The sequence below is a fragment of the Hibiscus syriacus genome, unplaced genomic scaffold (genome assembly GCF_006381635.1).
Source record: "Hibiscus syriacus cultivar Baekdansim isolate YM2019G1 unplaced genomic scaffold, ASM638163v2 tig00110540_pilon, whole genome shotgun sequence".
NCBI classification, from domain to species: Eukaryota; Viridiplantae; Streptophyta; class Magnoliopsida; order Malvales; family Malvaceae; genus Hibiscus; species Hibiscus syriacus.
The window spans coordinates 237,577-309,665 of record NW_024062772.1 but is presented as its reverse complement, the minus strand read 5'-3'; the positions used below and the strand labels follow the sequence as shown (position 1 = coordinate 309,665).

Here is a 72,089-nt window from a genome sequence, read left to right as displayed (position 1 = left end):
TTTAATTTTAAAAAATAGAAAATTATTGAAGAGGAAGATGAACGATGAATACGGAGTCGAAATCTTTTATTTCAATTTTATACGTGAGGGTATAAATGTCATTGACACAAGATAATAGGGTCATTAGTGTCTAGGGATGGCAAACATGTATAATTTCGTGGATTTCGCACCGTACCCGCTTCAATTGGGGCGGAGATAGGTATAACTTTAGTGGGTAGTGGACGGGTGTTGATTTAGAAAGTGGTACCTGTCGCGGGTAGTGGACGGGTGATCGATTTGAGACCTTACCCGCCCCACATCCGCCCACCCACTAAATACCCATTAAATTTTTTATCATTATGAATTTAGGTATAATTTTAGAGACTAATTTATAATCTTAATATTGTATAAGATATAACATATAATTTAACCAAATATTAGGTATAATTTTAGAGACTAATATTATGTTTCTTAATGGACGTGTTTGTTTTATGTTTGTTGCTTATGTATAACTTAAGTTTGTTGTCAGATGGGTCTAGCCAGATACGTCTCTAGTTGGGTAGTGAGTGTGGGGATGTATTTGAGAATATACCCGCATGGCGGGTATGGATTTGAAAATTTTTACCCATCATGGGTGGTGGGCGGGTAGTGTATTTGAAAATATTAGGTGGGTATGAGGATAGGGAAGGAGGTATCCGCACCCGACCCACCTGTTTCTCATCTCTATTAGTGTCGACCCTGAGATTTGATGACTATTAATAGGTAGATAAATATGATTGTTAGAGAGAGTAGGTTTAATTAATAATATGATTGACAACAATCATATCAAAGAATTGTAATCAAGCGAAAGAAAAATGAAATTATCTTTAAATAAATTCTAAAATATTTTAAAAGAACTTCGAATATATCGAGTTTTTTACATTAAAGATCAATAGCGGAAGAGACTCGAGATATTCGAAGTTCTTTTAAAATTTAACATAATTAGTTTTAAAACGTTTGATGTAAATTGCTAGGTTGCTTCACGTTGTTCTAGATTAGAGCCGTTCACATTGTAGGCCGTCTTATCTCTTTCATATGGAAGCACCATGACATTCTTATTATTCGTCATGTTGATGTAATTATGATCGATCTATTTCAGTTTTTTTCTCGAGAAACAAACACCGTCAAAGACCCAAGTCCACGAATTTGTCGACCTCCACTAACGCGTAGGGACGCCCCACAATAAACCAAGATCGTGACAGTACAAGGATGGTAAACCCTAAATTGATTACCGGATCTAAAAATATTTTCGAGAACGAATATATATATATTAATAATTTAAACTTTTTATACGTAGTTTAAATAAATAAAAATAAAAAAAATAATAAAATAAAAAAAAATTCAGATTTTAAAATGAACACGTATACACTTTGAACTATGGATGGATCAGCCGCTGCTTATGTCATCCGAACGAACTTCATGCAGATGACGATTCCCAATTCCCATTGTTCGTGAAAGTTGCTTCCTATGGAGAATCTATTAAATTCTCATGACCATGATTTCAACAATTTCCTGCCTACTTTCATGGATGCTCCGAACCCTAAACAAAAGGTGTCGTCATCATCTTCTTCTTCTTGTTCTTTTAGTTGTTCCACGAACAAGAAACTTGAGGCATTAAAAGATGAAAATTTTCAGGTGGAAACTCTTCGGGAAGGGTTGGAAAAGTTGCAGAAAGAGAACGAAGCTCTTAGATTAATGTTTGAAGTAATGAGCAGCAAGTCCAACATGCTTCATGAAGCCTATGTCCGGGAATCGAGCTCGCCATCTCCGGCGATCCGCCGAGGCTTCACGGGCCTAAGACCGGAGGTTCAGTTGCAGAAACTATGACTTAATTGTATTTCAAAAATATTAGTGACCTAAGATAAATTAAATCATCAAAGTTGGAGGACAATTACTCTCACCCCCAACGTATATTCGTCCCTGCATGTAATAATATTAAATATTTTGCTTATATCACAAACATATACCTAAGATATTATACTTTCTTTTTCATTTAAATACCTAAAATATTTTATGGTCAAAATAAATATCTAAAGTTATCATTTTAGTCAAATAGGTACCTAAACAATTTAAAATTTTCATCTAAATTCTAAAAAAGTTGACATGTGACATTAATTAAAGAATACTTTAGGTACTTAGATAGAGATCTATTTTGACCAAAATTATAATTTTAGGTGCTTATTTTGATCAAGATAAAAAAAATAATATACTTTAGGTACTTATTTGTACCTAAATTTTTTTGAAGCATTAACATTTTTTTGTTCTGAATGTGTTTTTAACATGAATACGAGTTCAATACGATAAAATGTCTTCGACAAGTGAATATTATATGTATAATTGTATATAGTGACTAAATTTAAATGTAATTATGATTTTAGGTAGTTAAAGATGGATATCAATGGAGGAAATATGGACAGAAAGATACCAAAAATAATCCATCCCCACGAGCTTATTTCAAGTGTTCGATGGCTCCTCGATGCCCTGTAAAAAAGAAGGTATTCTCACATGCACATGGCAGTAATATTTTATGCTCAAACTATAGCATTTGGTGACTAATTTGTAAGATTATTATAGTTGTGTGATTTAGATTTTTTTATTGGGTCCGAGATAGTTAGAAAGAAATTTACTTTTTTTTAATTAATCAATGGTATTCGATCTATTGACCGACTAATCCAGATCGGGTACTGCAGAGGCGAGGGCGACCCTCCCAACTCAGTTTCCTCCATTCGTAAACGCCAGGATTCGAAACCCTTACCTTGCTTAAGGGACCTAGTACCTCATCTTACTAGATCAACTGGAGAAGTTATATTCGTAAAAAAGTTACTTTATTCTTTGCACTTAGAAGTAGGGATGGGCACTCAACCCTAACCCGAGCAGAGCGGGTCTGATTTTTTTAAAAAAATTCGGGGTGGGGTCGGGTTTTTTTAAGTGTAATATTCGGGCCGGGTCGGGTTCGGGTTTAGGGTGAAAAATACCCGACCCGACCTAGAAAAATATATAATTTTACCTTATATATTTAGGAATAATTACAATAATACCCCTTTATATATTTTTTTCAATTAAGTCATTGTTTTTATTGAATAATTTTTTTTTATTTTCGGGTCGGTCGAGTTTCTAAGTCATATATTTGAGTCGGGTGAAACATTGTTTTGGTCGAATCGAATCTCAGGTGGAAGCTCCCTTGTTCTCGGGTCGAGTTGGGTCGGGTGGACCAAAAACCCGACCCATGCCCATCCGTACTTAGAAGAAGAGTAGGAAATTCAGTTTGAGTGAATCTATTTTGTAAACAAAAACTTATCCCGCGAACAGACACTAGATATTATAATTTAAAAGTAAGTTGATTAAATCCTATATTTTTTAACATAGTAAATTTTCTCTTCTCATGCTCGTAATTTTTTTTCAAAATAACTTTTTAACATTAAATTATGGGATTTCCAATTTTACAATTTTCTTACATTTATTATTAGGGTAAAGTATACAAATAGTCGCTTAACTATAGGGTGTTGCTTTGTTAAGTACCTGACTAGCAAAGATTACAAAATAGTCTCTCAACTATATGATGTTACTTTGTTGAGTCCTCCGAATATTAAAAGTTACAAAATAATCACCCGACTATTCATTATGTTCAATATTCGTCATTTCCTGTTAAAAAATTGACGACGGTCTGAGCTAGATGTTAATATGTTGTCTGAGATATGATAAATCCCAAAAATCTCAAACGACTATTATATTTCAAACAATAGACTAACATCCAGCTCAAACTACCGTTAATTTTGTAACGAAAAAGGACCAATTAGGAATATAATGAATAGTCGGGTGACCATTTTATAACTTTTAATAGTTGAGAGACTCAACAAATTAACGTTCTATAGTCGAGGGACCATTTTGTAACTTTTAATAGTTAAGAGACTCAAATAAAATAACGTCCTATAGTTGGAAGATCATTTGTGTACTTTACCTTTATTATTATCGTAGTTACATTATTATAAGGGTAAATTATGCATTTAGTACCTAAACTATCAGTTTTGATCCGTTTTAGTACCTAAACTTTCAATTGTTTTTGAAAATCATACCTAAACTTTAGTTTTTGTTTCATTTTAGTACACTGTTCTAAATTTAACGTTTAGTTTTTAAAACAATTGAAAGTTTATGTACTAAAACGGACCAAAACTGATAGTTTAGGTACTAAATGCGTTAAATTTTTCACGGTGAGGTACTAAAATGAAACAAAAATTAAACGTTAGGTATGATTTTGAAATAATTGAAAGTTTAAGTACTAAAATGAATCAAAACTTATAGTTTATGTACTAAATGCGTATTTTACCTTAATTATAAAGACATTAAAACCTCCTAATGTTTGTTTTATTTTGTCCAGGTTCAACGATGCTTGGAAGACAGAGCTTTTCTTATAGCAACATACGAAGGACAACACAACCATGATGTTGATCCCACAACGGGACAATCTTTGTCTTCTCCCGGCAGCTCCACAGTAATCTCCGGCACCACAATGGCACCGGAGTATCGTGTTCCGGTTCTCGATAACCCGTTTCGACCTTGCATCACTCCCGATCTCAATCTTTCGGGTTCTGACCATGGAAACAACAACAACGACGACAAGAGAATTGAAGACTATGTTGCATCCTTAACAAAAGATCCTAATTTCACCGTAGCTTTAGAGGCCGCCGTTGCTCGCTCCGTCGCCGAGCAGCTTAAACCATCGACTCCATAAACTCCGATAGAAGTTTAAGTTTCTTTAAATTATTAGGTTAAGGGTTTTTCTTGAATCTAAATTCAAATTTAAGTTTCTAAATGCTATCTATATTTTTGGGTAAACTATGCATTCCGTATCTAAACTATTAGTTTTGATTCTTTTTGTCACCTAAACTTTTAATTTTTTCAAAACTATACCTAACATTTAGTTTTCATTTCATTTTAATCTCTCGTCGTTAAAAACTTAACTTGTTTTGTACCTAAACTATCACTTTTGGTCCGTTTTAACACCTAAACTTAACTTTAAATTTTGAATGGAGGTACTAAAATGAAACAAAAAATAAATTTTAGCGGTGGTACTAAAATGAAACAAAAACTAAACTTTAGGTATGATTCTGAAAAAATTAAAAGTTTAGATACTAAAACGTAGGGAGTGTTCATTTTTCGATTTTAACCGAATTAATCGACCGAACTGAATTATTTCGACTAATTCAATCGGCTACCAAATTAGTTTGGTCAGAGAACAATTAATGTTTTTTCAATACTCGGTTAACGGTTAATTCGATACGAATTTAGTTAATTAACCAAAACTAATATATTATCTATATTAAATACATATTTTAAGCTCATATCCATTAAGAATTAAGACCCAATTATTTTTAACCACACTAGACTGATTAAATTATTAATACCTAATTAAATTTTAACCTAAATAAAAAATATTTCTATTATATTCAAATTAATCTAATTAAAAAATTATAAAAACAATTCTTAACCAAACCGAAATAACCGAACTTTATTCGTTTCGGTTAATATTTTCAAAAAAAAAGTTTGGTTCGATTAATGGAAATTCGGTTCGGTCGATGCCCCAATTAAACCCTACTAAAACGGGCTAAAACTGATAGTTTAGGTATTAAACACGTAGTTTACCCTATTTGTTTTTGTCGAAGATAATGGCAATCACTCGTCAAGTTCATTCTAAGATACGGTGGAAAACGCCACCCAACCTCCTCCGCCACCGGAGCCGCCTCTCGAAGCAGCAAAACACCTCACTGTACTCCCCACTCAAAACCCAAGGTGTTCAACTTGAACCCCAAGATTCATCGCCACATAAACCAAAACGATGAACAAAAGACACATAAATGTTGCTTCCTAAAGGCCGTATGAATGATCAGAAACGAAAGTGATCGTAAAGTGCATGCATGAAAGTGGCCGGAAGCTTCCTTGTACAAAATAATATGAAAAATGCAGCTATTAATAAGAGTTGGATATTAGTTTTCATGCAACCCCATTGTTCTATCTCTCTTCTTCTTCATTTCCCAGATCTCTGAAATTTTCATGGATAAGAAAATGGTTGAGGTTAGAGCGCCGGCAATGGAGTCGAAGAAGAAGAAGAAGAGAAGAGGAAGAATCAAGCGAAAGATTTTTGCTCTTCTGTATAAGAAACTGAAGCTGGCAACCCTTTTCTTCATTGATCATCATCTTTTTTATTAACACCACCGCCGCCGCCGCCACCAGCACCAACAACAACAACAACAACATGAGTTTATAGGCTCGCAAAGATAAACAAAGTTTATAGCAGAAATTAAAGGGGGAAAGATAAAAGAAAGAAATAAGATAATCAATGTGTAGACACCCGTTTTTGTCCGGGTTTTTTTATCGTTATTTTATTATTATTATTATTATTATTATCGTTATCTTATTATTGTATTATTATTTATTATTACATATTTTTTTGCAGGCCAAAGCCCAATACAACAAGGCCCAACCAAGGCCCAAACCCGAGCCCATCATATGATAACCCAACAAAATTAGGGTTTCAAAACCCTAAATCATCATCAGCCGCCGCCGCTCAAGCCAAGTGGCACTTCCCACCGCCGTCGTCACTGCTGCCGGTCCATCTCGTCGTCGCCGTCATCATTAACAGAGGCCGAACAGTGATAGAAACAGTAAAAAAAAACAATCAACAGAAACCAAATCAATATCAACTTATCATATACAGTAGCCTAGAATCAAAACCCTAAAAAAAATATACCTAAATCCCGATAAATCGGGAAATTTGTCCCTACCAAGATCAGAGACCCTTACCCCTACGCTAGCATCATCATCATCTCACCAAACGAAGCAAAATCATCCATAAATCAAGCAAAGATATCAGAGGAAAAGGGGGGGGTCATTCGGGTTGTAAAAAAAACGGAGAGAGGTGGGATTCGGTTTTTCAGAAAAAAATTCCATTCGATTTTAAAAAAAAAAAGAGAAAGAAAGAAAACTAAGAGAGAAAGAAAAGGGCGAAGCCCTTACCTCGGTTCAAGGTCATTCCAGTGGCTGCCGGAGTCGAAGAAACCGTAGGTTCCGTTGTAGATCTACGGAGTTTGAGCCGTTTTCAGGCCAAACGGATCTCCGATCCATGCTCAGGGCGAAAGGGTGCTTCGAATGATGCCTTCCTCTCTCCTCTCCGACGCCGGTGAACGGCGGTGGCCGCCGACGAGAGGCGGCCGGCACGGTGGAGACTCCACCGGTTTCTGGATCTCATCTCTCTCAGTCTCTCTCTTACTCTCTCTCTTCTCTAGGGGAAAATGAAACAGATGACCGGTTTTGGGAGTTATTTGGGCTATTTATAGCTTTTGCAAAACGGCGTCGTTTTGAGGGGACGAGTTCTGTAATTTCACGCATGGGGTAACTACACTTTAGGTCCCTTCTCCTTTGTAATGCTTTATTTAAGTCATTTAATGAAATTATTATTGTTTTATTTCGAGCCTTTTAGTTTTTAATGATTGCATTTCAGTCATTAATTTGTATATTATGTTTACTGATATTATAATTTGGTTGTAATATTTATATTTATTTCGTTTTAGTCACTGTTTCAGTTTATTGTGCATTTTCCTTTGATATTCGGATTTGGTCATGAAATTTGCAAATGTTTATATATTAGTCACTGTTCATATTTTATATCATATTTGTCTATATTTGATTCTGGATTTAATATTTTCAAATATTTCAATTTAATCACTGATCCCATGCATTTTATTATCTTTACTGTTATTTGAATTTGGTCACCATATTCGTATATATTCTATTTTAGTCATTTGTTTGATGTTTGGTTTAATTACTTTGTGATCTTTTATGTTTCTGTTTATTTCATTTTAGTCCTTACTCTTTTATATTACTACTTTCGTGAATGTTGGAATCTGATCTCGTATTGTGTAATTATTTTATTTTAATCACTGAATATAACTTTATTTTTTTTTTAATTTTTGGCTTCAAGTTCTAATTGCTTTTATTTTAGTCATTTTCTGTTTTTTAATATATTTGGTTTAATGTCTATTTTATTTTCTTTTGTTTTGGGCATCTATGTTTCCTTGTTTATATTTTAGTCCTACTAATGTATATTATGTCATTTTTGTGGATACTTGACTTTGGTCCCAATGTTTGTAATAGTTTCATTTTAGTCATTGATTTTATATGTTAGGTATTTTTGTTAATGTTCGAATTTATCCCTGACATTTGTGAATATTTTATTTTATTCATTTATGTATGATTTTATTGTACTTGTTATTCGATTATTTGTATTATGTAAATAATGTTTTTTAGTAATGTGAATATTTTATTTTTGTATTTCCAATTACATTTATTTTCATTATATTTTTATCTATGTATGAAATATTCGATTATATTTTCAAGAACACGTATGCGTAGAATGGGCGTGGAAAGTACCACTTGGTCGAAGTGGTACGATCCGATACGGCATTTTAACGACATAGGAACTTGCAACAAGTCGAGTATATTTTACAGATTAATTTATTTTAATAATGCAATGTGTGTTTTTTAATTCAGTATTTATTTCATTTTTATTTGGATGCAAACGTTAATTTCATTTATATTCGATTGGCATATTTATCAATGAGGGAATATTCTTTCATTAACTAGAAATAGTCGAGTTAGCTTTCCTGATGGAGGATTACTAATTTCGATATTTCTTTTCGAGTTAAAGAATTTTCTGTAATTAATTTATTCGAAGCAAATTGATTAAATTTCAATAAAAGGATCACATCTTAATTTTATATTCGATTTGTAATTTCCACCATTTTACGACAACATGTAAGCGACACAGTACCAGTTTTTTGGGCGTTGTGGGGTGCTAATCCTTCCCCACGCGTAACCGACTCCCGAACCCATCAAATCGAACATTTGGTAAACGCAGACCATTTTTGTCTTTAAAAATGATTTTTTTTAAATTGTTTTAAAAGACGTTTTTAGGTATTCGACCTACCTAACCTAAAGGTCGATGGCGACTCTATTCAATTTATTCCAAATTAATTCCAAATTCCCCAATTTTTCCAAATTAAAGTCATAATCGTTTTTTAAAATAATATTTAATTGTTCCACCTAAAAAATGGTTATGACAGCTTGGCGACTCCACTGGGAACTTTTTAGAGAGTCAGGCTGTATGTCGTTTACATATTGTCATCTTGGTGGAAATTATGATTTCTAGTTTTTAGTTAATTAGGATCCGTTTATTGAAATTTTTAATTGCTTCGTTTTTTTGTCGTACTAACATTTTATTTTTGGCTTTCAGCTTTGTCAGGATTCTATCATTTTTCTTTGTTTTGTTTTCCTTTTGGGTCGAAGGTAGGTATGTTCCTCCTCACACACATCACTCGCATTGGCATAACATAAGCTCTAGACACGAGCTTCGATCCAAATTAGTTGGGGTGAATGCTTTACTCTCGTAAGAATTTATTCTTCGTATGAGTTTTAGCAAATAACCCATGGGATACATACCTTATACTTTCGTAGGGATTTATTCCTCGTACGGGTATAAGACAGTGAATCCCCTCGAATTGAACTCGTTCCGTTTGAAACCTGTAATGGGTGAGGATCGAGGGTCTGGCAGCCCAAGGGGGCACCGACATCAAGGACAATTCGAGTCCCTTTTTTCCGTTAGAGCCGAAACCAAGCATATAGTGAACCGTCGAACGATCACACTAGGTATAGTCATACCGAACCTTTGACCGTCAGTAGGTACCCAAAATAGGTGTACACGAAGGAGGAACGATTCTAAACCTTAACCATTTAAATTTGTAGAATATATTTTTTTTTCCGAATAAAGCATGCGAACTAGATACCATGCAGTTAGGACCAATTTCTTGAAAATATATCATTTTGGGTAGATAGCATGTCCGGGTAGGATTGTTATTTAATTGAAAGCATGTTTGGGTAGATATCATGACGGGGTAGGTGTTATATCCATCTCTGAATTACATTTTTATTTGTATCAATTATTTTACATGTACTAACTTATTTTTCTCTTTTGTTTGTGTATACTAACTTATTTCTTCTCTTTTGTTTGTGTCATTTTGTCATTTGCATTGCATTGCATTGCATCATCATAATGCAAAAGTGTTGATCCGTAAGGGGATATTCGAGAGAAAATTTTCACAAGAAGAGATAAAAGTTTTCAATCAAGCGATCGCATACACAGACATGCATCAAAGGCTAAAAAGAAATGCACAGAGTACGAGAAGGAGACTTGCTCAAGAAGATCGTGTAACATTTAAGACTGAAGTCTAAGGAATAATCCAGCAGTAGATTCTCATCCACAATTATTTCATCGTTAACCATCAGGGAGTGAAGCACAAACTTCAGCATAGCCGAGGCATTAACGGAGTCAGAATACAGAGCGCTTGAGGGGCATCATTATTGAGGACGAAGATCCGAGATGAAGCAGTGATCCATTCCAGGCTCACCATCTAAGCGAAGACATGTTTGTAAATTGGATTGTCTTGTAATGTGAAAACTTTATTTCTGGTGAGACTATTCTAGGATATTCATCGTTGGGGTCAACATTTTTCCATCTGCATTTGTATCTTTTTATTTTGCATATATATTTTATTTTAAGCATTTTCATATGCATCATTCATAAAAACATGAGATCAATTTGTGGAGAAGTCAGTGGAAGTAATCCTGATCACGTGACCATATTGAGAATATAAACAAGAAGCTGAAATCAACACGATAGAAGCTTGTTCGATTGAGTCTTCCAGGATGGTTCGAGAAAAGAGTCATCGTTCCCTGAGGTCTACGATGTTGATCCAGTGCACAATTTCCACCTAAGAAGCTCCAGACATTCCACCGAGAACTGCAAGACACTAAAGCACAAAATCCATAATATGATTTATTCAGGGGTATCCTAATACTAAGCCAGAGAAGTCATTGCATCAACCACTTGCATCCATAGAGATTATTTTGTTTGAACTCGTTTTTGTTCTTTCTTCAATATTTGCTTAAATATTTTTAATCTTTGATGACTGAAATGATGCTACCTTCTAAGGTTAAATAATTGAACAAATTTTAATCTTTAGTTCTTTGAATATCGAATGAATTACATATTCTTTTTATTCTTCAAGAATTATAGATTTTTGACATATGGCAAGATTAGACCCTTTCTTATTCTGTCTAAACCCAAAATAAAATCTCTCGATTTTTTTACCCGAAATAATTCCTGGTCACTGCCAAATAACCAATTTTTGACATTTTATCTCTTTGAGACCTTGAAATATTCTTTTCGACCTTGAAACATTCCCTCTCTTTGAGACCTTGAAATATTCTTTCCACCTTGAAACACTGTATTTATTTTTTGAGACACAAAAGTCATACCCATACCTTTCTTTGAGCCAATAAAGTCATCATCGTCTTCTTAGACGTAAAACCAACATTTTCTACCAATAAAACCTACAGACATTGAGTACAAGAATATTCAATTGAACATAAACCTTCCTACAAAGAAGACACAGTGTGGGGCATCTCGCATCAATTTTCTGAAGACGAGCATGAGCAATTGAGACATATTGAGAGCAAGAAGCGAAGAGAAAAAAATAGAATTCATTCAAAATAATTCTATCATGCATTAATTACATTTTTTTTTCATGTGAATAAACAATTAATCTTGAAAATCTATCCCCCTAGGGATACCTCTTCTGCAAGGACTTCTGTGTATGAGATGATGAACGGCTTTCTTTCTTTATCCCTTCACAAAAGGAGAAAATATATCCCTTGTGTCCCCATTTGAGCCTGAACGATATTTTCTTCTGATTCAACCCTAACCAAGGATCACCCTCCACACTGGGGGGCAAGTTGGAGGAAATCTGCGCATGAGTAAATACATTGATCCAGATGAGATACCGAAAGGTGAACCAGACGCAGAGTGCAAAGATCAAACCAAAGAAAAACAAAGAGCAAAGAGAAAAATCAAAGCAAAAATCAAAGAAAAACAAAGAGCAAAGAGAAAAATCAAAGCAAAAATCAAAGAAAAGCAAAGAGAAAGAAACAAAGTGAAAAGAAAAAAGAAGAGAAAGTGGACAAAGAGCACGTACAAAGTGTCTCTCAACTCAAATGGCACATCAAGTTTCAAACTATGAGATTGATCCAGAATTAGTTCACCAGAAGATCATAGAACATCAAGAGAAAGACATGTGAGTAGATTCAAATTGAGCAAAACAAGATCGAAGGCATCAGAGTTAATTGATCCTTGGTTCAAATACCCTTAAAACACATGTTTGGGCCTTTTATCCCTTTCTTTCATAACCCTGAACCATGACCTACATTACGTGCCTTACAAGTCCCTTCTAATCATACATGGATTTCTAAGCGGAAGAGACTATCCTCATATTTCATCCCGCCTATCAGGATTAATATTTTACTTATAAAGATTTTCTAAAATCTTTAATGCATGATAGAGAAAAATAACAAAGGGGGTTAAAGACGTAAAATTCTGAGTAACGTCTTGAAACCAAAGGAGGATTCGAGTTGAAAACCTGAAAGGGCGGCTCGAATATGAAGATTATTACATAGGAGACGATTGCTCAAATCCCTTGATGAGGCATCACACAACATGAATGAGAACATGAGAGTTGGGAGTCAGAGAACACTTCCAATAACTGAGTACAGAAGCTACTCCATCAGATCAGAGAACATCAAATAAATGAGAACACTATACTTTTGACCAAAAATAACCACTTGAGACTTTTTATCCTTCCTTACTTAACCATCTCTCAAAGATAGCATTGATCTTGACACTTGTCAAATAGCTATAATTTATTGAAGGATTAAAAGAGTAATTAATTCTTTGATATCCAATGAACTCTTGTTTTATGATTTGTCAATTGTGAAACCTTAAAAGGGGCAATATTTTCAAAACTTTTGATTAAACATTTTTCAAAACTATTGATATTTTCAGACTTTTGAAAATAAAAGAAGAAGAAAAACATCTTCAAACAAGATAATCTCTCTGGAGGCGTATCTTGGAATTCAAAAAATATCTATCTGAAGCTCAAGATCGAAGCTGGGGCAAGAGAAGCTAAATTTTAGGGCAAAATTTGATGGAATAAACAAATGGTCTCAGGTCAAGGTTTGTAAGAGTACACATTGGTGGAAATACGGACAAGTTGAATCAATGATAGAGTGAAGACTGCTCTCGCGATCATTCTCCTTCTAGATCGAGAAAAGTATACACATACATACATACATACACATACATACATGATACATAAAATTTGTATCAAACATTTATCATCATGTGTATTAAAGACATTTTTCTCCTCACTTGAGGAAAAATTCAAAAAAAAAATCAAATAAATTTCATATTGACATCTATCATAAACATCCAAGATAGTTAGTCAAAAATGCATCATTCTGATCTTTTCAGGAAATAAGAGCTCGGAAATAACCAGATGTTTTCAACTTGAAAGAACAATGCAATCCACATATTTGGTTTCCTGAAGTCAACAATCAGATCTTCTGAAGACGTTTCCTCAACATGCAGGAATCAATAGACAGACTATGAGCTCTTGAGATTATCTTATTAAAAAAAACGAAGTGTCGTCTCACTAGAGACAGTTTTCTTAAAAACAAATTTTGTCTCGCTTGAGACAACTTTCTCTTTAAAACAAATTATGTCTCGCTTGAGACATTTTTCCACAAACTTTGAGATTTTTCTAAAAACAAATTTTGTCTCGCTTAAGGCAATTTATTTCAAAACAAATTTCGTCTCATTTGAGACATTTTTTCCTTTGAGATCCAAATTTTGAATTTGTTTCACATTAAACAAAGTTGATCTCATTTGAGATCGTATCTATTTCAAAACAAAATTTTTGTCTCACTTGAGATCGTTTTCACAAACTGTCTCACTTGAGATCGTTTTCTCAAAAACAAACTTTGTCTCATTTGAGACTATATCTTAAAGCAAATTTCGTCTCGCTTGAGACATCATTTTCTCTCATAATACAAATTTCAAGGTTGTTGTACTTCAAGCAAAATTAATATCACTTGAGATTTTCAAAGCTGATTTGTCTCGCACGAGACAGTTTCCCCTTTTAACAAATCCTGAAATTGTTTCATTTGAAACAAAATAAACACTTTTGAAAACACCCTTGAGATTATTTCCACATAAACAAAATTGACAATATTTGAATCTTCTAAAACAAAGTTTTGTCTCTCTTGAGACAGTTTCTCTTGAAAAAAAATCTTTGAGTTAGTTCCTTTTAAATAAAATCTTGGAGTTTGTTCCTTTTGAATAAATATCTTTGAGTTGTTTCTTTTGAAAAATCTTTGAGTCTATTTATTTTGAAACAAAGTTTTGTCTCTCTTGAGATAGTTTTCCTTTAAACAATCTTTGAGTCTGAAACAAAGTTTTGTCTCTCTTTAGACAATTTTGTGAAAAAATCTTTGAGATTGTTTCTTTCGGAAAAAAATCTTTGAGTTTGTTTCTTTGGAAACAAAATTTTGTCTCTCTTAAGATAGTTTCTTTTGAAACAAAAATCTTTGAGTCTGTTTCTTTGGAAACAAAATTTTGTCTCTCTTAAGATAATTTCTTTTGAAAAAATCTTTGAATCTGTTTTTCTTAAAATAAATTTTGTATCTCTTGAGACAGTTTCTCTTGAAGTAAATCTTTGAATATGTTCATTTAGAAAATCTTTGAGTTTGTTTCTTTGGGAACAAAATTCACCATCTTTGAGTCTGTTTCCTTTGAAACAAAACAAACATCTTTGAGATCATTTCCCTTTAAACGAATTTTGTCTCATTCGAGACAGTTTTCCTTTAAACAATCTTTGAGTCATTTCCTTTGAAACAAAATTTTGTCTCTTTTGAGACAGTTGCTTTTGAAACATAACATCTTTGGGTTTGTTTCTTTTGAAACAAATCTTTAATTTGGTTTCTCTTGAAACCATAACTCCTTTAGATGACCAGATCTCCTCATCACGTATGAGCCGTGTCATTCCCCAGACCAGATCTCCTCATCACGTAGGAGCCGTGTCAACCATAGATAACCAGCCGTCCTCATCACGTAGGAACCGTGTTATCACCTTTAGATGGCCAGCCGTCCTCATCATGTAGGAACCGTGTCATCCCCAGACCAGATCTCTTCATCACGTATGAGCCGTGTCACCCTTAGATGACCAGACCTCTTCATTGCGTATGAGTCGTGTCATTTCCCGACCAGATCTCTTCATCACGTATGAGCCGTGTCACCCTTAGATGACCAGACCTCTTCATTGCGTATGAGCAGTGTCGTCCCCACCAACGGAACTATCCATTTTTTTTCAGACCAAAAAGAGGAGAACCAGACAAAAACGTGTTTTCTTGGCGTCTTTGCCCTATTCTTGTTAACACAAGAATGTGCAAAGAGGGGCAGCTGTAGACACCCGTTTTTGTCCGGGTTTTTTTATCGTTATTTTATTATTATTATTATTATTATCGTTATCTTATTATTGTATTATTATTTATTATTACATATTTTTTTGCAGGCCAAAGCCCAATACAACAAGGCCCAACCAAGGCCCAAACCCGAGCCCATCATATGATAACCCAACAAAATTAGGGTTTCAAAACCCGAAATCATCATCAGCCGCCGCCGCTCAAGCCAAGTGGCACTTCCCACCGCCGTCGTCACTGCTGCCGGTCCATCTCGTCGTCGCCGTCATCATTAACAGAGGCCGAACAGTGATAGAAACAGTAAAAAAAAAACAATCAACAGAAACCAAATCAATATCAACTTATCATATACAGTAGCCTAGAATCAAAACCCTAAAAAAAATATACCTAAATCCCGATAAATCGGGAAATTTGTCCCTACCAAGATCAGAGACCCTTACCCCTACGCTAGCATCATCATCATCTCACCAAACGAAGCAAAATCATCCATAAATCAAGCAAAGATATCAGAGGAAAAGGGGGGGGTCATTCGGGTTGTAAAAAAAAAACGGAGAGAGGTGGGATTCGGTTTTCAGAAAAAAATTCCATTCGATTTTAAAAAAAAAAAGAGAAAGAAAGAAAACTAAGAGAGAAAGAAAAGGGCGAAGCCCTTACCTCGGTTCAAGGTCATTCCAGTGGCTGCCGGAGTCGAAGAAACCGTAGGTTCCGTTGTAGATCTACGGAGTTTGAGCCGTTTTCAGGCCAAACGGATCTCCGATCCATGCTCAGGGCGAAAGGGTGCTTCGAATGATGCCTTCCTCTCTCCTCTCCGACGCCGGTGAACGGCGGTGGCCGCCGACGAGAGGCGGCCGGCACGGTGAAGACTCCACCGGTTTCTGGATCTCATCTCTCTCAGTCTCTCTCTTACTCTCTCTCTTCTCTAGGGGAAAATGAAACAGATGACCGGTTTTGGGAGTTATTTGGGCTATTTATAGCTTTTGCAAAACGGCGTCGTTTTGAGGGGACGAGTTCTGTAATTTCACGCATGGGGTAACTACACTTTAGGTCCCTTCTCCTTTGTAATGCTTTATTTAAGTCATTTAATGAAATTATTATTGTTTTATTTCGAGCCTTTTAGTTTTTAATGATTGCATTTCAGTCATTAATTTGTATATTATGTTTACTGATATTATAATTTGGTTGTAATATTTATATTTATTTCGTTTTAGTCACTGTTTCAGTTTATTGTGCATTTTCCTTTGATATTCGGATTTGGTCATGAAATTTGCAAATGTTATATATTAGTCACTGTTCATATTTTATATCATATTTGTCTATATTTGATTCTGGATTTAATATTTTCAAATATTTCAATTTAATCACTGATCCCATGCATTTTATTATCTTTACTGTTATTTGAATTTGGTCACCATATTCGTATATATTCTATTTTAGTCATTTGTTTGATGTTTGGTTTAATTACTTTGTGATCTTTTATGTTTCTGTTTATTTCATTTTAGTCCTTACTCTTTTATATTACTACTTTCGTGAATGTTGGAATCTGATCTCGTATTGTGTAATTATTTTATTTTAATCACTGAATATAACTTTATTTTTTTTTTTTAATTTTTGGCTTCAAGTTCTAATTGCTTTTATTTTAGTCATTTTCTGTTTTTTAATATATTTGGTTTAATGTCTATTTTATTTTCTTTTGTTTTGGGCATCTATGTTTCCTTGTTTATATTTTAGTCCTACTAATGTATATTATGTCATTTTTGTGGATACTTGACTTTGGTCCCAATGTTTGTAATAGTTTCATTTTAGTCATTGATTTATATGTTAGGTATTTTTGTTAATGTTCGAATTTATCCCTGACATTTGTGAATATTTTATTTTATTCATTTATGTATGATTTTATTGTACTTGTTATTCGATTATTTGTATTATGTAAATAATGTTTTTTAGTAATGTGAATATTTTATTTTTGTATTTCCAATTACATTTATTTTCATTATATTTTTATCTATGTATGAAATATTCGATTATATTTTCAAGAACACGTATGCGTAGAATGGGCGTGGAAAGTACCACTTGGTCGAAGTGGTACGATCCGATACGGCATTTTAACGACATAGGAACTTGCAACAAGTCGAGTATATTTTACTGATTAATTTATTTTAATAATGCAATGTGTGTTTTTTAATTCAGTATTTATTTCATTTTTATTTGGATGCAAACGTTAATTTCATTTATATTCGATTGGCATATTTATCAATGAGGGAATATTCTTTCATTAACTAGAAATAGTCGAGTTAGCTTTCCTGATGGAGGATTACTAATTTCGATATTTCTTTTCGAGTTAAAGAATTTTCTGTAATTAATTTATTCGAAGCAAATTGATTAAATTTCAATAAAAGGATCACATCTTAATTTTATATTCGATTTGTAATTTCCACCATTTTACGACAACATGTAAGCGACACAGTACCAGTTTTTGGGCGTTGTGGGGTGCTAATCCTTCCCCACGCGTAACCGACTCCCGAACCCATCAAATCGAACATTTGGTAAACGCAGACCATTTTTGTCTTTAAAAATGATTTTTTTTAAATTGTTTTAAAAGACGTTTTTAGGTATTCGACCTACCTAACCTAAAGGTCGATGGCGACTCTATTCAATTTATTCCAAATTAATTCCAAATTCCCCAATTTTTCCAAATTAAAGTCATAATCGTTTTTTAAAATAATATTTAATTGTTCCACCTAAAAATGGTTATGACACAATGTTTATAGGGATCACCAGTTGCTTTCTTCTACCTTAAATCTTCGTGTAGTAGAATGCAATTTTTTATTCTGTTTGTTACTCTGGCTTTTTAATAATAAACTTCAACTCGACTAGATTCGATTACGAGTAACTCGTTAATTTTTTATATAATTTTTTAATAATTACTTTGAAAAATTATTTCATTCAAAAAAATTTACTAATATACTAATAGATAATAAAAAATTATAAATTGATAATCTATTAATTTTCTAATAAACAAAAAAAGATTTAAATTATTGATTAATATTTTATTATATCCAAAAATCAAACCGTGTTTATTATTAATGCATTTGTGGATTGTTACTTTAGAATTTAGACTTGAAATTGCTTCATACAATTTTTTTTTTGATAATTTTTTATTAAATTTACCAATTTATGTTTATATTAAGCTCTATATAGTATTAATAGATTTTACCTATACTTAAGAAAATAAGGTAAAATTTTCGACGAGCTTAACGAGCTACGAGGTGAGTAACAAGCTTAACGAGCAACAAATTTTTTCATCTAGCACAAGTTGAACAACAATTTTTTTTTTAACGAGCACGAGTCAAATCGATAAACAGTGCCCAAATTCGATTGAACAAAAATTCTAGTCCAGTCTAATCTATAACCATCCTTAAGTTCGAATCTTTTTATTGTAAATGATAATATGCTTGAGCATTACCTTGATGCTTCCATAGTGTCAAATGGACTCTCTAGGGCATTTTCTACTGGAGCATGGTCCCATCATTACAAAAAAAGTGGAGAGGATTTCAGGTGTAGTGGCAAATCTTGGACGAGCAAATCCATTGCAGACAATGGTTGATTTGAGGAAAACACGTCAACAAGTTTCATACACAAGAATAATTCTACGAAATTTAATTTGTTTCTGTTCTGTAGTTTCTTGTTGTTCTCGTCTTTTCTCGTAATGATTCGTATCTTGCAGGTGGAAATTAAAAGAGACGAGCCTAAAGGAGAGTTGCACATCTTTACTGACGCTGGCAGGATTATGCGGCCTCTTTTAGTTGTCGAGAATCTATTCAAACTAAAAGCATTTAAGGGGAAGGAAATTACACCTTCCAGTCCCTATTAGACAAGGGGATAGTTGAGCTTATTGCAACTGAAGAAGGGGAGGATTGTCGTACATCATGGAGTATCAAGTACCTCTTAACAGAGGTTGAGGGGAAGCGGCCTGTTAAGTATACGCATTGCGAGCTCGACATGTCGTTTCTTTTGGGTTTAAGCTGCGGGATCTTTCCGTTTGCAAATCATGATCATGCAAGAAGAGTTCTCTACCAGGCACAAAAACATTCTCAACAGGCCATTGGGTTTTCTACAACAAACCCGAACATCAGGGTGGACACTTTGTCGCACCAAATGTATCATCCCCAAAGGCCACTTTTTCACACAATGACGGCTGATTGTCTTGGGAAATCAGGATATCCTCTGGGTAAGAAAAGAATGCAACCAATGCCAGAATTGTACAATGGCCAGAATGCTATTGTAGCAGTCAATGTTCATCTCGGTTTCAGCCAAGAGGATTCCTTTGTAATGAACCGAGCCTCTATAGAGCGTGGGATGTTCCGCACCGAACATGTAAGAAGTTACGAGGCAGAAGTTGATAACAAGGAAAATCAGGAGAAGAAGCGGAAGCCTGAAGATGTCATAAATTTTGGGAAAATAGAAAGTTAGGTTGGACGCGTGGACAACCTTGATGATGATGGTCTTCCCTATATCGGTGCAAGCCTGCAGTCTGGTGACAATTGTCATTGGGAGGTCTGCAGAATCTGGTGCTGATTACGGTGTAAAGCTGAAGCACACTGAAAGAGGCATGGTTCAGAAAGTTGTGTTATCTTCAAATGATGAGGAGAGAAATTTTGCTGTTGTGTCTCTCAGACAGGTAATATTGATCTTCACAGAAACAGAATGTCCGAGTTCATGGACGCATTACTTGGTTGTGTGAATGGAAGAAACGTGGTAATGTTAGTATATTTGTTCTGCAAGATAGCACCTATTGCTTTTAATCAGTTGCATTTCTTATAAAATTTTCAGGTTCGTTCACCATTTCTCGGAGACAAGTTCTCGAGCATGCATGGGCAAAAGGGTGTGCCTGGCTTTCTGGAGTCCCAGGAGAACTTTCCTTTCACGACTCAGGGAATAGTTCCCGACATCGTAATTAATCCGCATGCATTTCCTTCGAGACAAACTCCAGGTCAACTTTGGAAGCTGCTCTGGAAAGGGGATTGCCGTGGTGGATCAAAGAAATATCCTTGAAGCTTGGTTTTCTGTGGACATATTCGAGTTGTTCCCGTCGTCAATTATGATGGCTGTCTCATCTACTTTGGTGAGTATCTGTCACGGGGCAGGATTTTCAAGATGGGTGGTCGAACAGGTGAGATGGTTCGTTCACTCATATTTATGGGACCAATATTCTACCAGCGTCTTATCCACATGGCTGAAGACAAAGTAAAATTTCGCTACACTGGACCTGTGCACCCGCTCACGAGGAAGCCAGTTGCTGACCGGAAACGTTTTGGTGGGATCAAATTTGGTGAGATGGAACGTGACTGCCTCATTGCTCATGGTGCATCGGCCAACTTGAACGAGCGGCTCTTCACGCTTAGTGATTCCTCACAGATGCATGTTTGTCAGAGTTGCAAAAACGTCGCAAACGTTATCGAACGGACTGCAGCTGCTGGCCGAAAGATTAGGGGACCGTATTGCCGGGTTTGCCAGTCCGCAGACGACGTTATCAGGGTTAGTGTTCCTTATGGTGCCAAGTTATTGTCCCAGGAATTCTTCAGCATGGGGATTAGTCTAAAATTCGAAACTCAACTTTGTTATATCATATGGATTTGTTCATCCTTTTGCTGCTAAACTTTATGGATGGTTTTTAACTTAATGTTCTTAGCAACTAACCCCATCAACTAGAACAAGTATGACCATCACTCAACTCCTCAACCGGAACTGCATACGGCGAATTCCAATCTGCATCGAAGATATCTCGAAGCTGAGAAACGATGGCCGGATTATACGTCCCGAAACTAACACCGGCCGTCGTATAGAAATAATCCCATATGAGATTGCTGGTGCCAATGTGAGCACGTACGTCGCTGACCGCATACTTACCATGGTTGACTCTGGTGAAAGCCGGATATTTCCGGTCGGCTTACCGTCTCGAACGGCCGGTCCGGTCGAATTGTAACCCGGCACCTTGTAATACTTGATCTGGACTTTACCCGAACACTTGTTGAACGTTGACGAAGAGCAAAGGACATTGGAGTAAAGAAGTGACTTCAAGTAGAGATCAGTGTTGTTTATAAAATGTGACCAGTAGGCTACAAGTATCTTCACTTTAGCATGCTTGGAGAACACAATCTGCCATTGTTGAAAACATCATAAGAAGCTGAAAGTACTTGTGTTTTTAAGTAGGAAAAATGGTGTCGGAATGTACCTCGGAGATGGCGGTCGAAAGAGATGACCAATAAACTGTTTGATTCATGTATTGGGATTGACCAAGCCAGTCCATTGTACTGATCCTTACGGTCCCTCCGTCTCCAACCGATTTAATCGTGTCGAGCCATCCTTGTTCATCGGGCTGGAACCTGCCGAACGACAACTCTGGTGGAGCGAAAGACAGATAGCTCGATTGAGGCACCAGACTTCTATAATCATATCCGGGAGCATCGATGATCAACTTCAATATTTTAGGGTCCGACAACGTCGGATACCCTGCGACATACGGAATCTCCACGAAACGAGGAAGTTGCAGCCTGAGATTAATAAACAACATGTAAAGGTATTAACAATCAAAGCACTGCAAGTTCCGAAAACAAGACCATTATAACATACGTGCATCTCAAGTCGGATTCAATGAAATGTGACCAGCAGGGGACTTTTCTCTGAATCTGCCATTGTTGGTCCGAGATCGTCGTCGTGTAAATCGATTCATCGAGATGTGCAAGCCTCCATAGATTCTGAAAGTAGACACCGACCTTCCTCGCTACTTTCGGACAACCGACAAGATAAATCCCAACTTCCTTCACCTGTGACCATAACCAGGACATGTTATTGCAGGGTTCAACCATAATCAGGACATCCTGAACTCGAACCATATGATCCATCGTGTACCTGAGTAAGAGATTTCCAGTCGTTGTTCGCGGATCCGATATATAAGTCTCGATTATCCGAGACCCAAACTTTGGCATGGACAATGCCTGAACCCCACCATTTTTCAAGTAATAAAGTCACACTCTGAACATTTGGTCTCCCTGAAGCAAGGCTGGAGGGCTCTTTGGTGTAGTCTGGATACACTCCGGAGTGCTGTAGTAACCTAAGCAAAAGAAGTAACTTATTTCTCAAGGAATCAAATCATTTACATGTATCTATTAGGAAACAAAATTTGATTCGAAAAATGACTCGACTCAACTAAGAAAAATTAAATTAAGTTTGAATGATAAAATATAACTCGTTAATTCAATTAACTTGAATCAACTCGACTAACTCGAATACTTATCTCCAATTTCAGGGACGAAGTCAAAATAAAATATTTTAATGGGCAAGGTACCTAAGTTCAAAATAATAAAGACTTGTTATGTATTTAATCTAAAAATTAGAGGAAAACAAAAGTCTAATTTAATTTAATTTAAATTGATAAGGACCTAAAATACAATTAAAATAAAAATTTTAAAAGCGCTCTATAAATCTGTCCTGCCCAATTCTACCCGATTTAAATTTTATTAATTCGACACAATTTTTTTAAAATAAAATCTAGGGTAAAGTAGCATTTAATACTTAACCTATTAATTTTAATTTATTTTAATATTTTAAATATATTGACATCTCAATTTTTTTTAAATTAATTTAAATTTCAAAAATTCGATTCGTCTCGAATCTTCGTTGGACTCGATCGTATACTCAATTCTATATTATCTATTGATTTTGCAGATGAAAGATAACCTGATATCGACGTCTCGATCGGCGGCGTTCTCGAGGGCAGTATAAACATCAAAACCTTGATCGGCGCCGAACCGGCGCATATCGGCATTTGAGTATCCATAATCACCCGAACGAGAATCCTCCGGATTCGCTTTCAATTGCCAGTACTGAGCAATTATGTCCAGATTCTCCGTTGAGTTGTAAGCCAACCACTTGAACACATCGCCTATAAACCCAGAAACCAAAACCAAAATTCAGATTTCAGTTTCAATCTGTGGCTCGAAGAATTGAAGCAGAAGAGAAGACGAGTTCAATTACCTGTAGAAAGAACACCGGGAACTCGACGGAGATCCGGCATATCCGTCGGGATTGATTGGACCAACCAAGCTTTACAGCGTGACTCGGTGAAACGCGGCTTAGTCAAGTTGACCATCAAAAATAACCAACACGATGCGAAGATGCTGTACCTAATCACCATTATCTGGGATCTCTTCCTTTTTCCTGGGTCTTTTTCCTTTACTGGTTGAATTTTGAACTGTTTGATTAGAATCTTAAGGCCGGTTATGGAAAAGTCAAGGGAAATATGAAGGAATCGTTCTTAATTATCTTTAGAGATTCTTTAATTATCTTTAGAGATTCTTTCTCCCGATCCAAACAGAATCCCGAGAGAAAATAATATAAATAATGAAAATCTATTTAATCATTTCTCAAGCTTGTAAATGAAACGTGGCTCGTTCGTGAACGTTTTATTATATGTTCGTTTATGTTCGTTCATTTATGTTTATTCATTTATGTTCATTTATGTTCGAACAGAGGACATATTTCGATTATATGTTCGTTCATTTATGTTCATTTATGTTCGAACAGATGACAAGTTGAATATGTTACGAAGATTATTGAAGTTACTTGTATTTCAAGAAGATTGTTTTGTTTAACAAATTAACTTTAAGACTTTATTATGTTCATATAGCTTATTTATGATTTATGTATGTTTTTGTCGTATTCGAACAAATTAACTCTAAAGTTGCAGATTATATTAATGAATTTTAAGTTATTATTCTTGTTGTTTATTCTTTTTTTTACATTCATTTGTTGTGTTTGAATAAGTTTGTTTTTTGTGTTCGTTTATGTTAGTTTATCGTGTTCTTTTATATTCATTTATTATGTTCGTTTTTGTTCGTTTACGTTCGTTTATGTTCGTCTATTATTTAAATGAACGAACATGAACAAACTATATTCCTTAATGAACGAACATGAACAAAAAAAAATTTAGTCGTTTATGTTCGTGACGAACATGAACATATCTCCATTCGTGTGCGTACTCATTCACATGCAACTTGATTTTTATTGTACTGGCTTGGGTGGATTAAAATGAAAAACTTGAAGAACACAACACAACCAAAACTGAAGCCAGGAAGAGACATTAACAAAAGCTTAGATTTTGCATGCAAATTTGTTGTCTTCAAAGAGAAGCATATATATATATATATATATATGTATATATATATGTATATATATGTATATATATATGTATATATGTCAATTTTGGGGAAATTTCCATGGATATTCTCACAAGAACAAAAGTTTCGTGGATATGGGTTTTTGATTTATTTAAAAATAAATGGGAATGGTATTCATATCCGTTGTAAAGGATTATTCTCTATTTTGAATCATTCAAGTGTTTAACGTTACTATTTTAAATGTCTAAAACATAACGACCATTAAAAAATTTCGTTAGGTGACACATGTCACTAATTGACGATCCAACGACACAACCACCCGAAGAACTCCTAATTGACGATTTAAACCCGATGAAAATAATATCAAGATCGTAAAGTTGAAGCTACTCGACGACTCCGACAGCAACTACGGTGGCATGGGCAAGGACGACTGATAATGGAGACAACAAGGACGACATCGTCGACGACGGTTGTAGCCAGCAGCGGAGGTTAGAGTTACATCAGTTCCAGGTTCTTGCCAATCCTTGTCTAGGAAATAGAATATCTCCTCTGTCTCGAAGAATAAACCATCGACTTGGAAATTCTTCGAATATTCTTCGAGATCGAGACGGCAGTAGCTGCATGCCAGTCTTACTGCTTTTGCTGTTCTTCTTGACCAACTTACCTTTCTTCGGGACTCCATCATTTAACTTCACTCGACTCATCTCTTCCTTGAGGTAGCGACAATCTTCGGCCGTGATCTTGGAAACGGAAGTACTACGATGATGATCGGAGTTACGTGGCTGAGCTCCGGCTGCAGCTCTGACTTGCTCGAAGAAGAGCACTTGAACTACGACTCGTAAAGGAAGTCTCTCGTTCTGTGCAGCATGCATAGATGCATCCATTGTGAGTTTCTTGACATCCATCAGCCCACACATTTTCTTTCTTTCAGCCTTGGTCAAGTTCGGATGCTCCTGCAAGCAAAATAAACCCGGTTTTACGCCGTCTGAATGACTTCATCGGAAAGGTTTCCGTTTCACATTATATAATAGTGACAGGCATTATGAAAAACCAGCAATGCATACCTTCAGGTAGATGTCAATGGCTTTATAGAGTCCATCATGAACTGGCCTAGCTAACTCAGAGATAGACCGAGACAAGTCGATGAAACTAGCTATGGAAAGGTTCGGGTCGTATGCGATTTTTTGAAGATAACCATCAATCAGTTTTCCGACGCACATCAAGGATCCATGCCCTAGAACCATCTCATTCTTTTCAAGCTCTACATCTCGACTATGTCTCTCATGTATCATATACTGGTTCATATAACGTAGTTTGGGGCGACCGGGCCGGGATAAATAAATCCTTGACAGAAGCCTCATGCAACTTTAAACTTATCCTCTTCACTAAATCGTCCTTTGCCGAATCATCCATCCCTGCCAGAACAGCAACTTTCAACAGCTTCAGCAAGAAACTACATGAACAACCCACACCATTATCCGAAGGCAATAAGAAGGCAATTGTTTCCACTAGTAACTTGTTCCTCAAGGAATGTGCATCGGAAACCAAGGCATCGACAGAATCCGGCAACCATCTGACAGCATAAGTCTTCAACGCCTCACCAATGACTGCACCATCCAATCTTCCCTTTGATTTCACAGCAGTCATGATTCGCTTGTAGAGATCAATCTCTAATTCGCATAAATCTTCAACCCACCAATCCTTCGGGACGGATTCGATCTTCTCTCGAAGTTTCATACCGTCATTGACTATTTTGTCCTGCACTGATAACTTCCGGTTATATGTGTAGGACCATGTGATGTTTGCCGGATCCACAAACGTTTTAGATGCGACGGAATCAATGCATCGTCCAACTATATTCAAGTTTTCAGACCACGGTAGAAGAGACTTGGCGGTTTTCAGAACAATAATCGAATCTTTCCAACTATGGAATATGCTAGAGTTGAGAAAGAGTTCAATTTTAAAAATTAGATTACCTCGATCAACATCCTCGGTCATCTCTAGATATTCGGCAGCACAACGAGCAGCCGCGACATTGTAAGCATTCAATGTAACAGTCATCCCATAACAGAATTTTGCACAAATTTCAAATGTGCTCGCCCCGCCAGGAAAATCAACCAAACTAATTTCGTCGCAGTTCTCTTCAGTGCTTTCAGCACTAGTTTTTGCATGCGGTTGCTCTTCGACAATAAAGGAAACTGCACGACACATAAAAAGTACAATTAAGCATCCCTGCACTGCAGCTCCAGAGACAAAGCATTATAGAACTTATCCATACACAGATGCTAAAAGACTCAGAACCTTGTGAAGAAGAAGCATGAAGATCGAAAGGGGATCGAGCATACCTTGTGAAGGTAAAATTTCAGCTCACCGACCTTAACTGTGACATCGGTTTCCAAATCAGACGTGACATGCCTGCATCAACGGATATTTTCTGTTTAGGCATACATACACAATATCTTGCCTTGATGAGGAAGACAACAACCTTGAAAGAATAAAAAAGAACAAAACAAGAGCCAATTTCGACTCATTGGCTCTACTGAAAGAACCAATGTTATTAATCACATGTCAAGTTACATTTGAGCACCGAAACAGTCTAAGCAATGTGTATGATCAACGGAAGAAAACCGATAAGTTCATCGATTTCGATTCCCATATTAGAACTCTCAAGTCTCTTTTCATTTTCCCAGTTCTAATTAATCATTGTCATCTGAAAAGTTGATATCTAAATGCAAATATATTCGGTTTCGCAACTGTTAATACACAGATTTTGAAGGTAAACCACTAATCAAGATGGAAAAAAGCATTTACAGGGGTCTTACAAGACCTGCTAGTTCCAATCAACAAATTGACACACCCAAGGCACTAAACCAGATCCCTCCTGCATACTCTTGTCCTTAGCAACACAATGATGAACTGATTCAATTATGAGAAGTTGCTATCAAGGGGAAGATACTTTTAAGGACATGTTATGGGGGTAAATCCAAGCTTGGTCCTCTTTGGGAGAATGACATTACTTAAGAATTTGGGACATTCCCACCATTTTTAACCGAAAATCGCTACTGTTGGTAATAAGTTTTATACCGCTCGAGGGAAATGAAGACACGTGAATACAATTCCGAAAGGATTATTCCTCTAATAATGATTTTTTCCACGAACCAAACCGAACAGCCCTTAAGGACATGTTAGGGGGTAAAGTCCAAGCTTGGTCCTCGTTGGGAGATGGGAACATGCAACTGTTTACAGGAAAAAAGAATTCTTACAACGATTAAAGGTCTGCTCACAATATGCCTTTTTTTTTTCTCAAAATTTGGAGACTTTGGACCACTAATGAAAAAGATGACAGGTTCAATAGCTGGACCACTTTCCAAAAACAAAAACCAAACAATAAAAAAGAATAGAAAGCAGTAATGAAAACACCATGTGGTTAATCTGTCACCAAGCCAAAAGGAAATCAATAGGAAGAGGAAAAATTAGTAAACTACTTGCTAATAAAGTACCCCATGGTATATGACAATGATTAACCAAGCCCCTTTCGATGAAGCAAAGATAAATTTCTATGAAGCAACAGCTGATATTGCTAGAGCTAATGGATATGAACAAAATCAAAACGAAGATTACAGTAAGCTATGGAACAACCATGAACAAAATTTGCAGTGCTCTGTTGAAGAAGAAAAGAATGCAAGTGAAACCCAGTTTACCTGATGCATTTGCCATCTACTTTGAAGGTATCGGGCTTCCAGCCGAGCTTCATAAACTTCATGTTTATCTCTTTTGCCGAAAGTAACTTGAAAGAGAAGAAACAACAGGGAAAAGAAAACCCTTCAAACAATCACAACAAACTCAGCTAAATTCTTCAAAGAAGAAAGCATGCAAGTCCTCATCCCATTTCCCAGTTCAATTGATCTTTTATTTTTTTAAAAATCAAATTAGCTAACTATTTAAGGGTTGTAAATCAAGCTACTGGCCGTTAATATTTAATGGAGAAGATAGTGTGATTGTTTAAAATTGATATAATTATACATTTAAACCTCAATATTTACACATTTTTTTAATTTAGTCTTCATTTTAATTTAATTAAATAACTTTAATATCCAATTAAATGGTGGCATGTAACACTACATGATTGAAGGATATATTTTAATTTTAATTTATTTAATCCAATTTAAACAAGTATTTTGGTCAGTATGTCAAGTTATTTATCTATGTTCACTCATATTCCATTAGGTTATGGGTTCTAGGCGTACTAGGAGAACATTTTTCCTTCCCCTAGAGTTTCCTTTCCCCTCTTAGGGGTATTCAAAAGGTTAATTCGACTACCGATCGAACCGAATTTTCATTAACCGAATTAATTGAATTTCTTTTTTTCCTTAATCGTTAATCGAACCGAATTTTTTTAAATATTAATCGAATTGAATAAAGTTCTGTTATTTCAATAGATTAACTGAATTAATCGAATTTTTTAAATTAAATTAATTTGAATATAATAGAAGTATTTTTTATTTGGGCTAAAACTAATAGCTTGAAATATGTATTTAATATATAAATATATAATATTTAATAATTTCGATTAATTCAATTAATTAACCGATTTCGAACCCAATTAACCATTAACCGAATATTGAGAAAATATTAATCCCGAACGAATTAATTCGGTGACCGACCGAATTAACCGAACTAATTCAATCACTTAATTCGATTAAAATCAGAAAATGAACACCCCTTTAGGATTTGTCAAAAAAATTCCAAGTTATTTTCTCTTTAATAATGTTGTGACATGTGTCACAATATTATTAAAAGAAAAATCTAACTTTTTTTCTTAGTTTATTTAATTTACCTTTCCTATTAAGTTTATGTTGATGAAATTTAAATTATGTAACACTTATATAATTTCATTTTTTCAAAAGGATTTTTTTATTTTTTTATTTAAACTTTTAACTTTATATTTCATTTCATTTAATTATCTAATTATAACTCTATACAAATTTTTAATCTTTAATCTTTATAAAATAACACGAACCGAGCGACTTCAGTGATAATGAAATTGTTGTTATTTCTTGAGGTCTCGGGTTCAATCACTAGGAATACCAGAGTGTAAACGTTCAATATCAAATGATTGATTTCTTTTAACATTATACTTATTTCAGATTAATGTAAAAATCTCTATAAAACAATAATAAGGACCAACTTTGAAATATCCTTAATCTTTTGGGTATCGGAATTCAGTTGAAGGTTACGCTGAGTTCGATAAATTTTCAAAATATGAATGTCAAAATATTTTAGGGGATGACAATTTTTTGTGTCTTCCATAGCCGGTAGTTCTTCCCTACGACAACTTAGTTTAAGGTTAAGGAACAGAATGAAATGAGCGTGATCGAAAATATTATAAAAAGCATAACATTTTCGGTTGGGCGCAACCTAAAATGTTAAGTTTTTAACATTTTCGGTTGAACCGAAAATATTATGCAGAATGTAACATTTTCGTTTGTCAACCGAATATGTTATAAGAAAGGATTTCAACCAAAAAATGTTCAGAAAAAATTAACATTTTAGTTTTCATCCAATCGAAAATTGTTATAAAAATTATAACATTTTCGGTCGTGTCTTTCCTCAACCTTAAATTAGATTGTCTTTCCTTAGACTCTCCCGAACATATGACATTATATATATATATTTTATGTTATATCAAATTATTAAAAGGGAATTAAAAAGAGATATTTTACTTCATTTTATTCTTTTCCATAGCTTTGTTGATGAAATTTTGAGAATGGACAGAAATTGAAGCTTTAAGCATCATTTTATTAAAAATTCCACAACGTTCAATGAGCATCGATGAGCACTACTAACGATAAACATCATTAATTTAATTTATAAAAATTTAAATTTTTAAAAGACTCAATGTATAATTATAAATTAGTTAAAAATTTAAAGATAAATTATTTAAAATAAAGGGTAAATTATACTTGTCGTAACGTCTTTTTTGACGAACGAATAGATTTTCAATGAAAACCTCAAATTTATGACTTACTTGGGAAAAATTCAATTTTTGTATTTATTTTAGTCATCATTTGTCACCCATTTTGTCTCGAGACTCTCATTGATTGATCGCCTCCTTGTCATCTTAATAACGACGGTTAAAGACGAATGATCGATTTATCATAAATCCATAATATATGTAGTTAAATCGTTAGTTTTGAAACATTAGTGGATAAAAGAAAATTTTACTCAAACATTAGTGACTCATTGACGTAGTTTACCCTTTGTTTATTTGTGCGGGCATGGGCTTCTGATCATCGTGTATCTGTTTTTTGAGTAAACTACGATAATGGTGACTGATGTTTGGGTAAGTATTCTTTTTCACCACTGATGTTTTAAAACTCATAAATCAGTCACTAACGTTATACTTTCTTACAAAAGGAAAAAAGAAGAGAATTTTTCTTTTGGGTCTTCTGGTTTTTCAGATTCTCTTGCATTTCCTCTTTACCTACGAATACGGTAGCAGCAGACATGGTGATTTCTCTTCCCTTCTCCAATTGAACTAATACTGCTTGTAAAAATCTCTTCTTTTTTTCTTTTTAATTTCATGTTCTTTCCTCTGGAAACTAGGGTTTCGTCGAATGCTTAATTTTCGATACTGAACTAAGGGGCACAGTCCTTTATGACACCCTTTGTGGAAATTATTTGTTAGATTAACAATTTAACGTGGTCGGTTGTGTATTTTTAATTTCCTCTTTTTTGTTTTGTATGCTAAATTTAGTCGGACAGGCACACCATTATCTTGATGCAAACTTCACAGAGCAGGGCAACGAGGACATTTATGGATTATGATTCCATAAGTCAAGCTATGTATGGTATGCTTTGTTTATTCTTTGTCTATATCGTGTTGATTTTCGATGTTTTTCGTCGTTGATTATAGATCTGCAGAGTGCAGGCAGTGGATTGTACCTTTTAGAAGTTGGTTTATGGGGTTTAGAATGATCTTTAGATTTGATTTTGCATTTCATGCATCCTTCTTCTCTAGAATAGAATGTATTTCCAAAGATTATTTTATTTCCTAATTGCGTTAGGAGCATGATTTGGTTGAATGAATCAGAGTGGTTCCGACACGAGTCACCGGATTGAATCTACTGTCTTCTTAAGTTTTGACGGTTTATGCCGTTTGGGATGTGCAGGGATATGTGGACTATATGAAAGGAAGCTTAAGGATCTAAATCCAGCTACAGGGAACATCACTTACGACGATGCTGATCTTTACAATTTTATCAATGGCCTTGCAGATATGAGTGCCCTCGTGTATGTCTCTCCTTTCTATACTGCCCTCCACTTTTTCCCTTCTTTTTCAATGGATCATTCTCATGTGTTTTATGTTATATTGCATGCTTCGTTGTCGTGTGTCCATCTAATAATCATTTATCAAATGTATGAATCTGTCGTGTAATTTTCCGTCTGCTGAAACTCAAATACGTTGTGAATAGTTTTGACCTGTAAGTTTATATATATGGAGGATCATATGATTCATAACTCGATACCCATTCCCAAATATGTCCTAGACACTGGTGTTAAACATGGAAACTTAAGATAAAATGAAGAGTCTGGGTAACATTGTCTTTCATCCAAGGAAACGAATATGGCTGATGGGAAGTCTGTGTATTACTTGGATACGGACAATGCTCCAACGATAATGCAGTAATGGGCGTGTGTTCACATTAACGGGAGACAACGTCTTGCAATGGATTATTTGTTTGTTTTGGTTTGAATTGGATATTTGAATAGGTGTCAATTGGAAGCTAAACAGTTTAACCTAATATTTATTGCATTCGACGTATTTTTTCTTCGGTGGGATAATCGGTTTTATCATTGATTTCTTGCTTGCAGCTATGATCACAGGATTCAAGCTTTTCTGCCTTATGACAGGCAATGGATTAAACAGAAACTATTTCAACACCTTAAGAAGTTGGCACATTAACTAAATCCTTTCTCACTAAAACTGGTTTTCAATAGAAAGAGAATGTGCATCTGCAGAAAACCTCGTATCTGATAATCGTGTTCTTATTATACCTCCTAACGTGTTGCGCACGTCTTTTCGACAACCGTTGCAGCTTTCTCCGGAGTTTCAGATGAATAGCACAGGTTTTGCGTGGTCAATGTTGTACTCTAATCAAAGTTGATGTTATTTTTGTCTAGGAAGCTTGACCTTTACCATAATCAAAGTTGTTGGTTTTTGTCTAAGAAGCTTTTCTTGGTACTTGATTTTCTTTTGTCTACATTAATCCTTAAGTTTAACATTTTTTACCAACTTGGTACTTGAACTTGAATTCAGTTAAGGACTAAAATATAAGAGAATCAAAATTTGCACACTTCAAACAAAACATGGAAGGCTTAATAAAATGAGATTAGTTAGTTAAACAAGATAAAGAAACAATGAGTTAAACAGTGCACCAGAGGTATGTCATTTAGGCTGATGCTGCATGCGAGCAATTGGGAAGATTAATCGGAGCTATCTGACATGCTCGTTCTCTTGATTCACCTGTGTTTTTTTTTTCCCATAAGGAAAGAACATGAACATGCAAGTTAAACGTATATCGATACAGTGACGGATATCGAAATATATTTAGGAGTGTGTACATATATGTTAATAACAGGTTCGTTCTAAACAAGTGTGGCTTGTGACACGTCATAGAGTTCCAAATTTCGGGGGCCTTACACTTTGAATAAAAACCATTAACCCAAAAAATAAACTATTTTTCCTATTGTAACGCAGGCGTGAAGAAAACTCAGTAAAGAAATCAGCCACACTTTGAAAAAGTTCTACCAACTCAAAATTTGATTTATTTTTTGTTTCGTAAGAAATAATTTTTATATGATAAATTTTAATATTTTGCAATTTCATCTTGTTATAAAATATTATAGAATGCTCATTTTAAAAACAAGCATAAAATGTATACATCTTCTGGGATAGGTATGGTTAACAATATAAAATTTTTAATTGGATAGACATAAATAAAATTTTACGGTGAACACTATAAGTAAAATAGGTAACTAATGGAGAGTGAACACGTGTCCACACTGAAAAAAAAACTGTGAATCCGCCATTGTTACATTACAAAAAGATGAAAAAGAAAAGAAAGAGAAGACTGATCATTTTCTTTCATTACGGGGCGAGAAGACGAGGAAAGACACGAGAACAACGATGAGGGAATACGAGCCCTTCATGTTTCGCGCTTGGTAACGGCTATATTTCTTGAATGCATTTACGCTTCAACATTTATGAACTTTTTATAGGTAAATATCAATATTAGAGTTTAGGATTTATGGTTTAAGATTTAAACGTCGTATCGGATCTAGTGCATGACATTTTTTTTGTACATATGGTGTTAGGGTTTGCAAACATTTATAAACATCCAAAAATAGGTTGGTGCACCACGCTCCTGCCCTTAATTGCACGCGATTCTTAAGGGTTATAATGGGCGGCCCAAACCCGAATTTCTTTGGATTTTATAGTGATTGTTAATATTGATGTCAAGTATAAGATTATAATGATTATTCGGAGGTTGACAAGAAGAATGAATATGGTTAGGGATGGCAAAAAAAATTGAACCCGACGGAGAAAATTGAAAACCGAATTAAACGGGGACGGGGAAAAAATGTTTATGTTAAACGGGGACGGGGACGGGTTTAGTAATCTCCGCCCGATTACCCGGCCCGATAAATATTAAAAATAATTATTTATATATATATAATATTAATAAATTTAATTTAAATTAAAAATATATATTTAATATTTATATATTTAATTTAAATATATATACTCGGCCCGATACCCGTTTAAATAACAGTTTATGCTAAACGGGAATACTCGTTTCCCCGCGGTTTTCCCCGATTACCCGATGGAGATCCTCGTTTAAATCCCCACGATTTTTTAAGCGGGAACGGGTACGGGTTTTTTAAACGGGGACGGGGGGACCAATACTCAGCCCGAACCCGACCCGTTGCCATCTCTAGATATGATCGTCTGATAGTATATTTGGCTCGTACAGTTCATGTGGATTTATCAAATGTCATGTCAAAGGGTTGTGAGTCATCAAAAAATTTGGATTTATGAAATTCTTTTTTTTTGGAAGGAATAAAATCTTATATTCCAATAGATCATCAATAACAACTTGTTTAATACAATCAGGTTCATCTAAATAAAACCAAACTGGATTGTTGTTCGATAAGGCCCAATGCGCAAGAGTATGGGCGACTCGATTAGCTTCCCTACAAGCATAGTGTACTTTAAAAGAAGGAAAGTTAACTAACATTTGTCTAGTCCCATTGAGCAACAATCCAATTGTAGAAATATCTTGAATCTTTCTCGTCACCTGATTAGACAACCTGTAAACAATGGACATGGCATCACCTTCAATAACAACTTTGTTCCACCCATTCTCGGAAGCCAACCGAATGCCCTCCGTAAAAGCAACAACTTCCGTTGACTCGGCCGAAAACGAAGGATCAATCTTCTTAGCCAAACCCCCCAATAACCATTTCATACGAATCCCTAGCCACGGCATTTGTCTTTCGGAATCATTGGTAGATAAAGGAGTGACAATGAAAACACGACTTACGAATTAGATACGAATGAGGTAAAATATTTATCTTTCAGAAACTTCAGTAGGCTTCAGTGGTTAATCAAGATAAGGTACAACACATGTCCTCCTTAGTCAAGAGGCATAGTTAGGGATGGACTGAAGGAGGGTTGGCGGGGACGATTGTCCCTCTTGAAAATTTCAATTTCTCATATAATTTGATTATTTTCTTTATATTTTTTACTGATAATATATTTCCGTCCTCTAAAATTTTATAAATTTACTCCTATCATAAAATTTACATTCTTCCCACGACATAATATTTTTACGAATGTAGAACCGCCTATAATCGTCGTAACGTACATTTTAATATCAATAAATATATGGAAATACTCAAATATGACTAATATTTAATAAGGAAAAGTTTAAATAAAGGAAAAAAATTAATCGTATAAGACATTTTCCCTCACAGACAAATATAATCTTTTTAAAAATATAGATCAAGTTCAATTTGGTTCATAAACATCAAAACTTTCTAATTTTATTCTTAACTAATGTATAATTTTAAGGGTAAAGTACACAAATAGTCCCTATAAGATATTTTTTTTATTAAGTCTCTTGACTATTTGAAGTTATAAAATGGTCATGCGACTATAGAATGTTGCAATGTTAAATTCTCGACTATTAGAAGTTACAAAATGATCATCCGGCTATTCATTATGTTCCAAGCTCGTCCTTTTCATAAAAATAAATGACAGTTGTCTAAATTATACGTTAACATGATGATTGGGATATGATAGTCATTTGAGATTTTGGGATCAAATTTTTATAATATCACGACCAATAGGATAATGTTCAGCTTAGAATACCATCAATTTTTTTAATCAAAAAATGATGAGTTAAGAATATAATGAACAATTGGGTGACCATTTTTGTAACTTTTAATAGTCGAGGGACTCAACAAAGCAACACTTTACAGTCGAATGATCATTTTATAACTTTTAATAGTCGAGGGACTTAATAAAGTAGTATCCTATAGTAGGGGGACCGTTTATGTACTTTATGTTAATTTTAATTAGGTCATTTAATCAATTTAAATTGTTATCTTAAATCTGACGTGATTCTTTCTAGATTTAAGAGTCACTATTGCCCTTGTAGTAAATCTATCTTATGAATTTCGTCCCTATCGTTTTTTACATCAATTTATCCCTTGAGGTTGTTAGGGTGTTCATCCTATCCCTAGAAGTCCATTAACCATCTTGACTAACAGAATTGTGAGTCTTATGCAGATTACTAGTAATATTAGTTTATGTGGAAATTGCTAGTGTTGAAAAACGCAAAGACAAACGGTTTTGTTAGTAAAAAACAGTTAATGAACTTCGAGAACCAAGATGAACACCCTAAACAACTTCGTAAACTAAATTGATGTAAAAAAAATGATAAAGACGAATTTAATAAATTATATTTACTACAAAGATAAAAGTAATCCTAGCCCATTTTTTTAAACACATATAAATTAATAAATATTTTTAAATATATCTAAACAAATATTTAACGTTAAAGTTTACAGCTAGTCAGCTAGATTACTAGAAATATCTTATTGACACAATAATTTATTTTTAAATTTAATTCGACTAATTTAAGCTTATAGCTAGGGAAAGACATGGGTCGGGTTTTTGGTCCACTCGACCCGAGAACAAGGAGCCTCCATCCGAGATTCGACCTGACCCGACCAAAACAAGAGTTCATCCGTCCCGACCTGAACCCGACCAGACTTGACCCGAAATAATAATAAAAATATTATTTTTATTCAATAAAAACAATGACTTAATTGAAAAATTTATATATAGAGGATATTATTATAATTATTTTTAGGGTAAAGTATAGTAATGGTCACTGAACATTTCTGAAGCTTGCATTTAGGTCCCCCAACATTTAAAACTTGCAATACAGTCCCCCAACATTTATTCCGTTTGTAATATGGTCCCCCAACTTAAACCACAGTTAGAAAATTAGGATAAATTATATAAATGGTCATTGAACTTTTCAGTCACTTGAATTTAGGTCCCCCAACTTTTAAAACTTGCAAAACAATCATCAATTTCATTCTAAACCCCAATTTCCAAGTAATTCAATTTTATTCTAAACCCTAAATTCCAAAATACTTAAATTAAATTCAATTATGTCAAATTTATTATTATTTAATTTCATCTTATTTCATGTGATACATATTTTTTATATAAATATAATAGTATAATTCTTATCTGTTGAAGAAATTTTTTAATTAAAAAAAGTAGTTAGGATATAGAAGAGGTTGAAAATAATTCGAATTTTAAATTTATAAAATGTTATTTTGACGTATAAATAAAAGTGTAAACTACTCGGTTGACAACTTAACTATCTAGCCCTTTTTACTTTTGTCATCGATCTTTTAAATTTATCAATCATACCACATAATTATTTAACTGTTTCACTAAGCCACTAGTCGTTACCAATTGATAAAAATGATGATGTGGCAGTTAAAAGGAATTGGTATTATTATACATTCAGTCTTTATTATTTATATAATCAATTTGGTCCTAAATTAAATAAAATTTAATAAATTAATCATTTAATTAGGATCTGACATGTGTTAGTACATGATCATGACACGTGTCATTGGTGACACATGTTACCACCTAATTATTTATATATGCTATCAATTTGGTCCTAAATTAAATAAAATTTAATAAATTAATCATTTAATCAGGATCTGACATGTGTTAACACATGATCATGATATGTGTTATTGGTGACACATGTCACCTCCTAATTAGAAGAAAATTAAGTTACAAAGAAGTAAAATTTGGGTCTTGGGCAAACTCAAACCTGAGTCACGCAAATGAAAGATACAGGATGGAGCCACTAAGCTAACACCATCGTTTGTGTTAAGAGATATACAATAATACATATACTAATAGTATGATCAATGCCAGAAAAAAAAGAATATAATGTAAAATGGAAATAATGAGATTTGAACTTCGGCAAAAAATTTGAAAGCAATAAATGATGGGAAATATTATATTTTTACAATAAAAAAATATTATATTTGATAAATTGTTTGATAGATTTAATATATTTTTAAATATTAGTTGATACAATATTTTAAAAGAATAAATTTAAGATTTATATATTTTTAAACTAAATTTAATAATATATTTTTCATATTTATAATTCATGATTATATATATAATCTTAAGTTGAGTATTTCTAATATAATTAATAATTTTAATTTCTTATTAAAAATAAAATATTCAAAAAATATAAATGATTCATACATTAATATATGAATATATTTTTTATTTATACATCTAAATATAAATATACATTTATATAAATATATTTTTATTCGTTGTGTCTATGCCTTGAACTCTTTCTTCAAGCCTATATTACCTTAAATTGAAGTATTTTAGAATTTAATTGAAGTATTTTAGAATTTAGGGTTTAGAATAAAATTGAATTACTTTGGAAATTGGGGTTTAGAATGAAATTGATGACTGTTTTGCAAGTTTTAAAAGTTGAGAGACCTAAATTCAAGTGACTGAAAAGTTCAATGACCGTTTATATAATTTATCCTAATTTTCTAACTGTGGTTTAAGTTGGGGACCATATTGTAAACGGAATAAATGTTAGGGGACTGTATTGCAAGTTTTAAATGTTGGGGGACCTAAATGCAAGCTTCAGAAATGTTCAGTGACCATTACTATACTTTACCCTTAAATTAAAGAGCAAGTGCATAAATTCCGGCGTCGGGTCGCCGCGTAAACCAGACAGTTCAGCTGCTTAAAGATTTGATACCAATTAGAGGAAAACACGTGTATCTTCTTTCATGGAACTTTGATGTAATGTAATCAATTGGGATTTCGTGTATCTTCTTCTTTCGGTTTGTTATCACCGCCGCTCTCGGCCTTCTCCGATCCTCCTCCGCCGCCGTTGAGGTCGCCAAAAGAGGGAGCTTTAGTGGATACCGGGGTGGCCAAGAACGTAGGCCTTTCATCACCAGCCATTATCACTAAAATGTTCTCCTCGAACACCTTCATCTTCTTCTTCTTCGAACCACCGTCGTTTCCACCGCTTTCGTCGTCTCTTCCTCCGTCTCCTCCTCCGCCGGCGTTGAGCAAACGATCAGTGAGTCGGCGGCAGTAGAAGAAAGCTAAGATCAACATTCAACAGCGCGAAACCGACGAGACCCAGCATCGAAGCCAAACCTCCGAAGAGATACGGCACGGGAGAGTGCCATGTCGAGCACGCTTGCGCCACGGCTGTGCTGTTGGCGGCGACGGTGGCCATTTTGTGCTTGTTTCTTCTTCTTCTATGTTGCGGTAAATGAGAAGGTGGTGGGTTGTTTTTATATCAGAGTGAGTGCTCGCTATTATTTATAAGTAGGGAAAGTAATGGGAAAATTAGGGTTTGTTCTTTTTATCTTTTACTCGGTAACCACGGATTTATCTTCCATATATGGTGATTAATCATGATGCAGAAGTAACCTCGAAACACCGTGGTTCGTTTAAGGATGTACACGGTTCGGGTTTAGGTGAATCTGACTTGACTCGGAAATTTGATACGATTTGAGTTTAGGGGTGACATCACCCGACTTGACCTGACCCGATTTTTTTAGATAATTCTCGAATCCGACTAACCCTACCCAAAATAAATTGTTTTCTTATTTTTTAACCTTTTAGTTTTAGTCACCAATCTTTCAATTAATCAGATTATTTAACTGTTTAATTCGATCCAATCAAGCTACTTGTCGTTAATGTTTGACGGGAGTGGTGACATGGCAGTTAATAAAATTTCTATAATTATACATTTAGTCACTAATACTTACATATTCTAACAATTTGAACTTAATTTTAAAATAAAATTGATATAATTATACATTTAATCATTGATTAATATTTTTAATTTAATAATTTACTTTTCACCAATAAGAAAGTGACATGAAAAGAAAATTAAAGCACCGAAAGAAGGGATAAGGGGATTCCAACTGGGAACACTTTTCCAAGGAAACATAGGCAAAACCATTGAGCCAAAGTTGATAATTTGCTCTCAGGTTTCCAACTTACGATATATATGTTATATTTTAATATATATAAATATTGTTGAAAACATTTTTGTGTTTCGATATAACATATTAAGTTTAAATAAATTTTAAGATTTTACAAATGACTTTCTAAGTATATTCGATTTAATTAATCGAATATCAAAATATTACTCCAAGTCTTTCAAGATCAATTTCAAACCTTATTGAATGTGTAAAATTATGTTTTATACTTAATATATATTTGAAACAATTTTCACAAAGTATTTTGAACCAAAATAAAGCATAAAATCAATTTTTCAAAGTGATGCACCGATGCACACACCATGCATCGATGCACTGAGGATTTTATGAAAACATCGAATGCATTTGATGCATCGATGCACCAGCCATGCATCGATGCACTCTGGTTATTTTGAAACATCGAATGCACTTGATGCATCGATGCACTCTTAGTGCACCGATGCACTGAGGGTCCAACGGTCAAACTATTTGAATTTTACACTGATGCACCGATGCACCATGGGTATGCATCGATGCACTGACGCTCCCGACTGCTTTAATTAATTGTTTTCACACTTAAACGACTCGATTGACTCCACTAAGCATCCCCAACGTTCAGAATCATTTGAAGGTGTATTTAAACAAGCTTAGAAGCCATTGATCAATAACAAGAAACAACAATCAACAAGAATCAAGAGAGAATCAAAGAGAAAGCATCAAACCTCAAGTTTGAGCATTTCAAGATTATTTTTCATTCAATATTCATTTTGCTTTCAAGAACACTACTTGTACTCAACTGTATTCATTTTTTAGTGTTCTTTTCTTTGTTTTAGAATTGTGCAAACAATCTTCCTTGTGAGGATTTCCTTGTAAGTTTGCAAATTTGTAATCTTCTCTTTGAGAAGGAGTGTTCTCAAGAATTGGAGTATATTCTTGAGGGAGTTGTTAAGTTATCCCTTTGGCCTCAAAAGAAAGAACAAATTCGTGAATTTGTTGGAAAATCCTTAGTGTGGATAGCTAAGGTAGTGGACATAGACTTTGATTGAGAAAGTCGAACCACTCTAAATCCCTGTGTAATTACTTTCAATTTTCTGCAAAAGCTTCCACCAAAATTTTAATTGCCAATTCACCCCCTCTTGGCCGATTCCGTTGATCGATTAACTCAACAATTGATATCAGAGCCTCACTCATTTGAAGGTTTAATCACCTCTTGAGTCGATTCGGGAAGAGTTATATCGATTATCAAGTCATCAATGGTCTCTACTTCAAATGTCGACTTCGGTCTCGATTCGATGCTTGTCAACAAGCCTCCTTTCTTCAATGGAGCTAACTATGCCTATTGAAAGAATAGAATGATGTATTTCATTCAAGCAAGTGACATTGGAGCATGGAATGTTGTAGAAGATGGATATATCAAGCCTCTCACTCATCTGAGATTGTGGAGTGAATGAGAGACAAGAATGTTCCAGCTCAACTCCAAAGTAATCCATATCATATTTTGTGCTCTTGGACCAGATGAATATGGAAGAGTTTCATCTTGTACAACCGCCAAAGAAATATGGGATAAACTACAAGTCACTCATGAAGGCAACAACGAGGTAAAATAATCTAAAATTAGTCTTCTAACACATAGCTATGAAAATTTCAGGATGAAACCAAATGAAGATATCAAAGCTATGATGGATAGATTCTCAACGATTATCAGTGGTCTCAAATCATATGGAGAGATCATTCCAAACGAAAAGCTTGTGAGGAAGTTAGTTTACTCACTTCCAAAATCGTGACAATCCAAGAAGACGGCAATCATCGAGGCTAAGAACCAAAAATCCTTAACTCTTGAAGAGCTAATTGGTTCCCTCCTCACTCATGAAATGACGCTTGAAGATGAGGTGGATGTCGATAAGATTGATGAGACACCAAATGAGAATGAGAAGAAGAAAAACATTGGAGTTGTTCTCAAATCCACAAAAGATGAGAGTGATTCAGATGAAGATGACCCTATTATTTGCTATGAATGCAAAAAGCCGGGACATGTCAAATATGATTGCCCACAATTGAAAAGAAAGGGTCAATCAAATAATAAGCACAAGGCTCATGTGGCTACATGGAGCGATGAAGAGGGTTCCGATGAAGAGGAACAATAAGTAGCAAACTTGTGCTTGATGGTATTCGGGGAAGATTCTAAGGTAACCTCTAACTCATCTGAATTAGATGATTTATCTTATGATGAGTTATTAGCAGAATATAATGAGTTGGCTTCGGATTATGAGAAATTGTTTTTAAAATATAAAAATGATGTCTCAAAATTGAAAATTGAAAAATAAGCTCATATTCAAGACCAACAATGATTTTGAAAGTAAAATCAAAGATTTGCAAATCAAACTAGAAGAGTTTGAAAAGAAAAATTCAGATTTGCAAAATTTACTTTCAAATGTCAATGATGATCATTAAAAGAAAATTGATGGTCTTAAAGCTTCTTTTGATAAAGTTGGAACAAAACGTTTTGAAAATGGAGAAAATTTAAAATCCAACTTTGTTAGAAAAAGTTTTAAAAACTACAATCATAGAGGTCCCCGAAGAACCTCTAATGGAAAAATCGTTAGAAGTATATGGGTTACTAAAGGACTCATTACTACTAAAGATAAAGATATCATACACAAATGGATACCTAAGGGGACTAGGATTTTGGAAACTAATGAATATGGACCCAAAAGAATTTGGGTACCAAAAATTAGAAATTAATCTATGTTTGTAGGAAAAGGAGCATTGCTACAAGGCATGGGAAACAAATTCAAACTCATGGTACCTTGATAGTAGATTCTCAAGACACATGACCGAAGACAAAAGCCGGTTCATAGAGCTTAACGCCAAAAATGGAGGAGAAGTGACTTTTGGTGATAATTCAAAAGGTCACATCGAAGGTATAGGTACCATAGGTAATACCTCTTCCATACAAATTAAAAATGTTTTATATGTGAATGGATTAAAGCATAATCTCTTAAGTATTAGTCAATTATGTGATAAAGGATTCAATGTCATGTTTGAAACTAATGGTTGTAAAGTTATTGACATTGCATCTAATCGAATTATACTTGTTGGTCATACAATAGGAAACATATACATGGTGCATTTAGACTCTATTGATATGACTAATTTATGCCTAGTTGCTAAGGATGAGCATGATAGTTAGTTATGGCATAGGAGACTAGGACATGCTAGTATGAGTGTTTTGCAATGGCTAATTCAAGGAAATTTAGTTCGAGGGTTGCCTAAGCTTAAATTTGATAATGATAAAATCTGTGATGCTTGTGCTAAATGAAAACGAAAGCGAATTTCTTTTAAATCCATTAATAATGTATCAACTAGTAAAATATTACAATTGATCCATATAGATCTTTTTGGGCCAACTAGGACTACTAGATTGGGTGGAAAACAATATACATTTGTCTTAGTAGATAACTATTCTAGATATACTTGGGTTCTTTTCTTAAGTACTAAAGATGAAGCATTAGAAAAATTCATCACGTTTTCAAAAGTAATCCAAAACGAAAAAGGTTACTCTATAACTAGTGTTAGGAGTAATCATGGAACTGAATTTGAAAATCTTGGATTTACTGATTTTTTTAATTCTAATAGTATTAGCCATAATTTTTCATCACCTAGAACCCCTCAACAAAATAGAGTTATTGAGAGGAAAAATCAAACTTTAGAAGAAATGGCTAGAACTATGCTTTGTGAAAACAATTTGCCAAAATATTTTTGGGCAGAAGCCACAAATACCGCTTGTTATGTTGTAAATCGAGTAATGATTAAGCCAATCTTAAAGAAAATTCCATATGAAATTTTCAAAAATAAAAAGCCTAACATTAGCTATTTTCATCCTTTTGGATGTAAATGTTTTGTTTTAAACAACGGTAAAGACAATCTTGGCAAATTTGATGCTAAGAGTGATGAAGGAATTTTTCTGGGTTATTCCTTAAATTCTAAAGCTTATCGAGTATTTAATAAAAGAACTTTAGCTGTAGAAGAGTCTATACATGTTGTTTTCGATGATAATCCCCTTCCGAGGAAGGATTCTTGTTTGTATGATGATGTAGGTATTATAAATATAAATGACGTTGAACATGACGTTGGAGAACCATCATCAAAGGAATAAACGAAAGATGAGGAAACTCAAGATCCTCTCGAGAATCCAACCATTAAAGAAATGGAAGTATCTTACCCAAGAGAGTACAACTATGTCAAGGATGGTGAGATTATAGGTGATCCATCCAAAGGGGTAACAACTCGATCTTCTCTTAGAAATATTTGTAATTATGATGCATTTATCTCATGCATAGAGCCTAAGAATATTAAAGAAGCATTAAAAGATGAACATTGGATTATGGCTATGCAAGAAGGGTTAAATCAATTTGAGAGAAGTAAAGTATGTACATTAGTTGAAAGGCTTAATAATAAATCTACTATAGGTACTAGATGGGTGTTTAGGAATAAGCTTGATGAAAGTGGTAATATAGTGAGAAACAATGCTAGACTTGTTGCTCAAGGGTATACTTAAGAAAAGGGTAATATAGTGAGAAACAATGTTCTTAAATTGACAAAAGTGTTTTATGGTTTAAAACAAGCTCCTAGAGCTTGGTATGAAATATTGTCAAACTTTTTAATTGAAAAATGTTTTTCAAAAGGGAAGGTTGACACTACATTGTTTTTAAAGCATAAAGGTAAATATTTATTAGTAGTTCAAATTTATGTCGATGATATAATATTTGGTTCTACTAATGATGTTCTTTACCAAGAATTTTCTAAGCTAATGCAAAGTGAATTCGAAATGAACATGATGGGGGAGCTCTCATTTTTCTTGGGACTCCAAATCAAGAAAAGAAAAGATGACATATTCATCAATCAAGCTAAGTACGTCAAAGACATGCTCAAGAAGTTTGGACTGGAAAATGGGAAACCACATGACACTCCAATGAGCTCATCAACAAAGCTTGACATAGATGAAGGAGTTAAATGTGTGGATGTTAAATTATATAGGCCAATGATTGGTTCTTTGCTTTATCTAACTGCAAGTAGACCGGACATTATGTTTAGCGTTTGCTTATGTGCTAGATTTCAATCATGCCCTAAGGAATCACATTTACTAGCTGTTAAGAGGATCTTTAGATACCTTAAGGACACTCCTAGTTTAGGACTTTGGTATCCTAGAGACTCTAGCTTTAGCTTGCATGCCTTCTCTGATGCGGATTATAGAGGATGCAAATTAGATAGGAAAAGAACCTCTGGTACTTGCCAATTCATTGAAAATATGTTGATTTCTTGGTTTTCAAAGAAACAAAATTGTGTTGCATTATCTACCACTGAAGCGGAATACATTTCAGCCGGTAGTTGTTGTGCACAAGTTTTATGGATGAAACAACAACTTTTTGATTATGTAATTAAAGTAAGTACCATTCCTATCAAGTGTGACAATACTAGTGCTATTTGTCTCACTAAAAATCCCATCCAACACTCTAGAACTAAGCATATTGAAATTAGACATCACTTCATTAGAGACCATATCGCTAAGGAAGATGTAGTTCTAGAATTTGTTGATAGTTTGCACCAATTAGCGGATATCTTTACAAAACCTTTAGACAAGGAAAGATTTTGGACACTTATGAGAGAATTAGGTTTAACTGACCTATCTTCACTTAGTGTTTAAAATAATTTTATCACTTTTAAGTATAAATGAAAAATGCTTATAATAATAATTTTTTATTGCATTCTTTGCTATTAGTTAGGGGGAGTTTATGTTGCTTGATGAAAATTAATTTTATGTTCAAAAGTAGTTTAAGGATTAATTTGATTGATTGAACATGATTATTTTTCAATATATGAGTTGTCAATACCACTAGAGCCAATTAATTTAGCATTTTGAGTGTTTAAAACAGAATTTTGATATTTTTGTGCTTCATGCATCGATACACCTAACAGTGCATCGATGCATCCTTGAATGTGCATCGATACACGATTAAGGTGCACCGATGCACGCCTTGAATGTGCATCGATGCACAAGGCCATGCATCGATGTATCAGTCGGGTTTTGGGGTTTATAAGGCTTATTTTCTCATTTGTTTCAAACCCTAAAAACTAAACTCTTTCAGCCATATGCCTCCTCTTCCTCTCCTACTCTCAAAGTTGTTCCAAATCTTTTGGTTTTGTTCGGAAATATTTCATACTTCTTCTCTAAATCCTGCTACTATCATTAAATCGTGCAACATAACATCCCATTCCTCTCAAATCTGAAAATTTCAAGGTATTTTTCTAAAAATATCTATTTTATCATATTCTAATCTTAGGACTAGTTTTTATTAGTTCTAGGATGAAAATTTTATTGGGCATTGATTGTTTGATGATTACAAACTAGATTTTACAACCAATTTCATCAAAAACTCACAAATTTTCAAAGAAATTTTTGAATTTTCAAAATAAAAAAATCAAAAATTTGAATTTAATTTTTAAATTTGATGTTTTTGATTTAATTATGTTGTTTTCATAAAAAACTATACATATTATGATTTTACAAAAATTATTTTTAAATATTTTTCAAAACCTTGCCCATTAGGATTCGGTTTAGAGAACCTTGAATTATTGAGGACTCAATTGAGTTTTGGGATTGATTATTGTGCATACATGTGTTTCAAATTGCAGGTTACATTCATTTTCCGAATCTTTAAAACATGTCAAATCCCAAACGCCCTAGGACTTGAGTCGTTCTTGTTCAAACCAACCTCCTAATCCCGTTCCTAATCCCGTTCCTCCTCCACCTACATCTCTATTAGGATCTTGTTTTAACATGCCTGAGCGTCGTAGAGACGAATTGTACTCTAGGTACATAAATTCTTTTCAATCTTATAGAATATGGGAAGAGCGTATTCCTTCTCTTCAAGCTATAATAGATATTGACTTTGAATATCTTCCAATTCTTAAAGCTTGGAAGTTTGATAAAATGTTTCAGCTCAAACCTATCTTTTATCAACAATTAGTCCGCATTTCTATTCCAATGCGGTATGTATTCAAAACGAAACTCAATGTGGGACTATAGCCATTAGATCCTATCTTTTAGGCCAATATATTAATATTGACCCCGAGACTATAGCTTTCCATTTTGGGTTAGATGATAATGGGTCATATAATGAGAATGAAAATGTGGAATATCCCTATGATCCAAATTCTAGTGTTATTACTCTACGATCTCATCAATATCGTTTTCCTCATTTGATGATCTCTTGGTGGTTTAGATAATCCAGAGGTAGATACTCCACTCTTCGTGCTAGGGATTTATGGTGGATGCACTGTAATAAAAATAAGATCAAAATAAATCTGCCCCACATTATTTTTAGTCAACTAGTGGACATCATAAACATTGATCCTTCAAAACATGTCAAAATATTGATTTATGGATGTCTTCTGAGTAATCTCTTTATCAAACTCGGTCTAGACGTCTCTCTCGACAATCCTATCCCACTCCAAAATCAAATCAATCTTACCTCCTTGAAGAAAGCAGATTGAAAACAAGATGAGGAAATCGGTCTTTGGGTATTTCAACCCGGTAAGCAAACTCCGGGAGCTAGCTCTTCACGAGCTGCTCCTAGCTCTTCTCGTGCTCCTCCTCCTCCTTCGGCATCGGCTGCTAACGATTACCCTGAGTTTCAACAACTTATGCAAGATATCGATGATCATGTTCCAGACGATGAGCCTGCACCGGAACCGGCACGGCAAGAAGATCAAATGCCACCATATTTTCGATCCTTCTTGGAGTAATTTGATCTGAGGTTTGCCTCCATGGAGTCTCATATTACTGAGTTTTAGCGGGAGATGCCTGAACGAATGGACACTCTCACTCTTGAAGTTCGAGCTCATTATCCTCCTCCTCCCGATCCTCCGATGGAGTAGATTTGTTTCCTTGTTATGTTTTTCTTGGATTTTCAAACTTGGATTGATTTTGATGTTTCTGGATGTTTAAATTTGATGGTTGTTGGATGTTTTGAACTTATTTGTTGTTTTATGAATTTTTGAACTTAATATTTATATATATTTGGTTTGAATTTTCATTATGAGCTTAATGTTTATTAATTTTATTTTTTGCATCATTTACATACTAGTTACATTATGACCAATTATGTCATTTCACATTTGTTTATGAATATTGATTATAAAACTAATGGCTAATCTCTGTTTTGATTGTGATCTTAGCAGCTTAAGCTATATATATATTTAATCAATTGGCTATGTTTTTCAAAACCTTGTTTAAATCGATTTTTAAGTCTTTTTGATTTAACAAAAAGGGGAATAAAATGTTAAGTGTTAAAATGTTTTAAAGGGGAGAAGTGTTAAAGTAAGGGGGAGTAATTTTAAACTTAATTTTTCAAAATTTATTTTCAAAGAAAATATTAAAATTACACAAATGTTTTGTTATATCAAAAAGGGGGAGATTGTTGAAAACATTTTTTTTGTTTCGATATAACAAATTAAGTTTAAATGAATTTTAAGATTTTACAAATGATTTTCTAAGTATATTCGATTTAATTAATCGAATATCAAAATATTACTCCAAGTCTTTCAAGATCAATTTCAAACCTTACTAAATGTGTAAAATTGTGTTTTATACTTAATATATATTTGAAACAATTTTCTCAAAGTATTTTGAACCAAAATCAAGCCTAAAATCAATTTTTCAAAGTGATGCACCGATGCATCAATCCATGCATCGATGCACCATGAATCAAATTGAACATTGAATGCATTTCATGCATCGATGCACTGAGGATTTTATGAAAACATCGAATACATTTGATGCATCGATGTACCAGCCATGCATCCATGCACTCTGGCTATTTTGAAACATCGAATGCACTTGATGCATCGATGCACTCTTAGTGCACCGATTCACTAAGGGGTCAACGGTTAAAATATTTGAATTTTACACCGATGCACCATGGGTATGCATCGATGCACTGATGCTCCCAACTGCTTTAATTAATTGTTTTCACACTTAAACGGCTCTATTAACTCCACTAAGCATCCCCAACGTTCAGAATCATTTGAAGGTGTATTTAAACAAGCTTAGAAGCTATTGATCAATAACAAGAAACAACAATCAACAAGAATCAAGAGAGAATCAAAGAGAAAGCATCAAACCTCAAGTTTGAGCATTTCAAGCCTATTTTTCATTCAATATTCATTTTGCTTTCAAGAACACTACTTGTACTCAATTGTATTCATTTTTTAGTGTTCTTTTCTTTGTTCTAGAATTGTGCAAACAATCTACCTTGTGAGGATTTCCTTGTAAGTTTGCAAATTTGTAATCTTCTCTTTGAGAAAGAGTGTTATCAATATTTGAAGTATATTCTTGAGGGAGATGTAAGGTTATCTCTTTGGCCTCAAAAGAAAGAACAAATTAGTGAATTTGTTGGAAAATCCTTAGTGTGGATAGCTAAGGTAATTGACGTAGACTTTGATTGAGAAAGTCGAACCACTCTAAATCGCTGTGCAATTACTTTCAATTTTCTGCAAAAGCTTCCACCAAAATTTTAATTGCCAATTCACCCCCTCTTGGTCGATTCCGTCGATCGATTAACTCAACAAATATATTAAATTAAAAATAAAATATATTTAATAAGTCAAGAAAAAGATAAAATATATTTAAAAAAATTTAAAAAATAAAAAAAATTAAAATTTAAGATATATAAAATATTATTAATTTTGAGTAAAGCATTTACATAAAACATATGCATATATCTTTTGTTGTCCAATTTATACCAAAAGAATGTCTTAGCTCAATGGTTTGGTGCTACCAAATCAGTTCAAAGGAACCTGTGTTCATATCCCTTGCTTGTTGCGTGTTTCTTTGAAGAGGATGACACGTGTCACTTTGTGATTAGGGATAATAAATCTATTAAATTAAAAAATAAATTAAAATAAATTTAGTTTTTCAATCGAATGATGACAGGTATCATAAATGACACATGACGTCTCTTGATTCGAGGGTTAAATTTATTTTAATTTATTAAAATTAGGACCATTACGTTAGTTGCTAACGGATGGTTGATTGATTAAAGCATTTAAATAATTAAATGGTCTGATTGATCAAATCAAAACATTAATGGTCAAACTAATTTTGAACCATAGTTGAGTGGTTACTCGTGTAGTTTACCCTAATATATATATATATATATATATTTACTATTTAAACGTCCCTGATCCGAAACTCTACTTACAAAACTGAAGGACCCAAGTCCAACTGTCCTGAGCCTCAGCCTCAGAAACGGCGTGGAGGTAGGCATAAGTAAAGAGGAGCAAAGGGAGGGTTTCAGCATCTCGTTCAATTCTTTATTTAAGGTAATTCGATTCAATATGTAATTGATTATTTTTTTTTCTTATAGTTTTTGCTCATTTTTGTTTGTATTTTGGGTTTTTTTTAGAGTGACAGTGAATTCAATATGAAAATTGGAAGTTGGGTAAATTTAGATTGATGAAGAACGAACCCTAGGATCGGCGTAGATGCATGTCGGTAGAGTAACGTTGGATACGAATTGGTTCCTGCAATTCATATTCACGCTTTTTGTTCTCGCTTTGGGGGCTCTTCACCTGATCAAGAATACGGCCTCGAGATACTTCGAAGTCGACTCCGGTTTCGATCGTGGACCGAAAATGCCTTCCATCCCCATCGACAGCAACGGCGATGTCTCTACCTGTGCCGTTTGCTCCAATCCCGCCCCCAAGAAGTGTTCGCGTTGTAAATCTGTTCGTTATTGGTACGCTAGGCCTTTTTTCCTTAAAAGATTTACTTTATTGTGTGATCCCCTTCTTCCATGATTGTATTTTACGGTGTTTAATGGTTATTACTGTTTTTTCATTATTGTCATAGCTGAAGTTTCTAGTAACGGAAGTAAATGAGAAAGTTTTGTGATTTTTTTAATACTCTTTCAATCCCATTGATTGACCGCTTTCTAAAATTTATGTATCTGTCTTACTGGATCTGATATATATTCGGTTTTACATTGAGGTAAGCTAAATTTCTTATGATATTTTCTGATATATATTCTGTTTTATGTCAGTCTTACTGGTGATCTGGTATATTTTCTGATTTATCAGGACGAAATTTGTTTGTGCGGAGTAGTTTGTATTTTCGGGTTCATAGTATGAGTTTAGAGAAAAAAAAATAATTGCTGAGTCCTGGAATTTTGTATAAAAAGGGATGAAAAATATTTTGTATTTTCTGATTCATAAGTAAGAATATAGAAAGAATTGTTTTTGCTGGGGTTTCCTCGAATTTTTGTATATAAAAAGAATAATTATTTGGTATTTTCTGATTTATGGGTAATAATCTTGAACGAATTGCATTTTTGGGGGTTTCCTAGATTTTTCTTCTTTTCTGTCTGTGAAATTACTGTTGTCCTTAATCTAGGTTGAATCCAGACTTATTTAACACTGATGATGATGTATATAAAACAATTTGATGTTGAGATTTTGATCAATTCATCAGTCAATTATACTTAACAATGCACGAGATTTTTCAAAATTGGCATATGTTGTCCAATATACGAAAAATTTTCTGTTAGCATGCTAGTGAACAATGATTTTCGAAGGTCGTAGTTAATGTACTCATCAGTTGATTGGTTTGGTCTTATTACTTTCTTTCCTTTTCAGCTCCTTAACTTGCCAGCAGGTGCACTGGAAAGATGGGCATAAGACAAAGTGTAAAGTAAATTCAACACAGACTGCCAGATCAAAACCTTTTTCAGGAGTTGCTTTGGTTCCTTCCTGTGGAACTTCTAAGATCAGCAAGAAGCCAAGAGAGGTTATTCTTTTGACATTTTTTAAAACCCAATAGAAGTAAATTTAGAACTCATATTCTTTTTTCCCCAGGTTCTTTTCCCATATAATGAGTTTGTAGAACTTTTCAACTGGGAGAAACTGGGATTCCCTCCGTGTGGACTCTTGAATTGTGGGAATAGGTTCATATTTACCATGCTTTTTATTTCTTTTTGTTGGAGTTTTTTTTCCTTAAAAATGTTAGAACTTTTTATTAGACTGGGTAAGTTTATGTTTACTATTTTAATCTCTATTTATTTTTTCATGTTTTTCCTTTCCCTGCAGTTGCTTTGCCAATGTGGTTCTGCAATGCCTTGTATCTACCCGGCCTCTTGTTGCTTACTTATTGGAGAAAGGGCATCGGAAAGAATGTAAAATTTGAAACTAAACTTTGCTACACTCAAGGTTATTATTGAACAGCATCTGACCTTTATTTTTATTTCTGTTTTCCAGGCAGACGTAATGATTGGTGTTTTCTATGCGAACTTCAATCTCACGTTGAAAGATCAAGCCAGAGTCAGAATCCATTTTCACCAATTAATATTCTCTCACGGTTGCCTAATATTGGAGGTAATCTTGGTTATGGAAGACAAGAGGATGCTCATGAATTCATGAGGTTAGCATCTCTCATATTTGTTGCATTTTCTTTTGACACCTTGAAATTAACAAGAGGAAATTTTAAACTTCTAGATTTATTTGTAATTATCCATTGCCCTTTATTTTTTCAGGTTTGCTATTGATACAATGCAATCAATCTGCCTCGATGAATTTGGTGGAGAAAAAGCTGTAGATCGTAGTTCTCAAGAGACAACCCTTATTCAGCATTTATATGGTGGTCATCTGCAGTCTCAGGTGATGTATTCTATTTATTTTCTTTTTTGTTTTTCTATTGAATTTTGGTTATTTGACATTTTGGTAAAGTTACTGTATCGATGATTCTGTTAGGGAAAAATGTTTTAAAACATTGTGTTTTCCAATTTCCCTCTTGATTTAGCATCCCCCCCCCCCCCCCAACACCAAAAAAAAAAGAGCACCTATATGAACTGGAAACTCAATGTGAATAAGAGTGTTGCTCCTTAACTTAGTGAGATTTTGTTCATAGTTTGAAATTGTTACCATTAAAGGCTATTGCAATTGATTTTGCCATTATCCTTTATGTAAATCTCATTGCTTGGTTTTTCTCCATGTTTAAGTTTTGTACACTTATTTCTATTGCTTTATCATCATGTTAAAACCTTGTAGGTGATTTGTTCAAATTGCAATAAGATTTCAAATCAATATGAAAATATGATGGACTTAACTGTTGAAATTAATGGAGATGCTTCATCGCTGGAGGAATGCCTTGAACAATTCACTGTTAAAGAGTGGCTTCATGGGGAAAATATGTACAAATGTGATGGGTATGACTGCTTCGCCTCTACTTGCCCTCAGGATCTATATAATTTAACTTGCGTGATTTTAGATGTTTGAGACAGAATTTTATCTATGTTTTTATAGTACATTGATGTGTAACTGTTTGGTTTAACTATGGTGTTTATTCTTTTTAGTTGCAATGACTATGTCAAGGCATGGAAGCGGCTTACTATACGATGGGCTCCAAACATTCTTACAATTGCCTTGAAGAGATTTCAGGTCTTACCTACATCATGCTTGTGTTATTTGTTGGCTTTATTGATGTTGCAGTAGATGCTTCTATTTGGTGATTATTGAAGTTTTGTCTTATGATCGTGAAATATCTATTGAAAATCTTTGCAGAGTGGCCGGTTTGGAAAACTCAACAAAAGAGTCAGCTTTCCTGAGACATTAGATCTTACCCATTATATGAGTGAAGATGGAGATGATACCAATGTATATAATCTTTATGCAGTTGTTGTCCATGTGGACATGCTTAATGCATCCTATTTTGGTCATTACATCTGCTGTACCAAAGATTTCAGGGGAAACTGGTATAGAATTGATGATTGTAAGGTATTCACTCTCTCATGTCTTTACCACCATTTCCCTTTTCGGATTGCGAGTGTGGCACCTATTATAAAACTTCACTGTGTCATCTGCCTTCAATCATCACTACAAAGTAGTAGGGTTGACAGAAGGAAAAAAAGAGATTTTATCTGGATTTTCAGTTTTAATCTCCACTTTTTTTCTGCCTCTTTTCTCAGGTCATGAGGGTTGAACTGGAAGAGGTACTTTCTCAGGGGGCATATATGCTTTTATATAGAAGGTGCATTTTTCTTCCCTAAATAAATTCTGGCACCTAAAGCCAGTTTTGATCTTCCTTTATCTTGTTCAAACCCTTGATTTATGGACATATTATGGTGTACTGAATTGATAAAGGAGGGCATATAATATATGGTTTTTGTCGGTAAAAAAATGTAACCTTTGTGAATTTATGGGATCAAGTAAGACATGCATATGAATATTCTGTATCCTGCTATTTGCATGTGAATTTATGGCTTTTGTTGTTTTGTTTAATATCTTTACAAGTGCTCCTATTTTTGCAGGGTTTCTGTACGCCCGTCGTGTCTTAGAACATCGGGATCTCAGGGGAAGGATGAACAGAAATCAATGAAATCCGATGTTGAACATTGTCCTGCGAAAGAAATTCAGTCTGTACCTGAAAACGAGTCCATTACTTCTCCTAGCCTTTCTCCATCCATGTTGTCGAACGGTAGTTTGCATTCAGAAATTCCTGGACTTAAAGTCGAGTCATCTACAGGAAATGATGCTATTGATCAACATCAGGATGCTGATGCGGTTCAGTTCAAGTCAAATGCGTCACTTACTGAGGAACTTTCCCTCTGTGAAAACAATTCCTCTTTCCAGAATAATTCACAAGTTATCAGAACAGATGGCGACCATACAGATATGGTTAATAATATAGCCGTGAGAGAAAATCCGGAGAATATGAACAAGGGTGGTACTCGGCCATGTTCTTCCGATAAAGAGGTTGACAAAGATCTGTTTGTTGCAACCAGCTCCGTAGCTCCAAATGCCGAAAGTACGAACCTGGTTGACGATGCAAGGTAACGCTCATCATCTACAAAAGAAATAAAAATTTACGAGTTAGATTCACCGGTAGCAGTAAATTATGTGGTGCAAGATTCTGAAGACATTGATATGGCCATTTCCAAATCAAGTCCATCTTCTACTTAGACATTACAACAGTATTTTTACATTCTTGGACGAGACATCTGCTCGAAATACAGGCCTGAAATCCGAATCGACCTTATCGTTTCGAGAGAGCTGAAGCACAGCCTGATGATTTGCAGTTGCAGTAATCGGGTATTTATTTTTGTTCTCATATATCATTGAAAGAAATGGATGGAAATGTCTACCATCGATCAAATTCAGTTGTACCAAATTTTAGATGGCCCATAACCATTTTAGGATTGACACAGTGGCGGTGGAAGATGGGTTAAATTTAGTTGCAGGAATTCCTTTGCTAATAAAATATAGGGTAAATTATAAGTTTAATACCTAAACTATCAGTTTTGGTTTGTTTTAATGTCTAAACTTTTCTTTTTTTTCAAAATCATACTTAAATGTTAAGTTTTAGTACTATTTTGTTCAATTTTTTTAAAACTATATCTAATGTTTTAGGTATTAAAACGGATCAAAATTGATGGTAAATTAAAAAAATAATAATCTTTAATAACTAAAATAAGAAAAAAATTAATCTTTAATAACTAAAATAAGAGATTGAAGAAACTTGAATGATGTAATTTGTAATATCTGTTTAAAGATAATTCTTAACATGTCGATATTGTACACTCATAATTTTTGATCACGGAGGTGCGTTGGAATTAGGGTAATTTGCCATTCATTTGTCATCTTCATCGTCTTCAACCTCTGCAAAAAGAGGAACAATGAGATAAACCAAATACCATATCTGAAATCACAGAAAGAAAAATGAAACCACTCTGTAAAAAGCATACTGTGAAGTTTAAACACAGGCATAGTTCCATTTCCAATGAATTCAATTACAACACAATCCATTGCCTTAAGCTTATTTCCAATGCAGATGTTTCTCCAACCGCACCCAATATAGACTTGACCATCACTTTCCTTGTGTCTTAGACTCGCCATCCACGACCTTCGTTGTTCATCGACAACAACAATCTCGCAAGATCTGCCTATCAGACCATTGAACCTCGCGAATTTTCTCGGAATATTCTGCAGTATTACAACTAGAAACATGAAAAAGCTTGAATGGTCCCTCGACTATAGGATGTTACTTTATTGAGTCTATTGACTATTAAAAATTATAAAATGGTCCCCGACTTTAGAATATTGGTTTGTTGAGTCTCTTGACTATTTATTATGTTCTAAGATATGATAGTCGTTTGAAATTTGGATATTAGATTTTATCATATCCTAGTTTGAGTCTCAGTCAGCAGATTAATATCCAGCTGAGATTGTCGTCAATTTTTTATTGGAAAATGACGAGTTTGGAACATAATGAATAGTCAGGTGATCATTCTGTAACTTTTAATAGTCGAAGGACCCAACAAAGCAATACCCTATAGTCGAGGGACTATTTTATAACTTTTAATAATTGGGAGACTTAAAAAAATAGTGTACTATAGTCCGGGGACCCTTTTTGTACTTTACCATAAGATAGTAAGGATAGGAAGAAGTCCACATGCAATTGTTTGTTGTTTGTTGATGATATTGTGAAGGATAGGATCCCACAGGCACTTGAGCCACAGGCAGTACCAAAGAGTTGGACTTAACGTCGCCATCACCTTCGTCAACCAACCTCTCGCTGTAAACCACAAAGTACAATTACCCCAAATCAAGAATCCACCGAAAGGGCGGATGGGATAGTCGTCTACTAAAAATTTAAAATTATCATATATTTTATTTTTTTTATATATTTCCTGTTAAAAATCTGTTTTCGCCCCCTAAAATTTTATAAATTTAAATTCACCCACAACATAAAATCTTGCGTTCGTCCCTACCCCAATCCCATCTTCATCATTTGTTCCCATCTACCAAATGTATCGTCTTCTTTAATTAAACTTTACCTCATTTGGTTGCATCTCCTCTCCTTCTGTATTAGGCTTTAATTACTCAATAAAACTTGCCCATCATGCTGAAGATCTAATTAAATGGTTAGATCTATGTTGGTTTTCAATAGCAATGGATTCTTGTTTTGATACTATTAGTCACAAGACAAAGAATTGAGTTGGGAATTTAATGTTATGGTAGGGAGAGAGATAGGGTTTGAGCCATAAAAATCGAAAAATCGAAAACTAAATTCGAATAAAAAGAAAAGGTAGGTTAGAAAAAATGAGGAAAAAGAAGAGACGATTCACTATCGAACGACGATTAGTATACTAAAAAAAGATTGTTATTTTTCTAGAAATTTTAGATTTAAGCAACTGGGTTTACGGATAATGTTATATCATTGATGATTAAAAATTTTTGAACGTATACTAATTTTGATGCGATCCTTTTGTATAAGATTATGATGGGCATGGGCCGGGTCGGATTTTTGGTCTACCTGATTTGACCTTAAAATTATAAATTCTTCACTCGACCCGAACTTGACCTGAAAAATATACACCTTCCACCCGACTTGAACCTGATCTAATTTTTTTGAGATAAAATCCGAACTCGACCTGACTCATAATAATATATTTATTAAAAATATTATTTTTATTCAATAAAAATAGAGATTTAATTGAAAGAAAATAATACATAGAGACATATTATTACAATTATCCTTAAATATATGAGGTAAAATTATAATTTTTTCAGGTCAAGTCAAATATTTTTCACTTTAAAACTGAAACCGACCCAACCCAAACCCAAATTTAAAAAAAAAACCTTATTAAATCGAGTTGAGTCGAAACTCCGCGAGTTCGGGTCATACCCATCCCTATATAAAATGTTTATAGTATCCCAGTCTGTCAGTCCACAAAACAATTAATTTGCTGTCAAGCAAACGAAATTATTTTTACCTAAAAAAGAGATTTTATTCCATAATTTCCAACTCAGTGTTGCTGAATACTGTATCAAATGCAATGGTGAAGACACATCTAATAAATACATAATTCCCAAGCCCCAAAACTAAAATATAAATTAATAAATGGGGTAAATTACACATTTCGTACCTAAACTTTAAGTTGGATTATAGTTTAGGGTTTAAGGTTTAGGGTTTAGGGTTTAGAGTTTAGGGTTTTAAGTTAGTAATAGGGTGTAGAATGATGCAATCGAGTAACGTCAAGGGCTAAATTGATGCGAAAATACGATAGGGGCGAAAATGATAAATTAAATATACTACGGAAGGAAAAGTTATCATTTTACCTTAATTAAAAAATCTTCAAAATCAACCCTTTTTTCCAACAACAAAATTATTAAAGAAATCAATGTCCCTACAAAGCAATAACTAAAATTTATCCAAAAATAAAAGACAAAGTAAGCATGGAAAACAGCCAAAAGAGAGAAAGCTGTTATATTTTAAGTGCAAGACCACAATAATATTGGGAGTATTTATTAGGCCACAACTACCTAATCTCCTCTCCAACATTATATTTTACTTTTAATAATTGCATAAAAAGTTAAGGCCAACATCATTAATTTAATTGTCATTATAAACCCAATGATTAGGGGTGTAAATGAGACAAGACAGATTGTGAGTTACTCGAGATCGACTCGATCAAGACTCGATAAATACTCTGATCGAATGGACTCGAGCTCGAGCTCGAGTTCTTAACGAGCCTAAACGAACTACTTGACATTCGACTCGAAAAGCTCGTGAGCAGCTCCAAAATATAATATATTAAGATTTTATTTTTTAAAATAAATTATTAATAATATTAGTATTTATGTATTGATTTTTAAAAAAAATACAATAAGATTTTAAAAAAATACAATAAGATTTTAATGTATTTAAGGTTCAGGTTTGAGTTTGCGGCTTCAATCGAGTTAAGTTTAAGAATTTTTTTTTCCATTTCGAGCATTTTTGAGCTGCTCACGAGCTTCAGTTTAGGATTTCGAGTTCGAGTCGAGCTTGAAAATTTTAAGCTCGCTAGTTTTCGAGTCAAGTCGAGCACCATTTCAGAGTTTTCAAGTCGAGTCGAGCTCAACAATACTCGAGCTCGACTCGGCTCGTTTACACCCCTACCAATGATGCTCTTTTTATTAATTTTATTGTTAATTCGGTAAATTAAAAAGTATATTTACCATTAAAATTAATTAAAAATAAATATTCGCAAGTTGTCTTAAAAAGGGAAAATGGAAAAAATTTAAGCGCTTAATTTTTTAAGGTTTGTTTAGTAGTGAATTTAAAAATATTTTTAGGATAGCCATACAAAAGTTAACTACACAAAGTTTTTGTACTGAATTGTCACAAATAAAAATTTTATGACGATGCATGGACCAATTTATTTTAATGGTTAAAAGAAACATTGTTATTCTTAGAGGTCATAAGTTCGAACATCAATGGCTGCAGTAGAGTGATTGAATATTCATTGTCAAATGATTAAAAGTATTTAGAACAAATATTATTTTGTAATCGTTTTAGCTTAATAAAAAAATTATGATGAATAAAATCTGCTCAAATAATGGCCTAACTTTCAAGCTATCAATAAAGGGCCTAATATATTTTAACATATATTTAAATAAACCCTTAAATTTTCTAGAAATTCAATTAAGTCTCTAAATTTTCTAAAAAATCAATTAAACCACTTTGCAATTTATCATTCCACATTAATTTTCACGTTAGCAAGATTAATGGTCATGTCATCACAATAAAAAAATAATATTAATCAAAGGGTCTACTTAATTTATTTTACTAGTTGGAGTACTTAATTCAGTACAAAAAAGAAATAAGGACATAATTTAAAAAAAAAATAGTTGAAGGGCATTTTGAACCTTAAGCATAAAATAAAAGTAATAATCATACGATAGGCTTTTAAGAAATAAAAAGGGTAAATTATATATTTAATACCTAAATTACCAGTTTTATTTTGTTTTGATACTTAAACTTTTATTTGTTTTAAAATCATACACATCGTTTACTTTTTGTTTTGTTCTAGTACATCGCAGTTAAAAACTCAACAGAATTGTTGTACGTGACATTTTTTCTATGGATAAATCATATCATTCATCACTCAATTATCTTTCTACTCCTATTTTGGTCATTAAAGTTTTAATATTTTTATTTTAATCACTTAACTTTTAAATTACTCCTAATTTAATCACTATAATTTTTCAATTTAATTTTTTATTTTTTTATTATATATTAATAAAAAATTAATTTCACAAAAAAATATTAATAAAATAATTAGAGTGATTAAATTAAGAGTAATTTGAAAATTGAGTAGTTAAATTAAAAGTTTTTAAACTTTAGTATCAAAATAAGAGTGAGAAGATGGATGACTGATAAAATGATGTAATTTGCCTATAAAATACAGTGCCGTTAAATTTTTAGCGAAAGAGTACTAAAATAAAACAAATAGTAAAGAGTACTAAAATTGTAGTTTACCCATAATAAAAGTAAGCCATGGTAAATGGGCCCCAAGGTCGAAAAGGGGGATTTGTTCGAGATTCGAAAAGACAGTCAAGTTTACTTTCATTCCAAATATCCAATGCGCCGACTGAGGGTAATATTGACATTTAAGGAGAGTGCTGAGCCCCAAATCCAAAAGCCAGAAAAAGCACCGTCTTATTATATAATTATTATTAGGATAAACTCACCATTAGTCATTGCACTTTAAATATTATTTCATTTTGGTCTAAATTATAAAAAAAATCATTTTACCATTAAACTTATTGAATTGATATTTTAGTCACTGGATCATTAAATTATTAGCGGTGTTATAACGTGATCATTAACTTCCCCATTTTCTATAGAAAATCATTAATTCCTTCGGTTTCATGTTATCGATCACCAGTCACATCAAGAGTGATACTAAAATGTTCGTATTTCTCTCTTTTCTTCTTTTTTATTGGTTTTTCACAAAATCTATTCAAAATTGATAAAATTTCATCGAAAGATTCAACCTTTTTATTACTTAATATTCTTTGCTAACCATCTGATGTGACTAATTATAAGGTATATTATTCGTCTTTTTTAGAAGAATGCTCCTCATTGTTTTAATTTTCAAATGAATACCCTGAACTCTTCAAATTTGAGAAAGTCTTTAAACCCAAAGTGTTAGATTTTCTAGGTTTAATTCCACGAGTTTTAAAGAAAATAATAACCAACAACTAGTTGATCTAGTGGGATGAGGCATTAGGTCCCTTAAGTAAAGTTAGGGGTTTGAATCCTGACGTTTGCGAATGGAGCAAACTGGGTTGGGAGGTTCACCCTCGCCTCTGCAATACCCTAATCTGGATTAGTCGGTTAATAGATCAGATATCAGTAATTAATTCAAAAAAAATAGATAATAATTTCATAATAAGCAATATTAGAGTGTTTTTTAACTTTATGATTTAATATCAAGGGTTTGAGTGGATAAAATAAATAAAAAGAATTAGACGAAAAAGGAGATTTTTTTTTTCTCTAAAATCAGTGGCCGAACTAGGGGTGTAAACGAGCCGAGTCGAGTTCGAGTATTGCTGAGCTCGACTCGACTCGAAAACTCTGAAATGGAGCTCGGCTTGACTCGAAAACTCGCGAGCTTAAAATTTTTAAGCTCGACTCGAACTCGAAATCCTGAACTGAAGCTCGTGAGCAGCTCGAAAAGGCTCGAAATAAAAAAAAATCTTAAACTTAACAATATTGAATCCTCAAACTCAAACATGAACCTTAAATACATGAAAGCCTTATTGTATTTTTTAAAAAAATCAACTCATAAATGTTAATATTATTAAAAATTTATTTTTTTAAAAATAAAATCTTAATATTTTATATTTTTCGAGCTACTCACGAGCTTTTCGAGTCGAGTATCAAGTAGCTCGTTTCGGCTTGTTAAGAATTCGAGTCGAGCTCGAGTTCGAGTCGAATCCATTCGATCCGAGTATTTATCGAGTATTTACCGAGTTGATCTCGAGTAGCTCGCGATCTGTCTCGTCTCATTTACAACCCTAGGCCGAACACAAGAGGAACTATGGGGTTATTGTGCCTCAAAACTTTAAAAATTATAGTTTAGACTCTTAAATTTTAAAATATTTAAATTGATCTCCCAAAATTTCAAAAATTGATATTAGACTTTAAATTTTTTAAATGTTTTTAATTAGACTCATTTCCATAATTTTGAAAATTTCTCGCGGAGTTTCTCGAAATTTCAAAAATTTTAGTTATAGTCTAGTTTTGTTAGAAAAAAAAAACTAAACCCTTCAAGAATTTTAAAAATTTTAATTTAAACCTCTGAATTTTTTAAAATTTTAAAATTAACCCCTAATCTCTATCATCAAATTCTATCACTGTTCGTATCTAAAAAAACAAATTCTGGCGCTGTTTAAAATTCTTATAATATAATTGTACATTCTTAACATATTTGTATAATCGATTTTATATACGTACATTCATCCTTCCTGTACGTAGATTTTACTTTTTGCAATTAACAGTAGTCTGAAGCAAATCTTTTGATTAACTGAATTTTCCGTGGAATTAGCAGATTCTAAGCTAAAAGACATAAGCACCGAAGCAAACAAAAGAGTAAATTATGGAGGTGAAGTTAAAAGGATTTCGGGGCTAGGCTTGTTTGGATTATTAGGCCAAAAAAACCCACATGGCGTGATGTTCGGGTTCTTACAGCATCATATACCTTCCCTCAAATTTTGTTTTTTCCCATGTTGTCTGTGTCGTCTTCTACCTTAACTCTATAAACTCTCCCTTTTCTTCTCTTATCTGCACAATGGGTGCTCTAAAGTTTCCTTCTTTCACTATCTGATTCTGGGTTTCTTTTGTTTTAGTAAATTCATTACTTTGATTCTTGAGATTTGAGTAAAAAACCTGAAAAAATGGCTCCGGGTTTCGATTTCTCGAACTGGTGGCTGAAGGAGACGAAGAAAAGGACGCCGGTGGTAGTGAAAATGGAGAACCCGAACTACTCGGTGGTAGAAATCGACGGTCCCGATGCTGCATTCCAGCCGGCGGAGAAAAGCCGAGGCAAAAACGCGAAGCAAGTGACTTGGGTTTTGCTCCTCAAGGCTCACCGTGCTGTCGGCTGTGTAGTGTGGATCGCTTCTTTCTTCTGGGCATTGCTCGGAATCATCAAGAAAAGGCTGATCTTTAGGGAAGATGTTGCAATGGCGAGTGAAAAAATGGGGAAAGGGAAGCTTCTCTTCACTGTCATCAAACTCTTCCTAATAACTTCCCTTACAATTCTGGGTTTCGAACTCGTTGCTTACATCAATGGATGGCATTATTTCAAGAATCCGGGTTTGCGTATTCCGAGGAACAGTGATGTCCAGGGGCTGCTCCACTTGGTTTATTTCACTTGGTTGTCGGTTCGAGCCCATTACATTGCACCGGTTATTCAAGCTTTGTCGAAATTCTGTGTTGCTCTGTTCCTCATCCAATCTGCAGATCGTATGATGCTTTGCTTAGGCTGCTTTTGGATCAAATACAAGAAGATTAAACCTCGAATCGAGGGGGATCCGTTTGAGTCCGACGATGTCGAACGATCCGCCGATTTGTATCCCCTGGTTCTTGTTCAAATCCCAATGTGTAACGAGAGAGAGGTACTAAAGAACTTCACAATTTACAATAGGTTTCTATGTCTCCTAGGTGGTTAGAGCATCATATTCTTGTGACTTCATACAGGTATATGAGCAGTCTATCTCTGCTGTCTGCCAACTCGATTGGCCGAAGGATCGGTTATTGATTCAGGTTCTTGATGATTCCGACGATGAAAGCATCCGGTGTTTAATTAAAGAAGAGGTTGCTAAATGGAGCCAAAAGGCTGTCAATATAGTTTATCGGCATCGGTTGATAAGAACCGGTTACAAGGCTGGGAATCTTAAGTCTGCAATGAGTTGCGAGTACGTGCAGGCCTACGAGTTTGTGGCGATATTCGATGCTGATTTTCAACCTAACCCGGATTTTCTAAAGCAAACCGTGCCACATTTCAAGGTGAAAAGAAACGAACCGGAATCGTTTCGGTTTAAGTTCCTTGTCTGTTGTCAGCTTATCAGGCATTTTATCTTGTATGTCTTCCTTGTCTTGCAGGACAATCCTGAGTTGGGGTTAGTTCAGGCTAGATGGAGTTTCGTCAACAAGGACGAGAATTTGTTGACTCGTCTCCAAAACATTAACTTATGTTTCCACTTCGAAGTCGAACAGCAAGTTAATGGAGTTTTTCTAAATTTCTTTGGTTTCAATGGAACTGCTGGAGTTTGGAGAATTAAAGCTCTCGAGGAATCCGGAGGCTGGCTTGAAAGGACAACCGTAGAAGACATGGACATAGCTGTTCGAGCACATCTCAATGGTTGGAAATTCATCTTCCTTAATGATGTAAAGGTACAATCTCATTCTATGCAATTGTAATATCTAGGAATGATCAAAATTAAGTGTACAACACCTCGGTGAAAGATTCGGGTAGTGTCCTGATGGCTTTCAGTTACCGTGTAAAACGTTTAGGTCCTTTGTGAAGTCCCCGAGTTGTATGAAGCATACAGGAAGCAGCAACATCGCTGGCATTCGGGGCCTATGCACCTCTTCCGCTTATGTCTTCCAGCGATCATAACTTCCAAGGTAAAATTGTTGCACAACTTTCGGTCATGGAGTTTATGATTTCCTTACAGTATACTGAAGTACCTTTAATGCTGTAATTCTGCAGATAGCGATATGGAAGAAAGCAAATTTAATACTGCTATTCTTTTTGTTGAGGAAACTTATCCTCCCGTTCTACTCCTTCACATTGTTCTGCATAATGCTTCCTCTAACCATGTTCGTACCGGAGGCCGAGCTTCCGGTTTGGGTTATTTGTTATGTACCTGTTTTTATGTCATTCCTCAACATTCTTCCTGCCCCGAAATCATTCCCTTTCATTGTTCCTTACCTTCTATTCGAAAACACCATGTCCGTTACCAAATTCAACGCAATGGTATCGGGACTATTCCAGTTGGGTAGCTCCTATGAGTGGGTTGTGACCAAAAAAGCGGGAAGGTCATCGGAATCCGACTTACTGGATTCTGCCGAGAGGGAATCAAAGACAATGAACCAACTGCAAATCCAGAGAGGGGCTTCGGAAAGTGAGCTCGCTGAATTAAACCGATTGAAGGAACAGAAAGAGGCGGGCCCTCTACCTGTTAAGAAGGTCAATAAGATATACAGGAAAGAGCTCACTCTCGCATTCCTCCTACTTACAGCTTCGGTTAGGAGCCTGTTAGCAGCACAGGGAGTACATTTTTACTTCCTCCTCTTTCAGGGCGTGACTTTTCTCCTAGTCGGTCTAGATTTAATCGGAGAGCAGATGAGCTAGAGAGAACAGAAGGTGCTAAAACTCGGCCAATATTCTTCGCATCCACCGACAAAAGCCGGTTTCTGTCTGTGCAGTTCTCGGCAAACGGTAAAGGGTACATTTCGTCAACAACTCTACTTTATCTACATTTTTTTTCACATTGGATTGTGTTTATTGCATTCCTAGGGGTTGAACCATTTGTTGTCATTGTTGTTATAGACACTTATAGGTAGGATTTGTACTTCTCCCTCTGATTCTTGATTTGTGTGTGGTTTGGCAATAAAGATTCAGGCCATGTTGCATTTGTGATGCCCTTTCTCGCGCTCGGATTCCGAATGCTTACCGCGAGATGTTAAAAAAACATCCAATATATGTACATTTTGTGTTCTGTCTAAAAGAACAAATAGAATTCCCTTTCTTCCAACGTGTCTTTGCCCCTTAGTCTGCAACTTGTTTCACATTTGGCATGCGTGAGAATGTGGTTCAATAATGTCGAAAAGTGTCGGTGAGCGAAAAGGAGGTGAAGCCGAACGTGGTGGTGGGGGCTCAGCTATGGTGGTTGAGGGTTTTAGCTCATGTGTACATCACTATTGGCATTAAAGAAGGTTGACATGGCTGGGGGGGACCAAGATATCTTTGGTGGGCGTTATGCTGATTCTGGTTGCTTTGCAAAACTGCTTGTTGGTAAATGAGGTTTGGGGGTTCTACGGAGCTTGAGACAAACTTGATTCTTTGACATGACTTTTCTTTCATTGGCCCACTCTTCTGTAAGATTTTCTGATAGACAAAGGTCCCCTTGCAGAGATGGATCAGTTCTGTGGCAGTTAAAAGATATGGAACGATGGGGTTAATCATGAACCCCAAAAGTATTAGTTTTGACAATAGTAAAATGGACATGGAAGATATCTTGATTTGAAAATAAATTCTAAAACATGATGGGATTCAAACAATACACGTGTATGGTATTATGATAGAGGGATGTGCATGGGTCAAGTAGGGTCGAGTTTTAACCCTGATTTAATGATATTTAACTCGATCTTATTTTAAAGGAGTCTCATTACCCAAAATTTAGGGGGTAAAAACTCACCTCAATCTGCCTGGGATTGCAGATGGTGATCGAGGCTCACACACACGAAGGTCTAATGTTGATCGACTCTCCCCCACCAAAGGGCGTGCTTACTGTCCGATGTGTGCGAGTCTCCAGTGGGCGTGCTTCCTGTCCGATGCTTTTTGGCCTAACTAATGCACCCAGTACTTTTATGCGTTTGATGAATCATGTCCTTCGGCCTACATCGTTGTAAAACCTAAATCATTAAATCAAAAGTTAAGATTCTAAAAAAAATAAAGAAAAAACTTGAAAAAAGGAAAAAGAGTTAAAAAAAAGAATTAAAACCCAAAAACAATAAAAGTATGACAAGAAAATATACTCATATATTCGACGCGGCGATTTTCGATGACTGAGATGCTTTTGACAAATTCAATGGTGAATAAAGTCTTCTTGTTGAGGGAAACATTATAACTCTATTTCGATTTGATCTGATGGCGGAGCAAGGAGATAAGAAACAAAGAAGACAAAAGGTTTTGAAATAAATTTGCGGACATTAAGGCATTTTCTGGTGAAACAGACTATTACAAACAACAAAATTTAAATCAGGAGACTTGAAAGACGCTAAGAAATTTTGAAGTTAAACGACAATCGATGACGGCGATGCGGTTGCTGCTAACGATCGGTGTGGTTTTCGTTAATGCTTTTATGGATTTAAAAATAGTAAAACATAGAGATGAAAAATTTCTTAAGAGGGGAGAGAGAGTGAAAAAGAAAAATAATGAAAATTAAAAAAGAGACATCTTTTGCCATAAAGTATTTTGGGTTAGGTTGTATATTTTTTATTCTAAACTCGACTTTATCCCAAATTCGATTAACATTCTCCTAAAACTCGCCATGCCCGAACTTGACTTTTAGAGGAAAAAACGTGATCTTATAAAATCGGATCAGATCGAAAGTCTAAATCCCATACCCTCCTCTATATGAATAGATGAATGATAGAGAGGTGTTAGTGGAGAAATATCTTAGAAACTATTTATATATGTAAAGTACATGTGGATCTTTTTTCACATGGCAGCCATGTGGTGGTTATGTTCATCACACTAAAGATAATTTTCCCTTAATTATTTTGATTCCATAGAAAACTATATGCTTGATTCTGAAAGGGATGTTCCTACCACTCGTCTCTTTAATAAATTTGTTTGTACAATCCTAAACTCTATCACTATATCAAAGACCTATTGCTCAGAGTTACTGTAATAAGTTAATGTTAATGGCTGCAGACGTTGATACACATTGCTTTGGAAAATCTTCGGTTCTAATGCAATCGATCCTCTGTATACAACAACAACAACAACAAAACTCTATTTTCATATGTAATGGGGTAAGGGGAGGTAGTGTAGTAGGCTGCCCCCAACGCCAGGTTGAGAGCAGCTTCCGTGGAAGACCTCCGGCAGTCAAGGAAATTAAAAATAAAGATAAAATACAATACATGAATAAATAAATAAATAAATACATAGTTGAACAGTCTTCATATGCAGTCTTCATATGCGCGTTTGTAATGAGAAGTAATCCCTGTGTAATAATATCTGCATATAGACAGAAATGTAAGTCTCGGCTAAATTTAAAAGGAGGAAACATGAAGGGAAGGAATACACAATAGTCAGCGATAACAAGCTACTAGAAAGAATAAAGTCAAATGGGTTACCATCTAAACTAAGGCAACACTACTCCGCTACTTTAGTTCTGGGCCTTCATAGATTCCAATTACAGAAACGTATAGAAGTAGAAGTCATGAAAATTACTACAGAAGCATTAAAAATAAGACAGAGATGCTACACCCATGGCTGTGACCCATGCTACTCGGCTACTCTAGCCTTAAGTCTCCATACTTTGCTGTCAGATGTCATGTCCTCAGTAAGTGCTAAATCATTCAAATCAGATCTCAAGCAGTCTACCCACTTCCTCCTTGGTCGTTCTCTTCTTCTGGAACCTTCGACTGTAATCGACTCTACTCTCCTGACCGCATCCGACGGTTGTCGCCTAAGGACATGTCCAAACCACTGTAGTCTTCTCTCCCTCAATTTTTCGGATACATGCACCACCCCCAAAGACATCCTAATTGCAGAGTTTGGTGTCATGTCCCACAGAGTCTTACCACATGACCAACGAAGCATTCTCATTTCTGCGGCCTCCATCCTCCTTACGTGATCTTTCTTGATTGTCCAACATTATGATCCATACATCAACGCTGGATTTGGATGTGGTCTAGAAGTTCTTGCCTGATACTGCAAGTTGATTGTGTTTCACCAGTAGTCATTGCATGAGCAGGAACCATCTTTGAAATGGTGGAAACGGTTTCTGTCTCTGGCAATAATTTCTCTATTGAAGATCTTCGATATCAGCTTCGTAGCCGAATGGCAATTTCCGCATACCCTGAGGTTTTTTACGATTCTTATTGTTGTCCCGGGCTTCGTACTGATCAATCCGAAAGCAATGGCTAACTTCTCACTATGATGACTCAAGGCCCCTTCCTTCCATTCCTCATCCATATCTTGAAGAACCTCTGATGTATCGGGTACAAATCCAGCCTTCTCCAAAAGCATGTCGACTTCATCCAACATGTCGTAAATTTCTTTGCAGCGATGATGCACTTTGTCGCTGACGAGAAACTCGTGAACAACTCTGTCAACCTCAATAGGGCTGCAACCGGGAACTTTCTTCATTCCCTTCTTATTTAGAAAGGTTCTTATTCGAGCTACATCGTCCCATCTACCAGCTCCTGCATATATATTTGACAAAAGAACATAAACCCCAGGATTTTCAGGCTCCAACTCAAGAAGGCGCTTGGCCACAGATTCACCTAACTCGACGCGTTTATGAACCCTACAAGCTCCAAGCAAAGAACCCCAGATTGCACCATCTGGTTTCATTTCCATATTAAGAATCAAAGCTTCTGCTTCATCAAACAACCCAGCTCGACCTAGAAGATTCGCCATGCATCCATAATGTTGCAAATCGGGTGAAATTGCATAATCTTGGACCATTGATCTAAAATACAGACGTCCAAGATCAAGCAAACCAGCTTGACTACAAGCAGATAACACACCAACGAAAGTGAAATTATCAGGCTTGTATCTTAAATTAGTATACGATGCTATCGTGATATTTCGACGATCAATCATATTATGACACATCACTTGATAATCCGATCATTTTGACCAATCAATGTCACGTTAACAGTTTGATTGTTTGCTGAGATGCAAGTAAAAAGAGTACCAATGTGAGAAAATTTTCCAAGTTAAAGTACCAATTTGAGACAAAGCAAAGTTCAGATATCAATTTGAGAAAAGTTTCCAAGTTTAGTTACCAATTTGTATAGGCATAATAACAAAATTACCCCTCAATTTTTGCACAAATGGTCATTTTGCCCCCTATCATTTTTTTGGGAGCATTTTAGCCCTTAACGTTCCATTTTAGAGCAAAATGTCCCATATTTGAATGAAAATTGTTAGTTGACTAACTGTCAATGTTTCATACGGAGGAAGTAAGTCCATGTGTGATGTCACTTCAGCAAAAAAATATTTTTTAAGTAAACTATAATTATAATTAATTACACATACACTTTTAAAAATATATTTAAAAATAATTTTATTTTATTTGATGACATGAGAATCAAACATTTTTTTTATATTTGATTGAACAGTATCAATCATACATTTTTTATATATTTTTTATGGCAGTATCTGTGTCTTGATTTCTAGAAGTTCCTCTGTCGCTGTGTCCATGTAGTGTTGTACCCTTATCGTGTGCCCATATCTGCATTCCCTAGGTGCCTTGTATTGCCATATCATTGCTCTGGAAGGTGGAAGCTAATGATGCTGTAACAGTCGCTGGCATGACCAGGCCTAAGCCTTTACCTAATGAGGTCCTGTCTGATCTTGCCGTATCTGCTGCAACCAAGCTACAATGTCACCGGGTATCGTTCTTCTTTTGGGGGAATAGAAGTTCTGAACTTAACCCTTCGGTTCAGGTGTTTGAGATGTTGAATCGTGAAGCATTCAACCAATCTGTTGGAGTGAAAGTAACTAAATACGAGAAAATTATCTGCAATTAAGTATAGGTCAAGGAAAGGATGAACCTAGTCTTCTGGGTCGTTTCTGTCTGTCTCTGGCTCAGAATCTTTTCTAGCAGAGTTCTCATGGAGCTGGAAATTGTGGTATTTTCCTCACTAATCATTTGACATGGTTTATGACAAGTTTTCTTTAGATTTTGTTCATGTTTCTAATATAGCTTTCCATGATATCTCTAGGTATGCAGGGTCCCATATCTCCATTTGATGACCCATCCCACTTGGCATTCACGGACATCTTCTTGGGCAGTCTTCATCATGAAAGTTCCTCAGTCCATTCTTCATGCGGAGTCCCAATCCCCGAAACAGACCTCCAGAACATGAACCCAGGAGACATTAAAGGTGGCATATCTTGGTGGTTGGTAATGGAAGATGGTTTTCCAGAGGGTTGGAAACTTCAAATGGACATGCATGACGGTGCATCCGATTACAGAAAGTTTTTGGGGCATTTAACTTTGGATGCATTATACTCCACCTTGATGCACTTGGTTACCATGTGATCATTTAACCAATGTTTTTCAGTGTTTTGATCGTTACGGTACTGACGTGACAAATTACAGTGATAACGTGACGGTCCACAATATTGACATGACAATTTATATGTTATGTTTGAGTTATCAATTTAACTCATATAGTACATTATCAATCACTATGAATTGTCACGTTAATATTGTAGATCGTTAGGTTAATACCGTACCGGTCAACAATTTTTCTTTTTTTTTAAAAAAAAAAAGAAAAATCATGTGCTTTGCAACCATAACCGAAGAGTTTATTTGTTTGTTTATTTGGGGTTTAAAATTTAGGGTTTAGAGTTTATCTAATTATTATAACATTTTTACACTTATTATACTAAATTATCGATGGGAAAATAAATTATGAAGTTTTTGTTTGTTTGTTTGTGATTCCCCTTTTCTAGTTCGACCGAAGAGATGTGGTTTATGGTTTCGTAAAAGAGAGATCGAGTAAACGAGCTTAGGAAGATGAATAATTTGGGAGATCGAGAGGCTCTTACAAATCATTCTTCTTATCAACAATTAATGCATTAAGCGTAGGTTATTTTTCAACCAAAAATATATAGTTTAAGATGTATCGTCTTAAAATTTAATGACTTTTTATTAAAAGAAATTAAATTTTTAACTAAAATAATTATTTAAATATAATTTAATGAATTCTCCGGACTAAAACCAATATCATGGTTTTTAGAACCGGACCGTTAGTGAACCGGTCATACTATCGGTTCACTGGTCTGACCGGTCGAAAGAACCGGACAACGTCATAATTATTTAAAAAATTAAATAAAAATATCAAAAATATTTAATAAAAAATAATTTTTTATATCACAATTCATATTCAAAGCAAGTCATAACATATATAAGTTAAAAACCATAAAATTAAGTGAAACAAAATGATTCAAATTAACTACAATA

General features: G+C 34.4%; 7 protein-coding genes and 2 pseudogenes across 7 annotated transcripts; 5 read left to right on the top strand and 4 right to left on the bottom strand.

Annotated features, from left to right (window-relative positions):
• The first annotated feature begins 2,376 nt into the window (after positions 1-2,376).
• Positions 2,377-4,784, top strand: LOC120130312 (probable WRKY transcription factor 40). The gene is made up of 2 exons (XM_039147564.1): positions 2,377-2,513; positions 4,394-4,784. The coding sequence occupies exons 1-2, from the start codon at positions 2,484-2,486 to the stop codon at positions 4,745-4,747; spliced, it is 384 nt and encodes a 127-aa protein (XP_039003495.1). The 5' UTR covers positions 2,377-2,483; the 3' UTR covers positions 4,748-4,784.
• Positions 4,785-19,144: 14,360 nt separating this feature from the next.
• On the top strand, positions 19,145-21,103 carry LOC120130295 (annotated as a pseudogene).
• Positions 21,010-23,762, bottom strand: LOC120130309 (phospholipase D Z-like). Its single transcript, XM_039147562.1, is given in 7 exon segments — positions 21,010-21,375; positions 21,378-21,594; positions 21,671-21,989; positions 22,069-22,262; positions 22,348-22,549; positions 23,176-23,380; positions 23,473-23,762. Coding segments are annotated over 7 exon segments (1,533 nt in total). The 5' UTR covers positions 23,633-23,762; the 3' UTR covers positions 21,010-21,139.
• A 1,194-nt stretch (positions 23,763-24,956) lies between these two features.
• LOC120130289 lies at positions 24,957-28,377 on the bottom strand (annotated as a pseudogene).
• Positions 28,378-31,041: 2,664 nt separating this feature from the next.
• On the top strand, positions 31,042-32,812 carry LOC120130272 (enhancer of rudimentary homolog). Its single transcript, XM_039147533.1, has 4 exons — positions 31,042-31,124; positions 31,372-31,465; positions 31,787-31,907; positions 32,490-32,812. The coding sequence occupies exons 1-4, from the start codon at positions 31,122-31,124 to the stop codon at positions 32,578-32,580; spliced, it is 309 nt and encodes a 102-aa protein (XP_039003464.1). The 5' UTR covers positions 31,042-31,121; the 3' UTR covers positions 32,581-32,812.
• Positions 32,813-38,955: 6,143 nt separating this feature from the next.
• Positions 38,956-39,564, bottom strand: LOC120130271 (protein GLUTAMINE DUMPER 4-like). Its single transcript, XM_039147532.1, has one exon. The coding sequence runs from the start codon at positions 39,385-39,387 to the stop codon at positions 39,073-39,075; it is 315 nt and encodes a 104-aa protein (XP_039003463.1). The 5' UTR covers positions 39,388-39,564; the 3' UTR covers positions 38,956-39,072.
• Positions 39,565-50,538: 10,974 nt separating this feature from the next.
• On the top strand, positions 50,539-55,194 carry LOC120130265 (ubiquitin carboxyl-terminal hydrolase 18-like). Its single transcript, XM_039147525.1, has 12 exons — positions 50,539-50,648; positions 50,732-51,064; positions 51,960-52,110; positions 52,179-52,267; positions 52,410-52,495; positions 52,578-52,740; positions 52,853-52,976; positions 53,367-53,524; positions 53,672-53,756; positions 53,880-54,092; positions 54,284-54,345; positions 54,626-55,194. Exons 2-12 carry the CDS (start codon positions 50,811-50,813, stop codon positions 55,149-55,151), a joined length of 1,911 nt encoding a protein of 636 aa, XP_039003456.1. The 5' UTR covers positions 50,539-50,648; positions 50,732-50,810; the 3' UTR covers positions 55,152-55,194.
• A 7,740-nt stretch (positions 55,195-62,934) lies between these two features.
• Positions 62,935-65,797, top strand: LOC120130270 (probable xyloglucan glycosyltransferase 5). The gene is made up of 5 exons (XM_039147531.1): positions 62,935-63,764; positions 63,847-64,155; positions 64,252-64,542; positions 64,663-64,776; positions 64,862-65,797. Exons 1-5 carry the CDS (start codon positions 63,042-63,044, stop codon positions 65,504-65,506), a joined length of 2,082 nt encoding a protein of 693 aa, XP_039003462.1. The 5' UTR covers positions 62,935-63,041; the 3' UTR covers positions 65,507-65,797.
• Positions 65,798-68,788: 2,991 nt separating this feature from the next.
• On the bottom strand, positions 68,789-69,715 carry LOC120130294 (pentatricopeptide repeat-containing protein At1g08070, chloroplastic-like). Its single transcript, XM_039147548.1, has one exon. The coding sequence runs from the start codon at positions 69,713-69,715 to the stop codon at positions 68,837-68,839; it is 879 nt and encodes a 292-aa protein (XP_039003479.1). The 3' UTR covers positions 68,789-68,836.
• Positions 69,716-72,089: the final 2,374 nt, after the last annotated feature.

Coding starts and splice junctions, on each gene's coding strand:
- LOC120130312 (XM_039147564.1), top strand. CDS start 2,484: ATGGCTCCTCGATGCCCTGTAAAAAAGAAG. Junction 2,514..4,393: donor GATGCCCTGTAAAAAAGAAG/GTATTCTCACAT, acceptor TATTTTGTCCAG/GTTCAACGATGCTTGGAAGA.
- LOC120130272 (XM_039147533.1), top strand. Junction 31,466..31,786: donor CATAAGTCAAGCTATGTATG/GTATGCTTTGTT, acceptor TGGGATGTGCAG/GGATATGTGGACTATATGAA. Junction 31,908..32,489: donor GCAGATATGAGTGCCCTCGT/GTATGTCTCTCC, acceptor TCTTGCTTGCAG/CTATGATCACAGGATTCAAG.
- LOC120130271 (XM_039147532.1), bottom strand. CDS start 39,387: ATGTTGATCTTAGCTTTCTTCTACTGCCGCCGACTCACTGATCGTTTG.
- LOC120130265 (XM_039147525.1), top strand. CDS start 50,811: ATGCATGTCGGTAGAGTAACGTTGGATACGAATTGGTTCCTGCAATTC. Junction 52,111..52,178: donor TCAGCAAGAAGCCAAGAGAG/GTTATTCTTTTG, acceptor TTTTTTCCCCAG/GTTCTTTTCCCATATAATGA. Junction 53,525..53,671: donor AATATGTACAAATGTGATGG/GTATGACTGCTT, acceptor TATTCTTTTTAG/TTGCAATGACTATGTCAAGG.
- LOC120130270 (XM_039147531.1), top strand. CDS start 63,042: ATGGCTCCGGGTTTCGATTTCTCGAACTGGTGGCTGAAGGAGACGAAG. Junction 64,156..64,251: donor AAACCGTGCCACATTTCAAG/GTGAAAAGAAAC, acceptor CTTGTCTTGCAG/GACAATCCTGAGTTGGGGTT. Junction 64,777..64,861: donor CAGCGATCATAACTTCCAAG/GTAAAATTGTTG, acceptor GTAATTCTGCAG/ATAGCGATATGGAAGAAAGC.
- LOC120130294 (XM_039147548.1), bottom strand. CDS start 69,715: ATGATTGATCGTCGAAATATCACGATAGCATCGTATACTAATTTAAGA.